General features: G+C 44.8%; 1 protein-coding gene and 1 long non-coding RNA gene across 2 annotated transcripts; one reads left to right on the top strand and one right to left on the bottom strand.

Moving 5' to 3' along the window:
* Positions 1-26507: 26507 nt before the first annotated feature.
* Positions 26508-38629, bottom strand: LOC141553944 (uncharacterized). The gene is made up of 6 exons (XR_012485726.1): positions 38471-38629; positions 37861-38021; positions 36884-37418; positions 33892-34029; positions 31028-31260; positions 26508-26802 (listed from the first exon to the last, which is right to left on the bottom strand). It is a non-coding gene; the product is annotated as an uncharacterized LOC141553944 (long non-coding RNA).
* On the top strand, positions 31085-69479 carry TRIB2 (tribbles pseudokinase 2). Its single transcript, XM_074285420.1, has 3 exons — positions 31085-31354; positions 40011-40303; positions 66881-69479. The coding sequence occupies exons 1-3, from the start codon at positions 31085-31087 to the stop codon at positions 67347-67349; spliced, it is 1032 nt and encodes a 343-aa protein (XP_074141521.1). The 3' UTR covers positions 67350-69479.
* Positions 69480-71636: the final 2157 nt, after the last annotated feature.

Below are 71636 nucleotides of genomic sequence, written 5' to 3'. Positions count from 1 at the left end.
CTCCCTCCCCTCCTTCAGCCACTCAAACATCTGGGCTGTTTTGACAGCTCACGGGGTTGAGAAAGATAGAAATCATCAGCTCTGCTCCTCCCAGGTCTCTCTCTGTGTCAGCTTCCTGATGTCCCACCCTGTGAGCCAGCCTACTGATATAATCCACAGGCCCTTGGGCCTTGTTACCCACATCCTTAGGACTTCCATTGTCCTCCGACCTCCCTACACTGGAACCTACTGCTTTGTGTTTGTCCTCCCCAACGAGAGGAGAGCCTTTTGAGGGTCAGGGGGCTAAATAAGGTTTGATGAATGGAATTGACTATTTACCGATTCCCATAGACCATCTCTAACCATTCTGGGATGACCCAGGTGGAGAGAGATAGGAAGGCCCTTGTATTCATAATGGCTACAGTCTAGCAGAGGATAAAGCAAAACATGGACCATTGTATTCTCAGACCAAGACTTCTCTGAATGATGTGAATAATTGATGATAATATAAAAACTCCATGCTTCAGCAGGCTTTAATAATGGGGCTGTGATTGACCAATGAGCCATCCGGGCTTGTCAGATGCCAACCAAGATGAGAACTCAGATGATCAAATTTCTGTTCACTTCATCTACTTTTCTCTTTCTCGTACACAAAGTGTGAAGTAATGGGCTTCTTTTTTAACTCTTATTTAACATTTTTCTTTCCCAATTACATGTAAAAACAGTCTTAAAGTTCTTCTTTTTTTTTTCTTTTCAAATTTTGAGTTACAAATTCTCGCCCTTTTTCCCTTCCCCCCATCGACAAGACAAGTTGTATACATGTGTAGTCATGCAAAACATGTTAAGGAACTGAAATCTTCCCTAGGAATGGGATCTGCAAAGTGGAAACAGAGAGAATGAGTGAGAGTGAGCAGTTATTAAACATTTATTATGGGTTCAAAACTGTGGGGAGAGAGAGAGAGAGAGAGAGAGAGAGAGAGAGAGAGAGAGAGAGAGAGAGAGAGAGAGAGTGAGAGAGGGAGGGAGGGAGGAGGAGAGGAGAGACAGAGACAGAGAGAGAGAAAGAAAGAAAGAAAAAGAAAGAAAAAAGAAAGAAAGAAAGAAAGAAAGAAAGAAAGAAAGAAAAGAAAGAAAGAAAAGAAAGAAAAGAAAGAAAAGAAAGAAAGAAAGAAAGAAAGAAAGAAAGAAAGAAAGAAAGAAAGAAAGAAAGAAAGAAAGAAAGAAAGAAAGAAAGAAAGAAAGAAAGAAAGAAAGAAAGAAAGGAAAGAGAGAAAGAAAGAAAGGAAAGAGAGAAAGAAAGGAAGGAAAGGAAGAAAGGAAGGAAAGGAAGAAAGGAAGGAAAGGAGGTAAGAAAGAAAAGAGAGAGAGAGAATGAGAGAGAGAAACAGAGAGATAGAGACAGAGAGACAGACAGGCACAGAGACACAGACAGAGATATAAAGAGAGACAGAGACAGGGAAAGACAGAGACAGAGAGAATTTGCTTTCAAGGAGCTTAGGCTATAATTGGAGATAGACAACTGTGGGACAAATGTCAAGGTGTTACCCTTAATTTGTTGGCAGTGCCCAGGGCCTGGAGGCCAGGGGTGCCCCATCTTCCTGCAGATGCTGGTGATTATCGCCACTTTCCCCTGCATCCAGCTTCTCTGTATGGCTGTTTGCATGGTGACTGGACGATCCTTGAGAGCACCGTCAATCTTTTACCGTTCCTTGTATCTCTAATGCTATAGGCCCTGACATAATATCCACCTAATAAAAGTTTATTAATTGACTGACTTGTAGCTGGTGACTCCCCTTCGTCCCCGTGGCATGAGCAGCCATGCTGCTTTTCCCTACCTAAGGTCCATCTGGGTAACCTTGAGGACAGGAAAGTGCAGGGCCTCCCTCCTTGACGGGTCCCAATGTCTGGGCTAGAAACCGCCCAGTGCCAGTGGGAAAGAGGAGGGGGTGCAAAGGGAAGGGTGAGGAGGGTCTCCTCTCTGAGTTTTCTTGCCTGGAAGGTCCTAAACTGGCTGCCAAGGCTCAGAAAGGATGGTCAGATGACACGGTCAATTAGTTGTCTCACCACCATCTCCTCCTGTTTCTAATCAGCCTCTACCAGTCCAGCCCGTTCTCCTATCCCTGGGCACACCAGCAAAAGAAGCTCCTGTCCACAAGTCAAGGCCATCGTGCCCCTATGATTAGGCCGGTGCAAAGGGGGCAGAGGCTCAGGACCAAGACCTGCTGGTGTTAGAAAGATATAGCACTGAGTCAGCAACAGAGAATGGTCATGGGATAATGCAAGGGCTTCTGGGAAGAACCACTTCAGCCAATGAGCTTGCTTCTTCTATCAAATCAACCTGAGTTCTCACCTTGTCACTGTCCAGACAACCTGAGTTCTCACCTGGGAATCCTAACATGCTGGGAGCTGAGGCAGAGAGTCTAGACCTTCAGCATCAATAGCGGCCATCGTCCTGGTCTGAAGCTCCAAGGGCCAAGACGAATGGGAAGTCGGGCTCCTTGGCCAGCACGTGGCCTGCAGAAGAGAATAATGAGTCAAAGCGGGGCAGGGAAGCAGGGTTAGCTGTTTGCCCCCCTCAATCTGGTCCCTCAGAGTTCTGCTCTTTTGAAGTATGACCTGTTTGCATTTCCCACCCCCAAGGAAGCCAAGCTCACTGCTGTGGTTAGGGGTGGGGATTGGCAAGTTTCCTTCTGAATGGCCTGCCCCACCAGAGCATGCAAACAGGTCTGCCAGCAGAGACCGCGTCCTTTTGGGGGTGCATGCCGGACAATCCCTCCTGGGGAGCCCCAACATGACAAGGCCATTCACACAAAATCCCCAGAGCTTATTCATTTCAGTGTTTCTCTTTGCACCTCTCATGTCCAGGTCCTTCTCTTCTTTATGACCTCTTGTCTGGACCATCTCTAGGTCCTCCTCTCTTCTCAGGGCCTCTGGTCCAGACCATTGCTAGGGCCTCCAAATGGATCTCTTTGCCTGGGGTCTGTCCCCCTCCCCCCCCAGCCCCGGCCCAGTCCAGCTTCCTCTGAGCTGCCAAAGTGATTTTCCTAGTGCTCGGCTCTGCCAGCTTCTCGTACTGCTCAATAAAGAGCCCCTCAGTCTCCATGCTCCTAGAAGTTCTTCCCAACGTGGTCCCTCCCTTCCTATCCAGAGATACTACTATCCTCCATGCTCTCCAGGGTCCATCCGGCCTGGCCCACTTCTTGGGCCACACCCTCGGTGCACACTCCCATTGCTTGCCTCCCTTGCCCAGAATGCCTTCCTCCCACACCTCCTGGCTCTCCTGCAGATGTCTCCCAGGTGCTGCCTCAGGAGACTTTCCTGTCTCCCCCCTCCCAGATATCAGCGACTTCCTCTCTTTGGTAGGTTGGATTTATGAGTCTGATGTAACTACAGAATGTCCCAGAAGCCTTTGGGCTGCTATTAAAGCTTAGGTTTGGGGGACCATGTGAACAAGCTACTTTTCCCACTAAAGTGTGAGCTCTTTAAGGGCAGGGACTATGTAACCCCTGCGTATAATATAGTGGCCCAGAGTCGGGACCTAACAAGTACTTGGCCTCCCGGTGGACAGGGAGCTACAAGGCCCTGTCTGCCCAGAGTGAGTGAGCCCTAAATCTTGTTTCTGAGGCAAGTCGGGGTCATCTCAGCCTTCCATCCATAAAATGAGAGAGGTCCCTCCCCATGCAAGAGCAATGACCTCTAGCTTCCTCAGTTTCCTCATCTATAAAATGGGATAAATAATGGTCCCTACCTCTCAGCATAGTGGTGAGAGACTTGTAAAGTGCTTTATCCAGAGCCTGGTATGGGGCAGGTGCTGGGCCACTGACTGAGGGCGCGCTCCTGGCGTTGCGCCCTCCTTTTCACTGATGTGTGGAAGCCATCTTCTGAGTCAGTGACCCGGCAGCAGATGACTGGTTCCATTCCCTGCCTCTTGTGTCCCTAAGGGAATAATTAGAATAAACAAACTGACATATATATAAATGTTTTTTTTCACTTGATTCCTATCAAGCAGATCCTGCTATTGTTCCTATTTTACAAGAGGGAATGGAGGCCATGGGGTTGGAATGGCTTTGTCAGACTCACTCATTTGGTAAGTGGCAAAGGCACAATTTGAATGCAGTTTCTTCTCATTCTGGGTCTAGGACTCTCTCTGCCCTCCCAAGACCATTACTCTAGAACTGGGAGACCTCACCTCTTTCATTTAATGGGTGAAGGCCATCGAGGCTCAAGGAAGTAAATTGACTGCATGGTATACTGGGAGACCGGCCTTTACCTTTCTTTATATCTCTATTGCTTAGCACAGTGCCTGGTATACCTTAGGTACTTAATAAATGTTTGCCCCAAGGCAGGCTGGTCCTCTGACTCCATACTGGTATAGTCCCCAGTGTACCACGCTGCCTCCCATGGGGCCATCTTGGAGAAGAGATAGGACACGGCCTTCGGAGAAGGACATTTTGTGCATTTTGAAGAACGGGTTCCATTAATCAGTAATCATGACTGTTCCATTCAGAGAGAACTTTACAGCTTACAAAAGTCCAAACAAGCACTTACGTGAGGGGTCTTAACATCCCTGAGGCCCTTTGGGTTCCACTTATGTCTCTCCTTCTATGGGAGGCCTTTCCTGGACCTCCTAGTTGTTCAAATTTTCTCCTCTCAAAATGCCATATTTACATCCCAGAAGTCTAAGTGCACCAAGATTTTGGGGACACTCCTATTTCATCTTTACTTACCTGGGCATGTCTCCCTCCATGTCCCCATAATGTGGTTGAGGGGTTTTCTGTTTGTCTTTGTCACCCCTGGATTCACCCAATGCAGTGCCTGGCGCCTAGTCAGCACTTAATAACTGCTTGTTAAATTGAACTGTCTTCTTCCCATTTTGCAGATGCAAAAACAAAGGCACAGAGCAGTGACTAATCAGCAACAGCCCCAAGATAAGATCCTATCTCCTCTGACCCTGTCTAGCCATTTGCTCTTTCTTTTCCTTCTTTCCACTCTGCCCCATTGGCTTGATAGAAAAAAATGCAAAAGCTCTGAGTGCATAAGGTATGGGATGGGAGGGGGGTTATCCATTAAAGGGCATATTCTGGGGATAGTGAGTCATTGACTAACGGAACTACAAAGTGGGGAGATGGGGCTGGCAACGTCCATTGGAGTTAGATCGTTCAAGATCGTGAATGTCGATTAAAAATTTCTGACAATATTTTGGGGACTCAGGGGGTTGGATGTATGCACTAAGGTGACTCCAGCTGTTTGTGGAGGAGAAGGTTGGGGATAGGAATGGAGGTCAGGGGCACTAGGTAAGATGGTAGCATGGGATAAATGTTAGGGGAGAATGGGCCCATGCAAGATATGCTGCCGAAATATAAGCAACACGATTTTTTGCCTAGAATTGCAAAGGAAGGTAAGTTTATTAGAAACAGACATTTTCAGTTTCATTTTGTTTTTCCCAATGCTAGGACAATGTGTAGGTATTTAATGAATGTTCATTGGTTAATCGATCCTTTGGGCATGTGAGACAAGGAGGAGACAAGGGCAAGTTGTTTTTTTTGTTTTGTTTTGTTTTTTCTGTTGTTTTTTGTGTTTTGTGTGTGTGTTTTTGTCTTTGTTTTTCAGTTGTATCCTACGCTTTGAAACTCCATCCAGGATTTTCTTGGCATAGATACTGGAGGGGTTTGTCAATTTCTTCTCCAGCTCATTTTCCAGATGAGAAACTGAGGCAAACAAGGTTAAGTGCCTTGCCTAGCTCATTTTATAAACAAGAATCTGAGGCAATAGGTTAAGTGATATGCCCAAGGTCACATAGCTAGTAAGTATCTGAGGTTGAATTTGAACTCGGGTCTTCCTAATGCCAGGCCTGGTACTCTATGCCCTATGGTGCCATCTAGCTGCCCTCCAAGAGTAAGTTTGCCATAATAGTATAAGAGTGACTGAAGACAGAGCTCATAGGATTTCCATCTGAAAGGAAACTTAGAGATGATACAAAAAGAGCCTCAACAATGGTAACCATAATGGCAAGAGTTGGGATATCGATCCAATTCTACAAATAGTATTTAAAGTCTGTATGTTAAGAGCTACAAGAGGCTTCCAGGTCAGTAGTCCAACAGGCCCATTTTACGGTTAGAGGAACTGAGGACCAGAAAGCCTCAGTGATTGTCCAATATTTGACAGGTAGTGTATTCAAATCCAACTTGTCTATATCTTTCTACTGAAACATGCTTCTCCTCCTACATACAGAGCCCCAGAATGCTTTTCTTTGGGGAGAGATGTTCAAATTTTAATAAACTTGAGGCCCGTAGTTACGAAACTTCTCTTGATGGGGATAAAACATATAATCAGATTACTATAATGCCTAGGACCATAGCATAATTACATTGCAGATTTGATCTGCTAGAAAGGAACATTCATTACTGCTCGAGGAGGTAGAGGATTAAGGAAAATTCCCTTGAGGAGCGTCCTTCAGACCAGAGATTAGAAAAAGCCGAATTTCTCATCTGAAAATCTCAATGTTGAGATTTAAGCTAATGGTACTGGCACAGTGCCTTACTGGCAACAAGAAATTATTCAGTGATGGCGGATGACCAATATCTCAGTCAATCCATGAACCTTTATTAAATATCTACTATATTTCATGTAATGTTAAGCCTCTTTGGATACAAAGACAAAAATGAGACATTCTCCACCCTTGAGAAACATTCTACATCCTCCACACTTATATTCTCTCCCAAACTGTGTGTATAGGTGCCTAATGAATGCTTATTGATGTTTGTGCATTTATATATATATATATATATATATTTAATATTATTATATATGTTTATATATATTATATACAATATATTATTATAATATTATATACAATAATATATATTATTATATATTAATGTAATATATATTGCAAAAACAAAACAATTTTAAGAGTCAGTCAATTCACAATTATTGAATGTTTATTGTGTGCCAAGGACTATTATACTAAATGCTTGGAATAAAAAAACAAATAGAAAGTCCCTGTCCCCAAGGAGCTTATATTATCATGGAACAAGATGAGCCATAAAAGAAAATTGAGGAATGGAGGAATAAAAGGGAGGATATAAAAGTCTCCATCATGAAGATGGTGAACTCTGGGAGTAACTGGAGAAAAGAAACAAGACTGGCTGGGGTATCTGGGAGAAAAAATGAGACATGACTGGCTGGGGTATCTGGGGAAAAAAATGAGACATGACTGGCTGGGGTATCTGGGAGAAAAATGAGACATGACTGGCTGGGGTATCTGGGAGAAAAAAATGAGACATGATTGGCTGGGGTATCTGGGAGAAAAAAATGAGACATGATTGGCTGGGGTATCTGGGAGAAAAAAATGAGACATGATTGACTGGGGTATCTGGGAGAAAAAAATGAGACATGATTGGCTGGGGTATCTGGGAGAAAAAAATGAGACATGATTGGCTGGGGTATCTGGGAGAAAAAAATGAGACATGATTGGCTGGGGTATCTGGGGGGAAAAAAGAGACATGACTGATTGGGGCATCTCCTCAGAGGAAGGTTCTAGAGGCAGCAGGGGCTCAGACGCAGACCTCAAGGCAGAGGGTCCTTGCAATGTGCCGATTCCGGCTCTGGATTGTGACTTGAGGATTCAGACTAAGAGGAGGCAGGCAGTGCAGCCTGGAAGGAAGGAGGGGGTGGGCTAGCAGCTGGGAGAACAGAAAAGGCATCATGTGGGTGGCCCTGCTTGAGTTGAGTTGGAAAGGAGCTCAGAATGCTCGAGGTGCAGGTGAAGAAGGAGGAGCGATCCAAGTTTTGGGGGCAGCCGGGCAAAGACAGTGAGTTAAGCAAGAGGAAGGGGTGTGAGGTCAGCTTGGCTGGAATATAGAGTGTGTGAGGGGAGCAACGTGGAGTGACTTGGCCATCGGTACATCATCCAAGATGGGACATGAACGGAAGCAGGAAGGTCCTGATGTCCAAATGTCCCAATGTCTTCCCCCTAGATTCTATAAGATGAACATCCGGCCTCTCCCTCTCCAAGGTGTAAGTTTATTCAGTTCGCTATCACTGGAACAAAGCTTGTAAAGTACAGGTCAGATGACCACTTTAAGGTGGGCTATGGAGAGAGGGCCTGCTAAGGGACAATTTGAGATCTCTTCCAGTGCTGAGATTCCATGACAACGATGAAGATCAAGAGGGCCTTGAATACAAGGCTGATGATGGCGCTAGAGAATTACCCTATGCTGCCTAGGGGCATCCTGGGGGAGGGGTTATAGCTCTGTACTGGTTCATAATCACATAGGATCTGTCTCTTCACTGTAATATTACCTTTCCCAGTCAGAAATGGGGATTCCATCCACTGGAGCCCAGCTCCCCAAGCCAAGAAGATGAATGAACTGAGTCACCCAAACTGTGCTTCATTTAATTCTTAAGTAAGTGAATTCCTCTTAGTCATGGAGACTTTTCCAGCTGGAGCCTCAGTTGCCCACGCTCATTTCCTTTCGAGATGAAATCTGTGTCCGGATACTTGGCCCTGCCCACTCGACCACCGCCGCCGAGCTTTCCCGTTAGCGTCCGCTATGGCGTGCAGGGACGAGCCAGGCTCCCACGGGCTCCAGCTGCCCCCTTTCCCTTGCCCAGGACCCGGCTACTTCGAGCTGCAGGCGACGGTAATCCGGCCATGTCCTCCTCAAGACATCCAAGATGGAAACATCTTCCTCCGATGCAATATTTTACCCCAAATTGCCATGTCAGCTCCGTGATGCCATATGGCGACTACCCCCATTGAGTAATATTTAGCAATTTGATGAACAAGGACTGAATCATATCTTAACCATCTTGGCCAAATATTTTTTTTAAATAGCAATGGCATTAGTAATATACATAGAGATAGATATAGATATATGTTTTTTACACTCCTACTTCCTGTTACGCCCACTGGAAATTAAGATCGAAACCTCAGGCAGCCTGTTGAGATTGACTCAGTCCAAGAGAGCAGCTCAGTCTCATTAGGGAAATTCAATATTGTATTGTAAGTCGGATACAGAATGTCTGTTTTTATTTCTCATGAGCAGCTGTAGCATATTGAGCAATCGTCCCTGGGAGGAACTCAGCAGGGGGAAAACTGTTCAAGTGTTTTATTCATAAGCAGGGCCCGGCCTTTACCTGGGGTTGTCAAAAACCTGGGAGAGTTCCAAAGCCTGGAGAACAAAGGCTGTGTTTTCCGAGAGTCAGAGGCCAGAGAGTTCCAGACTCTGCGCCAGGACCCTGGCTCGAAGGCCGGGCCCTGCCCAAGATCACTCAGCCAATAGTGGCGGAGCTTCAGAGTTTTTCCATCATCTCCTGAGTCCGACACGTTGCCATTTAATTAACCTCAGTGATGATTTATTAAGCGCCTACTATGTGCAAAGCTGGAAGCTACGTGCAGACCCAGAAGAGAGGGAATCAGTCCTGCTTCTGATGTTGCCTTGATCTTTTAGTGTCCTTGATAATTCTCAGAACGCACAAGCTATAAGTGAGCTGCCCATCTGCATACATGCAAAATCACTGGAGCAACAAGAGCAAAAACAATCATGTCTGAGACCTTGGATATAGAAACAAAGATAAATGTTTTTAATTGGATAATTATCCATAAAATCATCCAGTTATCCTCAAGGAGAGGGGTGAAGAAAAAGGCTTCCTTGCCTTGGCACCGATGGCTAAGATTAGTGCTTCTAACTTTATAACTGCATTCACTATCTGCTTATTGTGTCATCTCTTAAAATATACACACACAAACCCACACTCACACACACACCACACACACTCACACAGACACATTCACACACATAAACACACACTCACACACACACTTACACACACTCACACTCACACACAATCACACCACATACTCACACACACAATCACACCACACACAGACTCACACAGACTCACACACACACAATCACACCACACACTCACACACACACACAATCACATCACACACTCACACAAGACTCATACACACACACTCATACTCATACACATACAATCACACCACACACAGACACACACACACACTCATACTCACATACACAATCACACCACACACAGACTCACACACTCACACACAATCACACCCACACTCACACACAGACACACACACACTCATACTCACACATACAATCACACCACACACAGACTCACACATACACACACTCACACTTACACACACAATCACACCATACACTCACACACAGACACACACACTCACACACAGACTCACACTCACACACAGACTCACACTCACACACACACACAGCACCTCAAAGAAATAATTCTGCTTGCTTCTAATCCAGGATTTGAGAATTAGTAACTCTATTTACCAGGTAGAACGCATGTACTAAAGACATCATGGAAAGAGAAAGTATTTATAAGAGAATGCCAAAAAAAAAAAAAAAAAAAAAGTGGGGGGCAATCTTTGGTTAGATGAGATATCTAGTTATATGGGGCAGTAGGACAAAGTATAAGGCCTGGAGTTCAAATCTAGTTTCTCTTAGTTCTGTGATCTTAGCCCAGTCACTTAACTTCTGTCTGCCTCAGTTTACTTACCTCATAGGATTGTAGAGAGCACTAAATGAGATAATGTTTATAAAGGGCCATGCAGAAGGCATTTAATAAATCCTTACTCCTTTACCTTTCTCCTTCCTAAAGTTTGATTAGGAACTTATAAACCGCATATTAAGACGATCAAACCATAGTATCTCATCCTCTTCCTGCCCATTGACCCAGGATTGAATTCTTCTAAGAGTTGCTATTGGGTTCAGCAGATCAACAGATGATGGAGCTAAATAGAAGCTAGAAGCTAGGGAAGTTAGGGTCAGGTAGGTGCCTTAGTGGATAGAGTACTGGGCTTGGAGTAAGGAAGACTCATTTTCCAGAGTTCAATTCTGATTTCAGACACTTAACTAGCTAAGTGACCCTGGGTATGTCACTTGACCTTGTTTGCCTCATTTTCCCCATCTGTATAATGAGATGAAGTATCTTTGTCCAAAACATTAGTGAAAATGACTGAACAACCAAAGACTTATAAGTTGCATTAAGCTTTTGTTAGATACTTTATGCCAGACTCTTTATAGAAGTTCTGGGTATAGAAAAAAAGCTCAAGGTACTCCGTTCCCTCAAGGATCTCCCTTTCAAAAAGGAAAGATAATAAACAGACTACTTGCTAACCAGGGGGTGCAAGCAGGTGATAGGCCTACTTTAGTTAGATTCAGAAGGTCAAGTGCTTTGCAAATCTTAAAGCCGTAAGTACATTTCAGCTATCATTATCATTCATCTTATTTTTCCTCCTCTTTTTTCCCCCAATGAAATTGAAATAGAAGAGCAGTGCTGAGACAACTCACTATCGAGCCATTATTCATTTCAATTTAATGTTCTGAAAATGATTACACAGATGTGTGCACAAAATGACTGCTTTGGAGGATTTATTTAAAGTTTTAAGCCTTAAGCTCATCTTCTTTGGGCTCATTAATACATTTTCAAGACAACCCAGTTGCAGACAGGACAGAAAGGAGGCTATGGATCCAATTCTATCCCATCTGATTTTGATTTCTTTTGCTAGGTCTCTCTAAAAGATATTTTTAATTCTATGTAGTTCAGACAGTGTTAAGTATTTTATGTGGTCTCATCTGTTGTAACTGTTGATCTGAAATTTTAATGCATCTATGTCATATCTGAGAGATTGTAGACAGCAGTTTTGTCTGTGATAGTGATCTGGCTCTAGTAACAAACACTTCATGGAATTTTCAAGGATATTTTGAGTCCTGTGTTTGTAATATAGGATTTTTCATTTGTTAGTTTATAAAAGATAGTAGTTTTGTAACACATTTAATATGTATGGGATTGCCTGTCATCTAGAGGAGGGAGTAGAGGGAGGGAGGGGAAAATTTGGAAAAGTGAATACCAGGGATAATGTTATAAAAAAAAATTACCCATGCATATGTACTGTCAAAAATTATAAAATTAATTAAAAAAAAAAGATAGTCTTTTCTAATGTAAAATACTAGCTACCAAGCTGTCATAGTAGATATTCAGTAAGCATTAATTTTTTTTTGCAACTTCCCAATGATATGTTGTACAGTTTCTACTTTTAATTCGCATAGTTTACATGGATCCTATGCCTGGCTTCCTTATGGATAACACATCTAGGAAATTAACCAGAGGCAAAGTTAAGCTTGATCGTAAGTAAAACTTCCCCAAAAAAATTAAAGCTGCTCAACAATAGCGCTGAGTGTAGTGGATTCCCCTTCACAAAAGGTCTTCAATATTCTTTTAGAATAGAAGGTAGAACAGAAGATTTCCAACATCCCTTCCAAGTCTGAAATTGTAGTAGTCTAGGATAGTTTGGTGAGGTATGTGTGAAAATATTAGCTGCCGTCAAAATGTGCCTGGACCAAAAAATCGGACAGAAGGATTTTGGGGCCGAGAGAGATCCAGGGGCAAAGGGGATGTTTTAGGAAGAAATAAGAATCAAACAGCATCTGAGATGGTGCTGATGAGAGTAGGGGCTGGGGGCCAAGCTCACACAGGAGAAATAACAAGTTGCCGAATAACAATTTCAATTCATCACACTTGCTTCTCTTTGTGCTTATGGGTATTTGATTTTGTTTGTTTGTTTGTTTGTTTGTTTGTTTTTTCCTGGGAGTTGATTCTTCCAAAGAGCTTTGACCATGACTCTTATGATAAAAGAGGAGAAATACCCAAGGAGGCAATGTAGCATCCTGGTTGTATAGAATGGAAGTTCCTTGAGGGCAGGGGTCATGGTTTAGAGCAGTGGAACTCTCTCAGGATTCTACTTAAGACAAGAACTCAGTAAATACTTGGTAAACAGGTTTGTTAACTCTTCTTGAATATTATTAATTTTTTCCTTATCCAGTTTCCATTTTTCCTAATTTGTTTCTGGGTACTTCTCCATTCTGAGCCTCCATTTTTCATCTAGAGAGTGATTGGATTGGAATAAATATTATCTAAGCTTCCTCCAGCTCAGACATTTCCATTCTCTGTTCGAAGGTCCTTGTAACAATGGCTGTGTTCTCAGGTCCCTTCTATGGGTGACATTATGTATTTCCTGTTCTAAAGTCCATTCTAACTGTGATATTCTATGTTTGCTCCAGCTCAGAATTCTGTTTCATGTTTTAAGGTATCTCCCAGCTCTCAAATTTTGTATTTGATGCTCTATTATTACGCTGTATGCTTACTGTACTCACCCAGATCCAACATGTTCTGATCCTTTGAACGTGTATGGCAAAGACATCCATAGCTTTAACATGAATTTTCAGACATAGCTCATCATCTCTGACGATATTGAAGCAGCTTTTCTTTGCACCAAGTTTTCTGGTAGCTAATTTCTGCATCTAGGAATAGGCTATATCTGTTTAGTTCCATTTATGATTTGCAGCTCCTTATTCAAGGTAGCAGGGGGCCATCATTGCAAAACCAAGAATGGTTTATTGTGGAGACAGAAGGAAAATCGAATTATCCAGCCTCCGTAAGCACAATAGAAGCATTGCAGTTGGGAAATGGCATCCTCAGAAGTCAGAGGTTCATTAAAGAGATGGTCACAGAGCATAAGGAAATGTTTGAACAAAACAGGCTTTTTTTCTTCACTCCAGTAACTCTGGTTTGGGGCCCACTGAGTACAAATTCAGTGGGTCAGTCAAAAAAAGCATTTATGAAGCCTTCAATACCTAGTACTACGTGAAGAATTAAGGATACAAAGTAAAAGGAAAAGCAGTCCCTGACCTCAAAGGGCTTATGTTCTAAATGGGAGAAGTACCATGCAAATAACTTGACTCATACAACATCTAAGAGTAGATGGAAGGTAATCTGAGAACCCTGGGGGAGGGAAGAAAATCTCTTGCAGAGGGTGGGATTTATGAGGAATCTTAAAAGAAACTAGGGATAGTGAGGAACAAACAGGCAGAAAATTTCAGGTAAAAGGGGCAGAAAATTTCAGGTAAAAGGGGAAGTACAAGGGCAGGAGGCACTGTGCCAAGTGCTGTTCAGTTAGCAAAAAGCAGAGTCAGGAATTGGGATCATGGAGATGTGAAGGAGAATGATATATTAAAGCCCTGGAAACATGGAGGTGGAATTCACCTTTAAAGGTCAAACAAAGGGGGCCATATTTGACCCTTGAGGTAATAGGGAGCCAGTGTTGCTGAGTGCAGGTGAAGGAAGGATTTGGTTAGACTTAATCACTTTGGAAATGGAGTGGATTCAAGCTAGCAGGGCCAAGGCACAGAGAACGGGTTAGGAGGTGATTGAATAGCCTAACGGAAAGATGATAAGTAGTAGTTGCATGGGTGGTGAGAAGTGGATAGGAGTGAGAGATGCTAGAAATGACAGGGCTTAAAATGTGGGATAGCGGTTGAGAATATTGTGGGATGCTGGTGGGAGGAGCTGCCAAAGAAAGCCCTGTCCCTGCCCTCGAACCCCGAACCCATAAGTGCATATTAGTTTGGAGCCTCAGAGGGATGCTGTGCCATAGGGCCAGCAGAATTATGTTGCCTACTTTGTAGGTGCGGAGATTGAGGTCTGCTGTCTTATCAAGTGATTCAGTCTTCCTGAAGACTGTAGACCTGAGAGATGCTGTATCCTCTGTGACAGTCACTTACTCATTAGATCTGTCAATCAATCTCTGTGAGTATTATCACAGAGCCCATGAGTGCCAGAGGCAGGGTTTGAACCAAGGCATATCGGGATCAGCTAAAACAGCGAAGGATCCCTAACCTGAAAAAGAAACGACTTAGAGGAGACAGGAGAGCCCCGTGACAGAATTTGATGGGCTGTCACGGGGAGTAAAAAGTTTTGCCAAAGGATTCTGGAAAGATGGTGGAATAGGTCAGAAAATTTTTAGCTCTACAAATTTCTTCCACACAAAAAAGGATAGAACATCTCCTCAGAGGGAGGATAGCAGCAATAAGCAGAAGTCAGAGCAAAGCAGTTGTTCTCCTAAGACAATTTTGAGAAGACCTCAGAGACCTGACTCACAGGAGTGACCCCCTAGACTGCCGCTGAATCAAGAAACAACAAGCCCTGGGGGGCAGCTAGGGTTGGAAGGTGGTCTCAGTCTCAGAAATTTTCAGACTGTGTGAGGGGTCTCAACGTTGAGAAGGAGAAGACTGAAAGTCTTTCACTGGCAAGGGATGCCAAGCACAGACACTGCCTTTGTATGGAGAAGAAGCTAACACACATTTGCTGAATGGAGCCTTTTGGCTGTGGACACCTACAGAAAAAATGGAGTCCCAGGTTTCAGTTCCAGGGCAGAGAAGACAGCTGTAGTTTGCAGCCACTAGAGGATTTGCAAGACAGTATGGATGGGGACCCTAGCCATGGCTTGGAAATAAAGAAAAGAGTCCAGCTTTGAGCATAGGAAGAGACCTCAAAAAATAAAAATAAGAAGGACCTGAAGCTCGGGGCATCATTCCTCATGCCTCATGACTAGATGCTAATAATTGCTAAGTAAAACAAAATTAAAAATAAAATAAAATAAAATGAGCAAGCAAAGGAGGAAGATCCCAACCAAAATAGCTGCTATGCGGACAAAGAGGATCTTGGTTCATATTCAGAGGAAGATAATGGAGCTAAAAAAGTCACTCTGATTTCAGTGACAAATATTTCAAAAAGCATGTGTTGAGATCACAATCAGTAAAATTAAGTATAATCCTGAATGAAAGAAAAATGGATATTTAATGATCTAAAAGACTTCCAAGTATTTTTAAGAAATTTTTGTGACAGAACTTAAGGGAAAAATTGGCATATAAGATCCAGGAGAAATGTTAGGTAACCAACGAGCAATTATATTTACTTCTTATATATGAAAATATTATCAATTCTTTTATTGTCATCATTATTTGCTTATAAGTCTTGGGTTGAGCTGAGTAAGAGCATTTTTCTTTACAAAGTAAAACTATATAGAAAGAAATAAAAAAGGAATATCTCACTAGATGAGGCCTAAAAGGGAAAAAAAAAAAAAAACATGATTCAGCAGAAGCTAGTGTGAGGAGGGTGAATAGTGCTAGAACCTTCCTCTCATCAGGAATGAGTTGAGGAAGGAACATAGATATCTAGAAGAGTATCAAAGTCTTCTAAATTTAGGGGGGGAAATAAAAGGGGAAAAGGATAAGGTGGGAGGAGAGAATAAGGAAGGGGTAGATAGGTTTAGGAAAAGGAGGGCAAGGTAACAGGTAAAAGTAAAACAGACGGGGAGGAGGCATAGAAACAGGGTGAGAAAGATAGTAAGGAAAAATACGAAGGAAGAAAATGCACAAAAAAGCAATATTAGTTTAGAATGTGAATGGGATGAATTTACCCATAAAATGGAAATTGATATCAGATTCTAATTTGGATTCAACAATATGTTGCTTCTAGGAAATTCTATGAAAGTGAAAGATACATACAAAGATCAAAAATCAGGAGTAGAATTTATTATATAAAAAGCTGGAGTAGCAATTGTGATTTCACACAAAATTAAAGCTAAAATAGATTTAATCAAAAGAAAAAACTAGGGAAACTACACTACGTGTCAACAATTTTATTCAATAGATCACTTAAAATAACTAGACTGCATACAATACTTGAGAGTATACATGCCAAAACACTGGGCCAGTCACTCAGGATTTTATGTGCCTCAGTTTCCTCACCTGTAAAATGGAGAATAAAATAGCACCTACCTCCTAGGATTGTTGGTAGGAATCAAATGACTAATTGTAAAGCACCTACTATGTAGTGAGCACTATTTAAATATTAGATTTTATGATTAGTGCTCTCCTTAGGAGAAATAGTCATATATATTAAGTCACTTTGGCTTTGTCACAATGAAATGGGCTATTTTGAGGACAGGTTATTATTCTGGGTTCTGTTCTTTGAGCCCCGTGGCATATCCCCTTGGATCATAGTGACTATTTTCAAGTCCAGAGTCACCACTGTAATCTATCCCCCCACCAATAGTCCCTTCCACTGACCAAATGACTTAATAATGACAGTGTTAGTCACTCAAGCTGAGGTCATTCCTGGACTCTTGCCCTTTCTCCTTGTGGAGAATCCTTTCAAACAGTGAAACTTCTTCAAGAAATGATGAAGATCAAAGGTAACGTGTCTCTGAACCAAAATTTGAGTTTCATGGGGGGTTGTTTTAATCTTGGGGTGAGAGAGGGTCCCTTCTTCACAGTCTTTGAGCTTCGGTCTCCTCTAGGATTTCCTCTAGACATAGAAGAATTAGACCCATTGTCTTTTTAAAAGAAAAGGTAAAATACAGGAAGCTAGGTGGTATACTGCATAGAGCACTTGTCCTGGAATCAGGAGGACCTGAGTTCAAATCCAATCACTCCAATTATTAGGTGGAAGTGGGAAGAAGAAAAAAAAAAAAGAAAGAAAAGAAAAAGAAAATTTAAAATGACATAAATGACATATTCCTTTGCAAATGCTCAAGCTAACAAACCACTGAACTTTATTTACCCTGACAGGGAATGTAAAAAGATCTGTTCCTCAGTCCATCTTCATGACAGATCTCCCTGGGATTACTAAAGACTCAAAGAACTGGATCTTTAATGAGATATAGCTCCCCTAGGCTTCTATACAGACTTCTATGGCTATTCTGAGGCTGATGCTTTTTTATTAGGAGAAAGCACTTGGGGCCAATAGAAAGGTGAACTCTCCCCAGACCTACACTGTCCCTATAGCTCATATTAAGAGTGAAAGGCAAGGCCCAGGATTGTTCCTCCCCATCATGACTCCGTCTCCTGCTTTCCCTCCCCTTTAGGTTGTACTGGATCCAAGAGCTCCTTTGTTGGACCCAGGAGGGTTAGAGTTGGTCCAGGAATTTGTAAGTTTCTCTGCTACTGCTATCCCAGTGTTGCTGGCTTCCACTCCTGCATTTCCTGACTTGGTCCAGAAACTGTTCTCGCACAGTTGTTTGCACATTTTCTCCCCAATTAAACTGTGAACTCTTTGAGAGAGCAGAGGCTGTCTTTTAACTTCCTTTTTGTATTCCTAGTGCTCAGTACTTAGAAGGTGCTTAATAAATGGACTGACTGTCACCATCTCTCAATTCTAAAATCTCATGTTATGGTGTCCTGGGTGGATCTCACAGCTGTGATAGGAGACAAGGTTTGAGTGTCTTTGTGCAGCTCTTCCCTAAATATCTTCCTCTTCATTGCAATAACTCTTCTGTCCTTTTTTTTTTTCTTTTTTTACTGGGGCAATTGGGCTTAAGTGACTTCCTTAGGGTCACACAGTTAGGAAATGTCTGATTTGAACTCCGGTCCTCCTGACCTCAGGGTTGGTTCTCTGCCCACTGAGCCACCTAGTTGCCCCAAGTATAAGGTTGTAGCCTGGGTGTAGCCTGAGTTCAAATCCAAGTGGGCAAGTCCAATAGCTCCAATTATTGGGATGGAAGTAGGAAGGAGAAAAAGAAAGAAAAGTTAAAGTGACATGTTCCTTTGCAAATGTTCAAGCTAACAAACCACTGAACTTTATTTAAATCCTGTCTGCTTATATCAATATCTATATCTATTTCTATATCAATATCTATGTTTATGTCATATTTATATGATGTCATATAAACGAATCAATGAAGTATTAAATCAATCTACCATGCTTGATGAATGAACCTGTAGAGATGTGCAGGTACCAACCAATAAGCACATCAGGGTCTCAGATCTAAGATCTAGAGCTGAAAAGGGTAATTCTTTCAGAGAATAGTCCCTGGTCGAGGCAGCCATATGTGGGGAGCACCAAGGGCCAGTCCATAACTTGTCAAAGAAATAGTTTTTTCCAGGATATTTTAATGATGCTCAGGAAACAGAAGAGGGCTTCAAAAGGCAGTCAGGGTGTTCATGTAACCTCAGCCTGAATAAGGAGACCAGGGGCAGGCAGGCAGGGTACTCTAGGTAGCTCAGACTACAACTGGACCATTCATTCAGATGAAAGGGATGGATGGTCTGACGGCAAAGATAACTGATTTGTAAATGACTCCACATCAATAATCAGCCATTTCTTCACTGTATGTGTGTGTGTGTGTGTATTTATGAGTGTGTGTGAGAGAGTGTGAATGTGTGTGAGTGTGTGTGCAATATCACCAGGTCTACAGTCCCCTAACTTTTCTTGAAGGAAATAATCGTGATCCCCAGATCCAAAGGTTGAGATGTCTATATGATTTTGTGGTCTCTTCTGTTGCCTGATCTTTCTCCGTATTTTCTTCCCCCACATTCCTGACTCTTATTGAAGCAGCTGAGAACCAAAGTCCAGGATATCTTAGTTTAGGGGGTCTCTGTTAAGTAGGGGGTAGAAAGTCTGCACCAGCTGGGGGTACATGAACTGCCTTTATCTTCCTGGAGATCTCCACATGCGCTCATTCAGCATGCTCAAGCGCATCGAAGATGAGGGGGATGACTCATATTGAAACATCAGCTTCAGCTTTGCAAAACATTTCTCCATAGATTACCTCATCCTATCCAGAATGGGGGAGTGCATGAAGGACTAGACCTGGAGGCAGGAAAACTCAGGGCTAAATCAGGGCTCAGTCAGAAAGTCACACCCCCCTGTATGCACCCATGTGTATGACGATGGCTGCGGGCTTTGGACTTGTGATCTTCACAATGAGAATAGGGGCAACTATTGCTCATATTCCTATAAGGAAACTGCTCGGAGGTCTGGAGATGTGCCCAGATTTGTAGGTATTTGAGATGATTCGAACTCAGGGCTTTCTAATTTTAAGTCCAATTCTCTTTCTTCTATGCTAATTGTTGCCTTCAGCCTCCATTAAATAGCTAAATTCCAAAAAAAATTCACCTATTGTGTGCCAGATTCTGTGTTGTACCAGGTTGTCTGTGTGGTAGGAAGTATAGATTCAACATATGCACTAGTGATTATAGTCCAACTAATCTGTAATACACTTTACTCAATACCTACTATGGGAAATGTGATGGGATTCTCTCTACAGAAAATCAAAAACACATGAAACAACCCTCTTCATAAGGACCTTAATATTTTAATGGGGGAACAAGGATATAGATATTGATAGAAGATATAGATATTGCTATAAACATAGACAAGACATAAACATGATATATGAGGATATGTGAGATAAACATATATGATGGTATATAATGTGAATATATTGATGTTGACATAGATAAGATGTAAATATACTATAAACAAAGATATAGATGTTGATGTAGATATAAATATGACATAAACATAGATGCTGATACAGAAATAGATATTGATATAGGCAGACAGGATTTAAATATAACAAAGACTTATATATATATATATATATAGATAGATAGATAGATATAGATATATATAGATAAATATAGGGATATAAATTGATATAGACATAGGTATTGATAATGATATAGAGATAGATTTAGTTATTGATATAGGCATAGACAAGATACAAATATAAATATAGAAATAGATATAGATATAGACATCAATATTGATAGAGAAATAGTCTTAGATATTGATATAGAAATAGACAAAATATAAATGTAATATAAACATAGATACAACTATGATATAAACATAGATATTGATACAAAACAGACATAGATATTGATATAGGCATAGACAGGATAAAAATATAAACATAGAAATAGGTATAAGCATAGATATAGATATAGACATAAATATTGATAGAGAAATAGTCTTAGATATTGATATAGAAATAGACAAAATATAAATGTAATATAAACATAGATACAACTATGATATAAACATAGATATTGATACAAAATAGACATAAATATTGATATAGGCATAGACAGCATACAAATACAAACATAGAAATAGGTATAGATATAGACATAAATATTGATAGAGAAATAGTTTTAGATATTGATATAGAAATAGACAAAATATAAATATAATATGAACATAGATACAACTATGATATAAACATAGATATTGATATAAAATAGACATAGATGTTGATATAGGCATAGACAGGATTTAACTCTAATACAGACATATATTGATATAGATATCAATAAATACAATACAGATATATGTTGATATATAGATATGATATAGGGATAGATATTGATATAGATAGAAGTATTGATACTGATATTGATATAGGCATAGACAGGATATAAATATAAACTTAGATATAGATATTGTTATAAAATAGATCTAGATGTTGATGTAGATGTTTCTTGGTCTCAGCAGGATAGGCACCATGAGAATTGTCGAGAATAGACTCTAGATTCTTTATTCTGGTCCAGTCTGCATCTTAGTGTACCAAGAGAATGGGCAAAGATAGAATGTCTCTCTTCCAGTCCTTCTTAGCCCTTTACTTTATTATAATTACATCATTACAGTATGCTGAGTATGTGTGAACTAGAGTACCATGACATCACCATGCTAAGTACTAAATATATATGGGAACTAGAATACCATCATCTCTTCACTTCCACTGAGGTAACACCTTGTTTCAAGTATACTTCTCCAGAGTTCAGGCTCTCTACATCTGGGCAAGCCACCTAGCCACTATTTGTGTCTCTTTCCTCATCTATAAAATGGGGATAATAACCATCTTCCTCCTAGGGTTATTATGAGGACTGATGAGATAATAAGCATAGTGCCTGATAATAAGAGGTGCTTAATAAATGCTTCTTTCCTCCTTCTCTCTCTTCTTTCTTTCCTTTCTTCTTCCCCTCTCTCCATCCTTCATTCTTTCTTTCCCTCCCTCCCTCCCTCCCTTCCTTTCTTCCATTCTGCCTTCATTTCTTCTTTCCTTCCCTCCTTTCTTTCTTTCCTCCCTCCTTCATTCCCTGTTTCCTTTTCTCCTTCCTCTCTCTCTTTCCTCCTTCCTTTTCTTTTCTCCTAAAGCAGAAATGCCTTAAAGCATTATCATATGAACAGATATTCTCTGCTTGTCAACCTCCAAATCTGTCTCTTATTTATAATAATATATAACATATAACATATATACATATGTACACATGTATATATAAATGCACACATACACATTTCTAAGGTTTTACATATTATTCATATTATATTTATTATATATAAGGTATAATGTATATCATATATGTCTAAGATTTTATGTGTGCTTGCAAGATGTGTATATGCATTTCTATATATGCACATGTGTTTTTATCTATATATGTATATTTTCCAGGCATCACTTCAAGATTATCCATGTGCTGCTGAGTACTCAGTGATTTGCTAGGAATTAGGCTCATGGCCATCCCCAAGGATCCCCGTATTTGAAAGTCTCTTCTAGACTCGGGTCAAAGACTCCAACCTGACAAGACTTGCAGAGGTTCTCCTTTCAATGTCCTTCTGGGTGACAGAAGTTAGGTCTTCTGAGGTAGAAGCAGCCAAAGCAGGAACCCTCCCTACCCTCACTGCAACCTTTCCTTCCCTCTCACATCCTCTAAATCCATCACTTGCTCCATGTTGCACAAAGGCTGGTACACATCTCTGGCTCTCCGTGGGGGCCCTTGGTATGGTTTCTCTCATACAACCTGACTTTCCTCTTTCAATAAACCAGCAGTTTAGTTCGGGGGAGGGAGGTGATGAGCAAAGGAGAAAATGGGCATGGGAATTCATAAAAATAATTGCACTTAAACTTTATACTTTCCATATGCCTTACTCTGCTTGATTCCTCCCAAACCAAAGCTAGTTGGAGGAGTTGTGTAAGCTCTGAACCCCTGAAATAATCAAAGGACAAGGAAATATCTCAGTGTTTGGCTCTTTGGTGCTAAGGGAAATGCAGAGTGCGTGATGGGTGTGGGTCACTCCACACTGCCAGTCTAGCAGGAGAAGTGGCATGGGATGGTACAAAGAACAAAGAGTCATCGGACTCAGAAAAAAAAAATCCATGACATTGGGGAAAAGTGAGGGGGATTCTGAATGAAGAGGAAAGGATAAGTCATGTGCTCTGTGAAAATGCACCCAGATATAATGAGCTGGAGTCGCTAGGAAGGAGTCCCAGGAAAATGTGGCTAAGAGGCACAGATGGGGGGGCAGAGAGTGGGGAGGGTAGAAGGGGTGAAATGGAGATTGAGGGGTTGGGGGAGGAGTAAACCACCCATACAATTGGGGGAAGAACCTGCTTGGAGATCACAGGTGCTGCTGAGTGCTGAAGTGCACCAGGGCTCTGGGATGGGAGAACTTTGGATGTTCAGCAGGGGCCTGGCTGACACCCCCATGCTCCCAATTTGGGCCTCAGCCATGGTTGCCATCCAGCTTGGCCTTTAAATGAATTTAGGATTAGATAATCTCAAGTATCCTTATTCCTTTTTTACAAATAAGGAAATAGGTTCACCAAGGTTCACCTTCTTCAAGATCCACTCTAAGAGGAAAGAAGTCCACCAAGGGCAGGGTCATCCCTCAAAGTCCATTCTAAGAAGAAAAAGGTCCACCAAGAGAAAGGTCCTTCCTTAAGGCCTACTCTAAGAGGAAAGAGGCCCACCAAGAGAAAGGTCCTTCCTCAAGGCCTACTCTAAGAGGAAAGAGGCCCACCAAGAGAAAGGTCCTTCCTCAAGGCCTACTCTAAGTCAATAAAGAACAAGAAGCCCTGGGTGCTGATTTCTGAACAGTATTGGAGTCTCTTCCTCCAGTGGTCTTTCCAGATCCTGGAGTCATTGTCTGAATCAGTCTTTTCTTTAAAAACAACTATTTTATTTCTTTAAAAACAGAAATTTTATAATTCTGAGAAACTTTAGGATTCTAGCCTGCAAGATTTCTCATAGTTGCCGAGGACCTTCCGAGAGAGAGGAGATGGACTCCAGGTGCAGATTGAAATACACATTTTTGGACACGGTCAATGAAGAGAGTTGTTTTGTTTGATCATGTCTGCTTGCCGTAAGTCTTATTTTTCCTTTCTTTAAAATGTAAGTGAGGTGGGTAGGAGGGAAAACATTGATTGTTATTCTTTATTATACATTATTTTAAATATAATAAATATTTATATTAATATTAATTAATAATTAATAATTAATTAATAATATATTTAAATATTTTAAATACATTATTTTAAAAATATTTTTATCAATGCTTTGTTTCACACAATTGCCTCTTTCCAATGACCCCAACACCTCTTAGGACCCTCCTGAAATACAGCAAAGCAATATAAACATACATATTGACCTTGGCAGTATATACAGCATCCCACACCTGGAACCCACTACCTCTAGTCAGAAAGATGGTTTTCATCAATGGTCTTTGACATTCAATGTTCTTGGATAGGCCGAGCGAATATAATAAAGATGACAATACTCCCCAAACTAATCTATTTATTTAGTGCTATACCAATCAGACTCCCAAGAAACTATTTTAATGACCTAGAAAAAATAACAACAAAATTCATATGGAAGAATAAAAGGTCGAGAATTGCAAGGGAACTAATGAAAAAAAAGTCAGAGGAAGGTGGTCTAAGTGTACCTGATTTAAAGCTATATTATAAAGCAACAGTCACCAAAACCATTTGGTATTGGCTAAGAAATAGACTAGTTGATCAGTGGCATAGGTTAGGTTCACAGGACAAGATAGTGAATAAAAATAGCAATCTAATCTTTGACAAACCCAAAGATCCCAAATTTTGGGATAAGAATTCATTATTTGACAAAAACTGCTGGGAAAACTGGAAATTAGTATGGCAGAAACTAGGCATGGACCCACATTTAACACCACATACTAAGATTAGATCAAAATGGGTCCAAGATTTAGGCATAAAGAACGAAATCATAAATAAATTGGAGGAACATGGGATGGTTTACCTCTCAGACTTGTGGAGGAGGAAGGAGTTTGTGTCCAAGGGAGAACTAGAGACCATTATTGATCACAAAATAGAACATTTTGATTACACCAAATTAAAAAGTTTCTGCACAAACAAAACTAATGCAAACAAGATTAGAAGGGAAGTAACAAATTGGGAAAAAATTTTTACAGTTAAAGGTTCTGATAAAGGCCTCATCTCCAAAATATACAGAGAATTGACTTTAATCTATAAGAAATCAAGCCATTCTCCAATTGATAAATGGTCAAAGGATATGAACAGACAATTTTCAGATGATGAAATTAAAACTATTTCCACTCATATGAAAGAGTGTTCCAAATCACTATTGATCAGAGAAATGCAAATTAAGACAACTCTGAGGTATCATTACACACCTGTCAGATTGGCTAAGATGACAGGAACAAATAACGATGAATGTTGGAGGGGCTGTGGGAAAACTGGGACACTGATGCATTGTTGGTGGAGTTGTGAAAGAATCCAACCATTCTGGAGAGCAATCTGGAATTATGCCCAAAAAGTTATCAAAATGTGCATACCCTTTGACCCAGCCATACTACTACTGGGCTTATACCCCAAGGAACTACTAGAGAAGGGAAAGGGTCCTGTATGTGCCAAAATGTTTGTGGCAGCCCTTTTCATAGTGGCTAGAAGCTGGAAGATGAATGGATGTCCATCAATTGGAGAATGGTTGGGTAAACTATGGTATATGAATGTTATGGAATATTATTGTTCTATAAGAAATGACCAACAGGAGAAATATAGAGAGGCTTGGAGAGACTTACATCAACTGATGCTGAGTGAAACGAGCAGAACCAGAAGATCATTATACACTTCAACAATGATACTGTACGAGGATGTATGCTGATGGAAGTGGATTTCTTCAACATAGAGAAGAGCTAATCCAATTCCAATTGATTAATGATGGAAAGAACCAGCTACATCCAGAAAAGGAACAATGGGAAATGAATGTAAACTGTTATTTTTACCTTCTGAATCCAATTCTTCCTGTGCAACAAAAAATTCGGTTCTACACACATATATTGTATCTAAATTATACTGTAATATATTTAACATATATAAGACTGCTTGCCATCTGGGGGAGGGGGTTGGGGGAGGAAGGGAAAAAATCTGAATAGAAGTAAGTGCAAGGGATAATGTTGTAAAAAATTACCCATGCATATGTACTGTCAAAAAATGTTATAATTATAAAATAAAATAAAAAAAAATAAATAAAAAAAATCAATGGTCTTTGGAATTACAGTAATCTGAACTCTGCAGCCTCTGAACAATGTTTTACTTTGCATTCTGGTCACTGAGCAAGTGCTTCTCATTGCATCATGTCCTATAGGCTTTCCCAAGTTCATATTGATTCCTTTTTCTCCATTACGTGGCACCTCTTCATTATATTCACATATCTTGGAGCAGAGAAGGCTGGCTAGAGTGGGGGAAGTGGAGAGGGAGGAGATCAGTGCTTAAATATCAGCCTGTCAGGGAGAGCAGGGCTCAGACTTTTTCTATTTGGCCCCAGAGACAGAAGCAAGAGCCATGGAGGGAAGTATGAAGAGTCTAGTTAGGTCGGATGTGAGAAAATAAATATCTTAATAAGAGCTTCCTCCAAGTGGCAGGAAGTACTTCTAGAAATAATGGGTTCCTTCTTTTAAAATTTCCCAGGTATATTATAGGGGGAATCCCTTTCATGTATGGGTTGGACTCAATTATAGGATCAAGGACTTAGAGGAGTGGGAACTTCCTCAACTTTCTTTTTATCTTTCCCTTTATTCCATCTGTCTCTTTGTCTTTTATTTGGTGCACAAGAGCAAGGGTCCCATTGTAGGAGAAAATCATTTGATGTTGACAGCTTTCTTCTGGATAATAAAGCCATCCTTCTCTCACCTTCAAGGTTCCCAAAGCCTCCTCCCCTCATAGTTCCTTGGAGTTGATCATACAAGTGTTATCTGCCCCATTCTGCACAAGGTTCCAGTGGTGAATAAGTTACTCAACCAGCATTTATGGAGAGCTCCTTGTGTTCTAGGCTCTGTGCTTGCTGAGTGCTAGTGAAAATGATAAAAAATAATAATTAAAAAGACAAAACCAAGATTCCTTCTCCCAAGGTCACCCAGCTAGGCATTGTCTCTCTGGATATGAATTATTGTCCTAACCCCAGTTCCTGCAGATCTATATGCCACTTGACAATCCATGCCAGCTTCTTAGGGCAGCATAGCTCAATGTGAGCTAGAGGGGTCTCATCACATTTTAGGGAATGTTGGACTTTGGAACCCATTCTACAGTCACTTCTGGTCATAAAAGGGGCTTGGTCATCCTTTCAGGTATTACAGAGACCTCTTTCTAGGAGAAAGTGAGCCAGTGTGAGGGGAAGGGAGAAAGGAAGAAAAAAAAAAAGAAGGAAAGAAGGGAATGAGGGAAGGAGGAAGGAAAAAAGAAAGGGAAAGGAGGAGAGAAGGAAAGAGGAAGAAAGGAAGGAAAAGAGGGAGGAAAGGAAGGAAAGAAGAAAGGAGGAATGGAAGGAAAGAATAAAGGAAGAAAAAGAAGGAAAGGAAAGAAGGAAGGAAGAAAAGGAAGGAAGGAAGAAAGGAAGGAAGGAAGGAAGGAGGAAAGGAAGGAAAGAATAAAGGAAGAAAAAGAAGGAAAGGAAAGAAGGAAGGAAGAAAGGAAGGAAGGAAGAAAAGGAAGGAAGGAAGGAAGGAAGGAAGGAAGGAAGGAAGGAAGGAAGGAAGGAAGGAAGGAAGGAAGGAAGGAAGGAAGGAAGGAAGGAAGGAAGGAAGGAAGGAAGGAAGGAAGGAAGGAGAGAAGGGAAGGAAGGAAGGAGAGAAGGGAAGGAAGGAGAGAAGGGAAGGAAGAAAGGAAAGGACAGTTGGGTTTGTGTTTGTGTTTAGGCTCTATGGCTTCCAGAGTGCTTTTGGGCAAGTCACATCCCCTTGATTGGTCCAAAACAGCGTGGATGGACTCCAGGGTCCCTTGTGCTCCAGATCTCTGATCCTGTAGACTGGGCAGCTTTTGAGAAAGGTACTTTGACAACCTCACTGAGTCTCTGCTTCGCCACCTGAAAATGGGTATGATCTTACTCTGTGAAAAATACAAGGCTGAAAGACATGGGAGTTATCTAGTTGTCACTAGGTTGCCTGGTGGAAAAAGCCTGGGAATGGAAGACCAGCAAGGATGATTGTCCTCCTGTGACCTTGGCTAAATGATTCTGGCCACAAGGCAGTAGCAGGTGATACAATGGAATCAGGGCTGGTCTTGAAGTCTTAAAGACATAAATTCAAACGTACTTTCAGCTGCTTATGAGATGTGACCACGAGGAAGTCAATGTACCTGCCTGCCTCAGTTTCTCCATCTGTAAAAAGAGGGTGATAATAACTCCTGCCTTTTCGGGGTGGAGCAGAGGTTCCAATTTGCAAATCACTGTCTGGAGTATCTCTGCTCTGACTGTCCACTGTTCCAGGCAGCATTTTAGCATGCCTAGTGGCCACTTAATATAGGGCGGATGCAAGGGTGGCTGGATTTCCCTTGCCTAACATCTGGCTGGAGCAGAGCAGAATCCGAACACCACCTGCCTATTAAGGACTTTAACTCTGCCACGGCCACAAAGTGTTCGGTGCACGTAGTCGAGGCCTCTGGATAAGGGACAGGGGAAATGTGTGGACATTTCCGGATTCCTGCTTACTCCCTCCCCCCCCCCCCAAGGTTTAAAGATGCTCCTTCAAATGGACTCTAGCAGAAATCCATACCCAAATTATGCGAGGAAAGACTGGGATGTGAGGTTTTGTTTGTTTGTTTGTTTTTGTTTTTTAATTCAAGATCCCTAGAAAATATGATGTATTCTTTGGAGAGGAAGAAAATGACAAAGAAATGACAAAGGAAAAGGGCCCGTGCAGTGTTGGGGAGTGAGAGGGGTGCATGAGCCGCGCCAGAACCCAACAAGAGTATCCATCTCAGTCCTTGACTCTCTTCCCCCTCCCTCCTCAAGTTCAAAGCCAGCCGGTGCCCACCTCACCCTGGGCAGGTCACTGCCACATCTGGGCCGGTAGGAAGGGAGAACGCGCGCCGAGGATGCACGCCTGCCGGGGTGGGGGTGGGGGGCGGTGCGGGCAGGTGAGCCTAAGACCCTGAAAGTGTAATCAGACTCAAGGAAAGGCGGGGGTGGGGGGAGCGGTGAAGGGAAAGGGGGTCAGGCCCCGTGGCCAGCCTCGGCGGCGGCGGCGGCGGCAGCCCGAGGAGCGCCGCCCGCCTTCTAGATCGGGAGGCCGGGCACGTGCGCCCAGCTGCCTCCCCAGCTGCCCCTTCTCTGCCCGGCACAAAGCCTGCCGCGGAAGGATACCTCCATGGCTGACCCTGCACGGTCCGCTCGGGTCCCCCAGCCGGTGCCCTTGCAGGCGGTGGCGACCCGAGCGCGGAGTGGCATTCCGCCCCCCCCATCCTTGGACCTGATTGACGGGCGTATTGCTCAATGAACGGCGTGCGGCAGGGGGCGGGGCGGGACCGGGGCCAGCCCCTTTATGCCTGGGAAGCCCCGCGGAGCGGCTGGGGCGGGGGGCGGGCCGTGCTGGTGACATTGACTAGGGAGCCCCCGGTGGGAGGCCGAGCCAGACTGCCGGGTGCGCGCGCACAGCAGGGCTCCCACCGGCGCGCGCACGAGCCTCCTTCACAGTCTCTCTCTCTCTCTCTCTCTCTCACACCCCACATTCCCCCCCACCACACACACACACACACACTCAGACTAGAGATCCTGAGCCACGTAAGAAGCTATTAATACGGACCGTGGCGGCGATGCAGGCTTCCTGAGGAGGGCTCGGGCCCGGGCACTGTGGGGGACCCCTCGTTTTGCTCCGCACCCAGCCGCCTCCCCCCGCCCCCCCAGCACAGTCCCCGCCGGGCCTCTCGCCTGCTTCTTTTCAAACTGTCACGACCCCCCCTCCACCGTTGCCCCAGAATTTCCGGGCTCCGAAGAGAGGAAACCAGAGCCCGGACCGGCATCGCGCGGAGCCCTGCTCCGGGACTGGCCGAGAGGAGACGGAGCTCGCCGGCCGGAGCGGGACGGGACCTGCTCGCGAGCAGCAGCCACCGGGGCCTGGGCTGAGAAGCTCCGCTCCCGACCCTTCCACCCCACGCCAGGGGAGCGCGCGGGCCCGGGCTGCGTCCCGCGGGGCCTCTGGGAGGCTCGCACCCGCCTCTTCCTGACTCGCTCCGGGGAGTTGAGGACAGCAGCAGAGGCGGCCGCTGCAGGAGCCAGAACGGGAAAAGCATGAGCCTCCTGTGACCCCGAGCTCTCCTTCTCCAGGAGGACGCCCCGGGCTGCGCGCCCCGCCAGCTTGCCAGGCTCGCCCCCAGGCGCCGCTTCGGAAGCCGCTTTTGTTGGCTGCGCCGAGCGCCCGCCCGCCAGTCTGCCGGTCCGTCTGTCCGCCCCCTCCCCCCCCCGCCGTGTGTCTGTCCGTCCGTCAGTCCGCCCGCCCCAAGTTCAATGCTCCCTCGATAGTTGGAGAAGCTTTTGAGAAGAGCCTTCGCTCGCTGGGAAAAGGTGAAGACGCCATCTACAGTTAAAACGTAGACAAGTCTTCTCGCCTCCCCACGCCCCCCACCAAAAAAAAAAAAAAAAAAAAAAAAGAGGAGGAGGGGGACTCGGCTCCTGTGTGCTGCGCCTGGAGTTGCAGAGCTCCGCGGGCTGCAGCTTTTTCCTTCCACGCTGGGGCTTGGACTTTCCTTCCTTTTCTAAATCGGCTCCGGGCAGCCTGGACCCCGCGCCCGCTGACCGCCCGCCCTCGGCCCCCGCCGCCCCGGCGCGATCCCGCCCTCCGGCTCCTGCCGCAGCTCGCGCCGGCTTAGCTGTCCCCGGAAAGCTCCCCGAGCTCCCCAGAGGCGGCCGGGCGTGCGGGTCGCCGCGTTCGGAAGCCGGCTACTTTGTTTCCCTCGCCCCGTACGTTCGGAAGCATTCCCAGCGAAGCCGAGCCGCCCAGCGTTCGAACGGCGGTTTCGGTTCATCGCCCGCAGCGGCGGCGGCGGCGGCGGCGGCGGCGGCGGCGTTCCGAGCTGGGAACAAAAGGGGCCGCTCGCCGACCCGCCCGCCTGCGGAGAAAGTGCTCCGGGACCGGCTCTCCCGGCGGCGAGGGGCCTGAGCTCGCCGCCTCTTTCTCTGCCCCTCGGCTTTCCGAAGTCTTCCTGCACGCAGCCCCCTCCCCTTCCCTCTCCTCTCCTCCGCTCTCGCTCCCCCCTCCACCCCTTTTTAATCTCTAACACAAAGGCGCCTGCAGCCGGACTCGCCTGCGTTGGAAACCCGTCCCCACCGGGTTTTGTTGTTCGCGTGAGCTCGCCACCCTCATGAACATACAAAGATCCACCCCGATCTCGATCTCACGCTATGGGAGACCGCGGACCAAGACCCAGGATTTCGAAGAGCTGTCGTCCCTGAGGTCCACCGAGCCCAGCCAGAGCTTCAGCCCCAATCTCGGTTCCCCAAGCCCGCCGGAGGCTCCGAACTTGTCGCATTGCGTTTCCTGCATCGGGAAATATTTATTGCTGGAACCTCTGGAGGGAGACCACGTTTTTCGGGCAGTGCATCTGCACAGCGGGGAAGAGCTCGTGTGCAAGGTAAAACTCCCCCCTTGGCCCCCCGACACCCTCTTGCCCCCGTGCCCGTTCCGCGGTTCGGAAGGAAGGAGAGCCGCACGCTCCCGTCCCCAAACTCCACGGCTGGGAGGAAATTCTCAGCTGCCTATTTTAATTTTAGGATCGGATTATTATTCGATCGCAGGACTAGCTCAGAACTTTCCCGGCCACTTCAGACAATAGGGCAGGCTCTGTACCGGGGGCGTTCCGGGGAGAGACGTTCTGAGAACCGGGGAGCCCTGCGAGAGAGGCCGGGGGGGGGGGTGGGAACCAAAGGTCCACATTCTGGCTGGCTTTTATTGCAAAAGTGCGAGCGGACATCTGCTGCAGGACGGATACGGGGACGCGACCTCGCAGCCCCTCTTCGGGTCCCGGATCCCCTCACCCCTCTCCCAGCCCCCACAGATGGAGGGAATCCCCTGCTCGTTTCTAGACAATGCTTGTAGAATCCCACTGAGTCAGAGCTGGGGAGGGGGGGTCCTGGGCCGCCGATACTGCTCATTTCGCAGATGGGGAAACTGTGGCACAGAACTGCAGGTTTTCGTGCTTCTCTCCCTAGCAGTTGGGGGGGGGGGGGAAGCTTTGTTTGGAAGCAGGCTTGGAAAAGGAACCTGGACGTCTGGCAGTCCGGTCGTCCGGGGCCCTCCCTCTTTCTTTCCCTCTTTAGCCCCTTTGTACAATGGGAGAGGGAGAAAATCCCAGCGCACCTCGGTTTGGGAAGAGGCTGAGGCTGCCGCTGCCACCTGCACACTGCCTCCCGCCCTCCCTTTCTTTCCCCTCTCAGCCCCCCCTTCCCTCCCCTGCCTTTACCAGATCTGCCAATTCTCCCAGGCTCCCTTTAAGGTTTAAAGGGAAGTTAGTGCAAAGCATGGGCACAGCTGGGGGAAGAATGAACGGGTCTGGCTGGGAGCTTGGTGGAGGGGGAAGGCATCTGGGCTTTGACCCCAATAAGGCTTCTGTGTGTGTGTGTGTGTGTGTGTGTGTGTGTGTGTGTGTGTGTGTGTGTGTGTGTGACCAGTAGTCCTGGAAAATCCCAAATCTGCAGAAATAGGCTCAGCCTGGATTAACCTGTGCCCGGCAGTTGGCCAGCAGCAGCATTTCATCCTGGTCCAGCCTTGTTTTTTTTTTTTTTTAATTTTTTTTTATTTTTAATAACCGCCTCGGTTTGGAACTAGAAATCGGGCTGGGCATTTAATGCTGGAAAGCTGGGGGAGACAGGCGATCCCTCCCCCCATACAGTGCTTAAGGTAGCCTTTGGCAGCTCACAAAGGAGCTTTCCGGAGAATGATTGCAGAAGGTACAAAGACTATTAGCACATCCTGGTTTTTACAGATGGGGAAACTGAGGCGCAAGAGCACAGGCCTTGGAAGGGGTAGAACCTGTTGGAACCAGACTCCCAAGTCATTGGCCATAGCACTCTTGTTTTCGGGAATCCCTTGTTCCTGGGATGTGGGGATTGGCCGCCCCTCCCTCCCTCCCCCCAGCTGGATGTGGAATGTTGAGGCAGGTTTTATTGCAGAGTTAGGATTTCCAGGCCTCCTCCCACCATCTTTGAGGCTCTAACCTCAGGGAAAAGATGGGGAATTTTGTACTATCTGGCTTAGGAGTGAGCCAGAGCCCTGACCCAGCCCTTCTTCCCCCCTTAGGGCCATTGATTTAGAGCTGCAAGCTTAGAGGTCCCAGAATCCCTTAAAGGATGTGGGGGACCAAGCTCTGAGAAGTCTCCTGGGAGTGGAGCCCACGAGGCAGGGTCCAGAAGTCCTGGCCCGGTGGCTGAGCAGCCCTCCGAGGTGCTGGAGTTTCCAGCCGTCACTGCCTCCTTCTGCTCCATTTCCAAAGGGCCTTGTTCCTTTTTTCCCCAGAATTAGGATGGCTTTGCTGAGTGCGGCCTCCCGGGGAAAGTTCTGTGTGAGAGTCCTTTGTTTCAAGCCAGAGCTGACCACGTTGCTGGCTCAAAGCTGGAAGGAGCCTTCATGATTCTCTAGCTCCCCCTTAAGTCCCCTCACCCCCCCTTTTTTTTTAACAAATAAGGAAACTGAGGCCAGAGCCCGGAAAAAAGCTGCTTGCTTAAGGGAACTGGAATAAATCCTGCCAGAACCTGGCAGTTGGGTTCTGGGCCGGCCGGGCTCTGTCCACAGTAGCAGCCTTTTCTGCTCATCCTTTGAATCCAGTCATTCCCCGCTGACTGTGTAAACCTGTGCCCTGCCATTGGCCTGGGTTCTAACAATACACTCTGTCTGGGACTCGCTCAGCCTCCAGCACCCCCTCACCCATTTACGGGCTCTTTTGCGCCCCCGTGAGGACAGGACCGGTACTACGGTCTGAGCCAAGGCTGGCTGGCACGTTTCACCTTCTCCTACCTGCTTCCAGACAATGCTCCTTAGGCCCATGCAGGCTAGAGGTGGATGCCAGGCTGCTCCAGCCCGGGCTTTGAGGAGGATGCCAAGAGAAAAGCGGGTAGTGGCTGGGAAAAGCGGCCCAGGGAGCCCGGGCTCCTTCGGCTTGGGCTGTTTTTTTACCTGCTTCTCCTGCCTGGAGAACAAAAGCTGCTCCCATACAGGTCAGCTGATAGTCACAAAGGATGGGTAGAGCGCTGATGATAATGGAGCTGGTGGCAGGGAAGCGAGTAAATCAGCAATCCTCTTAAGAGACAGGATCTGACAGAGGAAGGAAGGAAATCAGCATTTAGTCAGTGCCTGCTGTGTGCCAAGCCCTTTGCAAATATTAGCTTCTCTAATCTGCCCAGGACCCTTGGGAAGCAGGTGCTGTTTTTATCCCCATTTTACATTTGAGCAAACTGAGGCAAACAGTTTAAGTGACTCGCCCGGGGTCACTCAGCTAGGAAAAGTCTCAGGTCACATTTTAATTTTGTTCTTCCCGACTCCAAGGCCAGTCCTCTCTCTAGTGCTCTACCTAGTCACCTGGATTTGGGGTCAGAAAGCCTGGGCTGGAGACTGGGCTCTGTCACTTGCTCCCTGTGTAGCATTTGCTGGATTGCTAAACCTCTCTGGACCTCAGATCTCCATGTATAAGACAAAGAGTTAAATGTTAAATCATAGCTTCGGTCTCTTCTGGTTGCAGCTCGTTGATCTTTTTAAGATCTGTGAAAGAGACCACCATCACAGAAAGTCATTTTGAGACCCCAAATGCAGATTCTTTTAAGGGGTTTTTCTGATCTGTCATTTATCATTTTAAACACTAGCTCTAATTAAGGTGCTGGAAGATAGTTAGAGTCTTTATTTGGCAGGAGGTTTGGGGTTTTTCTCTTTTCTTTTTTGATATGGAATGCTGGGATTGCATTGAGGGACACTCAGTGTAGAAGTTGCTTTCCCTGGTACAGACAGATCCTTAGTAGCCTGTCTTAGGAACAGTTCTCGAACCCCAAATTTCCTGACTCCAAGTCCCGGCCTTTGACTCTTATTGTATAATGTCTCTCTGGGAAGAGACAATTATTTCACTATTTATAAAGTAAGGAGAGTGGGAAGAGGTCTAGATTTGGAACCCAGAGAAAGAAGGTCTGGTTCGTACTGTGGGGGAACCTGGATAGCACCTCCTTTGCTACATGCTAGGCATTTGGGGGTGATGCAAAGATAAGAAACAAACCAGCCCCTGCCCACAGGGAACTTACCTTGTGTTAAGTGAGAACAATAGCTCTCAGAAAGTTAAATATAAACCTGATTTAAAAAATACAGAAATGTCTGGTGGGAGAGCATTAGCAACTGGTATGATAAGGTTTCCCTTCCTGTAGGAGGTGGCGGCTCAGCTGAGCCTTTAAGTATAAGCCAGGGATTCCAAGAGGCAGAGGTTAAAAAAATAAAAATAAAAATTCGGTTAGTCACATGGCCTGGAATGCCTTGAATAGGGGGAAGAGGCTTGAGATGACTCCTTAGGATCCTTCCTCGGCTACATCCGTGACCCTGTGACTTCCCTCCTCCCCCCCGGGACCTTAGGTTCTGTCTCTATAAAATGAGTGGGTGGATTCCCACCCACTCATTTTGGGTGGAATGGCCTGGCTGCTCCCTCTGGGGCTCCATCATTTAGGGAGATGTCATCCATCACTCTCTACAATGAAGGTCCCCAAATGAAGAAACCAGACTTAACCAAGTGCTGGGCCGGGTTTCCTCCTTGGGGGATAAAGGAGGATTGATTGGCAATGCAAACTCATAAATGGAGTTATTTCCTCTAATAAAAATTTGGCTCTTTTGCTTTTTATGAGATGGAAGGAGCTGCTCTGTTTTTTGAGACAGTCTGCCATTTTGGACTGCGACCCTTCCCTCCTCCCTCCTCCTCCTCCCTTTCTTGCTGGACTAGCCCATGCTTCCATCTTTGATTTTAGGAAATCTATCTCCTGCCAGGAGGGATTCCTTCCCCGAGAAGGAAAAACAATAGGCTGCATTGGCTTGTCAGATGAAAGGAAACAGCAAAGGACGGTGGATGGAACAGTTGGGAGACGGGGCTGAGGGCTGCCTGCCAAGGTCACTCTCCCTCCATGCTCCAGTTGCTTTTTGACCTCATCCAATTCCACAAACATTGATCAAGCATTTACTCTCATAACAAGAGCCGACGCTTAATCTCATAGGTTTACAGACGACTTCACTTATTAATTATCTCTTTGAATCCTGCGAGGTAGAGGCTGTTATTATCATCCTGATTTTACAAATGAAGCCATTGAGGCTCTGAAAGGCCCAAGCCAGGAAAGATCTGAGAAGGGGTGGCCAGGGGGAGTCCAACCCAGATTTTCCTGGCTCTCTGCTAGGTTCAGAGGATTCAAGGGTAAAACCCGATAAGCAGTTTCCTTATTTGATCTTTGATTTTTCACCTTGATAAAATGAGGGGTTTCTTCATTAGAACTGGAAGAGACCCTAAGAACCGTGGCGTCTATCTCCTTTATGTGAGATAATAGGCTCACAGGGGGTTAAGTGACTTCCTCAGTCACCCCCTAAGGAGCAGAGTCTGATTTGGAGCCCCTATTCTGCAAGTCTGTGGACTTTTCTATTAGCTTTTTCATTGTCCTTGGCTGTTTGATGACTGGGTTGTTCAGATCCTGGAAAGCCCCAATGTCTGTGTTCTAAGGCTCCTTCCAGCTCTAGCTTTAAGTGGTCAGTACAATGGAGAGAACCCTGCATTTGCAGTCAAAGAGCCTGGCTTCTAATACTATATCTGCTACTTAACTGGGTCACAATGGCACAGTCACCTTACCTTTCTGAGCCTCAGTTTCCTCATTTGTCAAATATTGAAGAATTAATTTGTGATCATTTTGCTGCTAAATCTATGATCCTAAATTCTTCTCCTGCAACCCTTTTATCTGAGCTCTAGAGAAGGAAACTGGAGAGAATAATAACTGGCCTTAAATCATGTGGTTATTAAAGGTAGTCTTTTACTGCTCAAATTTAGTGCATTTTCTACTACTCCATTTCATAGTCAAAGGCTCCACATTAGCTGAATACCTCTAAAAAGACATCTCTGAAAATCACTTTAATTAAAAAAAAAAAAAATTAGAAGGCAACCTGCCTCTGAGAAGTAGATAGTAAATTGTAGTCCAAGGCATTTAGTGATGTCAAACAGGAAAATGCCGGCCCCACATTTGCTATTCTCTCACACGCCCTCTGTTGCTGGCTTGTTTCGGCTGCCGCAGCAGAGCTGGGAGTCCTCCCCAAGAAATCTGTGAGGCTTCCCCCAGTTTCTGCTGCCCCTTTCTGGGTGTTCCCATTGACTCAGGCATTTCCTAACCTTAATTGCCCCGGCCTCTGAGGGCAGAGCTCTGAGGTCAGCACTCGACAGTCTCGCCGTGTGATTTGTGGTTGTGGGAGAGATGTCGATGTGCTGTTCATTCTTAAATTCTCGGTGGCAGCCGTGGTGGCTGGGTGGCTTTCAGGGGAGAGATTTATTAGAGCCCGTTCACCGGCAGTCAGAACGTGCCTCGTCCCCTATCCACTGGCTGGACCAGTGGACTCAGAGCCTCAGTTTGACCTTGGATCTAATCATGATTTTTCTATTACCTGTGTGACCATGAAAATCACCTCTCAGGGAGCCTCAGTTTCCTCATCTGAAAAATGAGTGGATTGGTTGGATTTAGCAGTCCCTTCTAGCTAGAAATCTATGATCTTATAACCCAGGATGAAATCCTGGCTCAGATTTTTGCTTCCTGTCTTAAAAATATTTATTAAAAATATTCAAAATGAGGGCTTGGGACTAGATTCTGCCTTTTCGATTTCTCCTATTCTGAATCTATAGACTTAAGAGCCACTCTCTTAGGAAATAACCTTAAAATGCTCTGGGATTCTCACTTAGTCTCAAGCAGGAACTCAGAGCCCATGACTGTGCTTGGTAGCTAATAGACTTGCGGAGTCCCGAATGGATGTTAATTGATAATATGAAGTGCATTGTTTAGAGAAGGAGCCAGGCTGCTTTCTAAGTAACGGTTCCGCCCACACTTTGTGTCTGCCTCTCTCTCCTTCACAAGCTCTCGCATGAATGACATCGCTAACCTTCATTCCTGGCCATGTTTTTCAGTCACATGGTGGTGAATCCAAGGACTCGGAGACAATAGACTGGATTTCCAAGCCTGGGTCCCCCTTAGCTTAGCTCCTGGTGCTTTGGGAGCTTTGGATCAGATCACAAGCACCCGGTGTTTACCAACCAGTAAGATCTGGAGACATAGGAAAGAAATCACGCTACTGGGGTTTCATTAAAGCGATCGGGCCTGAAATTCTCTGCTCTCCTCTCTCTATTTTTTGAGATCCTACCCATTTTTCAGGACCCAGCTTCAAGGATACCTCCTCATGAAGCCTTTTACCATCCCCTGCTCCCTAAAAATAAACGACATTGATTTCTCCGGTCTTGGACCTCTTATAGCTCTTTGTATGTCTCAGACATATTCTCCTGTGGATTCTAGTTATTTCTATCCAGGTTTTCCTCTCCTGCTAGACTGAAACAACCCCTGGCTTTACCCAGTTCCCGAACCCCTCCCTATCTAGCTCAGGGCATCAGATGAGGGAGCCGCCGTCTAGCTGTTTTAAGGAAATGAATTGGCTAGAAAATGTAATCGAGTCTAAGAGATGCAAGATCACAGTTGTAGTCCTGGTCCTCATGCTTAACTCGGAGTGAATTTGGCCCAGTTATTTCTCTTCTTCTTTGGGTTCTGGTTTCATCCTTTATGAAATGAGGGGGTCAGACTACATCTGTGGTGTGCCATCCAGTGCCAACATCCTCCATATCTGTGATATGCCATCCAGTGCCAACATCCTCCATATCTGTGATGTACCATTCAGTGACATCCTCTGTATCTGTGATGTGCCATTCAGTGACATCCTCTGTATCTGTGATGTGCCATCCAGTGCCAACATCCTCCATATCTGTGATGTGCCATTCAATGGCAAAATCCTCCATATCTGTGATGTGCCATCCAGTGCCAACATCCTCCATATCTGTGATGTGCCATCCAGTGCCAACATCCTCCATATCTGTGATGTGCCATCCAGTGCCAACATCTTTCATATCTGTGATGTGCCATCCAATACCAACATTCTCTATTTAGTTTAGTGTTTGTTTGCCAAAGTTGTTCCTAGTTAGAACATTTTCATTCTGAGGTCCTTCCCCACTCTTATGTTGTATGTCCAAAGGTTCCTCTTAGCTCTAACATTCTGTTTTATGTTGTCAGGACTCGCCTCAGTTTTGAAATTCCATATTGTAAGGTTCTTTCCTCTGTTCTCCTTAGAAGTTTTCCCATTTCAGCTCAGATATTCTATAGTATATTCCCTCTTTCCCTCCTTCATCTCTTTCCTTTCTCCCTCCCTCCTCTCTCTCTCTCTCTCTCTCTCTCTCTCTCTCTCTCTCTCTCTCTCTCTCTCTCTCTCTCTCTCTCTCTGTCTCTCTCTCTCTCCTTTTCTTTCTCTCTTTCTCTCTCTTTCCCCATCCCTCTCCCTCATTTGAAAAATTACATTTTATTTTTAAACAAAATTTATCCATTAATGTTGAGGGTTGAATTAGAATTTAAGGGAAAAAAGGAGAAAAGGAAAACAGTCTATGATATACATTTTATACAGAAAAGAGAAGAAGGAGAAGGTAGGTTATAAGGAGGGAGAAAAGGTACGCACCCATCCACATCCACACAAGGTGAAGGAAAGATAATTTGAGGAGCAGGTTCAGGCCTCTTGGCTAGTCTTTGTGTGGGCATTCAATAGGTACAGTTACCCTTTCTACATTGCAGAGTTAGGGGCACAGCACCCCTGCCACCTGAGAAATCCATATAAGATTCTTTGCCTCTGTCTGACTTTTTTCTTTTTATTTTATGGGTTTGTTTTTGTTTTTGTTTTTGTTTTTTGTCTTTTTTGTTTTTTATTTTTATTTATTTATTTATTTATTTATTTTTACTGTAGTTTGTTATAAAATTTAGGTTGAGTATTAGGTCATAGGCTCTGTGATGTTGATGACTTTTACATGTCTAAGGTATATTCTCCAAAGATCCTTCCGGCCTGTTAACTTCTGTTCTACATTTTAAGGTCCCTCTCTCAAGTCTGATATTTTGTGTGGTAAGATCATTCCTGATCTGACCCTCTTTCTCTTGGCTGTATTCACTCCGAGCTGGCCAGTTCAGCCAGGCCCTGACCCTCTGCTCTCCTGCTTCTGCCTCTCCTAGGTGTTTGATGTAAGCTGCTATCAGGAGTCTCTGGCTCCATGCTTCTGCCTACCTGCTCACAACAATATCAACCAAATCACCGAAATCCTTCTTGGGGAGACCAAGGCCTATGTTTTCTTTGAACGGAGCTATGGGGACATGCATTCCTTCGTGCGAACCTGCAAGAAGCTAAAGGAGGAGGAAGCGGCCAAATTGTTCTACCAGATTGCATCTGCTGTAGCTCACTGTCACGATGGGGGACTGGTCCTTCGGGACCTCAAGCTTCGAAAATTCATCTTCAAGGACGAGGAAAGGTAAGGCTCTCTCTGCTCCCTCATTCCTCACCATCATGTCCCAGTGGGAAAGTGCTTCTTTAAAGGAGGTGTTGTGGAGATGTCTGTATTCAGGATGTATTCCCTGAGAGGCAGCTAGAAAATATAGTGGAGAGAGGACTGGTTTTCCTCGATTTGGATTTAAATGTTACCTCAGACCATTAACAGCTAGATGAAGTTCCCTTCCTTCTCTTTAAAAGAAAGGGGTTCAGCTCAGTGACTTCTCAGCTTCCTGCTGTATCCATGAAGACAGGGTAATCATAATTTAAAAATGGTTCTGGGAGACCATCAGTATAAATACTGTCAGGATTTCAACAAAAAGAAAGCCAAAAGCACATGCATCCTTTGTCTATCTCTTTGTAACTGGATAATAGCAATAGAAGTAGGGATAGGGGCCAGATGTGTGATTCCATGGGTACAGGGAGATCGTCTACTGGTAAACCTTCAAAAGGAGGTGAATGCATTGAGACTGAAAGTGGGCCTGCTTCAGGGCTGCACATGCACAGCTAATGAATAGCCGAGTGTGGATTTGAAAGCAGGTCCTGGAAGATGAAATCCTAGGATTTTGCTATTCTTCCAGTTTCCTCTCTTCAAATTCAAATCTTCCTGTTCTCTCTTTTTAGTTAGCACATCTGGTCATCTCCAAGTCTGTCCCTAAATATTTACGTGATCTTGGTGAAAGATTTCTTTTCTTTGTGTCTCCCTTTCCTCACTGATGAAACAAGGAGGTTGGACGAGAGGCTGCTATTCAGTTCTCAAGGAAAAGGACATGTGACTGTCCTGGAGCTCAGCAGGGCTCACACTTCATCCCTATTTCTTCTCCCAATTAAATTTTTAAAAAAAAGTTTAACTGGTTGAAAAATCATAGAATTAACAGAAGATATCATATAATTCAGAGTAGCAAGGAATAAGTACTTTAGAAATGACACAATCCGGGACAGCTAGGGGGCGCAGTGGATAGAGCACCAGCCTTGAATTCAGGAGGACCCGAGTTCAAATGTGGTCTCAGACACTTAATACTTCCTAGCTGTGTGACCCTGGGCAAGTCACTTAACCCCAGCCTCAGGGAAAAAAAAAAAAAAAGAAAGAAAGAAATGACACAATCTAAGTGTTCTTCACCTTGTTGGTTTCCTGGATCCCTCCTCAGAATAATAATTCCAAATGCACACAACAAAATACAGAATTTGACAAAAGAAGCCAACTATATTGTAATAACTATAAAATTATTAAAAAAAATAGTTTGTGGACCCCAAATTAAAAATCCTTGATTTAATCCAATATCCTCATTTTGGAGAGAGGGAACCTACATCCTAAAGATGGGAGGTGATTTGCTCAAGAGCCTACATGCTCTAACCCTTGGTGCTGAGGATTTGAATCCCAAAATCTAGCTCCAAAAAAGCAATCAATCCAGAATTATTTGTAAATCAGGTATATTATCTTTAGGATGGAAGCTTGAATGGTCTCTCTGATTTCTTCTGCGATGGAGGGGTCTGAAATTCTGTGTTCTTTGTTCTGAGGTCTTGGGCTCTTTCTTCTTTATACAGCAGCACACCTGGGTTTTGGGCCTAGTCCCGTGACCTTTGGCAATTCAAATACCGCTGTCGTTGTCAACCCTTCAGATCCCTCCTAAGTCATGGCAAAGAGGCATCGGTGTGGGTTTGAGTGTCTGGATTTGTTAGAGGATGCACCTGCCTGCCTGAAATAGGGAGTATGGTTTTGGAAGGAGATCGGAGAGATGTCGGAGAGAGGCAGGCCGTAGCCATGTTAATGAACTCACTAGTGCTTTGGGAATTTCTGGAGGTATAAGTAAGCTTCTCCCTTCATTTCCCAATGGGAATGAAGCAAGATTTTATACTCTGGGAACCACTGAGGGTTGAGGAACTATAGACATGAGGGTGATGAGAGATTCTCTGCAGACTCAACACAAGCGAATGGTGAAGCAGCGTCTGGAGTCTAGGTTTTGGATCAGTTCCATGTTTTTTGAGGAAAATAAAGAATGGGTTTCATGCTCTACCTTCTTGGTTCCTACAGCCAAGCAGGTACCTACAGTTCTGGAGTGAATGGATAGGGTACAAGGGGCCAGCGTGAGTGGACCTCAAAGAGTCGTTATGGGAAATGTGAGATTCACATTTGTGAAAATGTGAGAAGTTCTTTACTGTCCTTTCCGTGACTTGATTGTTGTATGGAGCACCTGATCTAGAAAGCCGCTTGACTTCTTGGGCTACCAGCAGAGATATGGTCTGGGGGTGGAGCCAAGAGATAATTCTAGGATATTTTTATTGCATTGTTCATTCAGTAAGGAGCCAGATGGAGTGCTTTCTAGCTGAGGTGTGCTGGGCTTAGTGGGTCTACAAAGGAACCGAGATAAGATGGAACCTGAAAGTCTTATCCCTCCAAGGGACCCTGGGCTCTATCTCTGCACCCTCTCACCTGATAAGAGGGGTCCTTCAGAGAGGTCCTGGCTGGGGAGGAGGGGATGGGACCTTCAAGGTCAGCTGGCCCATCTTCTCCAGGTGAGGAACCAACAAAGATGGAAGCCCCTGGTCGCGTGGCTCTCGGTGCTTGAGCTAGGATGACATCTCGGATCTTGCTGCGTGTGCCCTTTCCATGGCGGGCTCTGAGCTGGGCCCTCGCCTTTCACTGGTGCCAGAATCTAGACCGTGGAGATCTTCTGGATGGGGCGTAGCTGGCTTAAGTCCTAACGGGGAAGATGATGTAAACACAGGAAGTAGTGACAAAGATAAACATACTCACTTATGCATGCAGTCTGGATCTTTCTCTCACTCTCCTCCTCTTCCACCCACCCCCAACACCCTGCCCGGCCCTCTGGGGAATCCTTGTACTAGAGTGTCCCTGGGGTGGCAGCTTCTCCTGATTCATCCCTCCTCCAGAAAGAGGTACACACTGTTCATTGTCCCAGAATTGTAGAGCGCAGCGTTACACTGGAAAGCACCCTCTGGCCATAGCAGATTCTCCTTGGGAGGGAGCTTCAGAGCAGAGAATGTCAGAGCCGGGGTGGGGAGGGCCCTGGGAGGATAAAATTAGCAGAGTTGGGCAGAAACCTGGAACGTGGAATGTCAGACCTTTGGACTTGCAGAAAAGCCTTAGAGGGGACCCAGGTTCGTGTGTTGCGTCAGTAGCAGGACCCCATTACAGACCCCTGAGGAGGTAGTTATGTCTCCATAATACTTTATGTCTGGGTCATGCAGAGGCTGTCTGCCATTGGGGTTTTGGTCGAGGGTCCAGAGGCCATGGGCCCAGCCCTTGTGCTCCTTAGCTGGAGCAGGGCAGATTGATCAGAGCCTGGGGATCAGCCAAATGGCCCTTCAGGTTGTTTTATTTATCCCTAATCTGCCCTGTGCTCCCCCCTGAACTTGGGCATTGGGAGGGAGACTTGAGTTGGCGGGCGGTAGTGACTTAAATATTTTCCCCTTGTGTTGTGGCCCTGGACCCCAGCAAAACTCTCAATTACTATTTCATATCATTGCATTGGCTGATGTGGGTCAAGCATCTGGCCGGCCTCCTTCTGATGGCCGAGTGCAGGCCAGTGTGCTCTGCTGAAAGGAGGAAAGAGCTTGGAATCAGCAATCTGGGTACTGGATGGGACCCTGCTTCAATTAGAAAGCTATAAAGACAGAGAGTGGAAGGAAGACAGGGAGGGAAGAGGAAGGGAAAGGGAGCAGCGAGGTGGTCCAGTCGATAGAGGGCCAGGCCTAGAGTCAGGAAAACCTGAGTTCAAATCCAGCCTCAGGTACTTACTAGCTGTGGGACCCTGGGCAAGCCAATGAATCTCTATATGCTTCAGTTTTCTCAACTATAAAATGAAGATAACAGTAGTACCTGCCTTCCAGACTTGTTGCAAGGGTCAAATGATATCATAATTGTAAAGAGGATATAAATGTTAGTTATTATTATTATTAATCATCTAGATGATAGAGATAGGCAGACAGGATAGGTAGGTAGGTAGATAGATAGATAGATGAATGGATAGATGGATGGATAGATAGACAGATAGAATGATGAATGGATAGGTAGACAAATAGATAGATAAGATAGGAAGAAAGAAAGAAAGAAAGAAAGAAAGAAAGAAAGAAAGAAAGAAAGAAAGAAAGAAAGAAAGAAAGAAAGAAAGAAAGAAAGAAAGAAAGAAAGAAAGAAAGAAAGAAAGAAAGAAAGAAAGAAAGAAAGAAAGAAAAAATAGATGGGTAGGTAGGTGGATGGATGGATGGATGGATGAATAGATGGGGATGAATAGATAAATAGAAGGATGGATGGATAGGTAGACAGATAGATAGATAGATAGATAGATAGATAGATAGATAGATAGATAGATAGAATGAATGAATAGATGGATAGGTAGGTGAATAGATAGATGGATGGATGGATAAGTAAGTAGATAGATAGATAGATAGATAGATAGATAGATAGATAGATAGATAGATAGATAGATAGATAGATAGATAGAATGAATAGATGGATAGGTAGGTGAATAGATAGATGGATGGATGGATAAGTAAGTAGATAAATAGATAGACAGATAGATAGATAGATAGATAGATAGATAGATAGATAGATTTCTGTGTTGTATATTGGAGATAAAAATACAAGCAAAAGAAGATCTAGTTTTTGTCCTCCAGTATTCTAACAGGGGAAGACAACACATGAACAGAATATTTAAAGGTCAGAGGGCCAGATGTGGAGAAGTCCAGATGATGATGAGGGGAGCCCAGAGAGAAAATTAGTTCAGACGCTTCTTCATTGAAGGCTCCAAAGGGAAAGAGAAGGTGGAGGCCTCTTCCAGGGGAAACAAGCTGCTGGTTCCCCTCTGGGTCAGATCCTCTACCAGTCTGAAGGAGCTGTGGAGGCTGAGCTTGGAGAAGAAAAGGCTCAGGGGGAAAACAGTGTTTTCTTAAAATATCTGAATGAATATCATGCAGATTGGAGATGGAAAGGGATCATGCACTTGATGAGCTCCTACTATGTGACAGTCACTATACTAAATACTTTATAAATATCTAATGGTCCTCACAATCGATTCTGGTTTTATCTCTATTTTTCAAATGAGGAAACTGAGGTAGAGAGAAATAAAGTGACTTGCCCAGGGTCACATAGCTAGGAATATCTGAGTCCACATTTGAATTCAGACCTTCCAGATTCCAATATCAGTGCTCTACTACTGGGCTATCTAACTACTTGAAAAAGGATTAGACTTGTTCTGTCCTTGTGGGATAGACCCAAGAGCAAAGAGGCTGAATTAGGCTTGTCATGGGCCGAGAGTGGGAAGGAGGAAACCCGCTGACGGTGCAGTGGAAGCAGCTCCTCTGGGAGGCCGGAGGTTCCCTTTGTGGGGGCGTCTTCGAGCGGGGGCTGGATGACCACTCAGCGGGGATTCCCTTGGCACAAGACTTGATGAAAGCTTCCAGCTTTCAAATGCTGTGATTCTGGGCCTACTGGGAAAGCTACTGGGAAAATAATACCTGACAATGACAAAATGCTTTAAAGTCCAAAGCTCTTTGCAGGTATTATCTTGTTTCGGCCTCACGTCAAGGCAGGAATGGGTCACACGGGACAGTTTTGTTATCGTCTCCTTTGTACAGACGAGAGAACTAGGCCTTAGCCTTGCCCAGTCACACAGCTAGTTTGTTTGGGAGGTAGGATGTTGAACTCAGGCCTCTTCTGGCTTCTGGTCTAGTATTTTTTTTTCCCCATTCAATATTGGCATCCTAATCTTGATTTCTTCTCCAGGCAACTGGCGGCAGTGGTTAGAGCACCAGGTCTGGAATCAGGAAGGTCTGAATTCAAATCCAGCCTCAGATACTTTTTACCGTGTGATTCTGAACTTGTTACTTAACCTTGTTTGCCTCAGTTTCCTCATTTGTAAAATGGAATTAGCTAATATCACCTCTCTTTTAGGCTCAAGCGAGATAGTAATTACAAAGAGCTCAGCATCATAGTAGGTACATAGACATGTTAGCTATTATTGTTTATTGCTATTTTTTCCCAGGAGCCTGCTAGTGCTCTCTGAGTGGGGGCTTACTAAGTGTTTGTTGAAATGAGTGTAATGGGAAATATCCCCTTCCTGGGGGCCGGCTGCTTCATCCGTCCAGTGCAAATGACATCTCAATTCCTCCCTTCTTCCCTCCAGTGTGCATTCTAGCATAAGAGATGAGGCAGGACATGAGAGATGAAATACGGCTCCTAACAGGTGTGTCAAACAGTCAGGGAGCTGCTTCATGACGGGGTTTTGAATGAATGCATGAATAGATGAATAATTCACTTAGTGGTTGCTTAGTGTCATAATGTTGGAAGCAAACTGATACATTGACCAGGTCGGGACCCTCCATCCATGTGTCAGGCCATTGGTGCATCAGGCCTTTCTTTGGTGTCTAGGCCGGGACCCTCCATCCATGTGTCAGACCATTGGTGCATCAGGCCTTTCTTTGGTGTCTAGGCCGGGACTCTCCATCCATGTGTCAGGCCATTGGCACATCAGGCCTTTCTTTGGTGTCTAGGCCGGGACCCTCCATCCATGTGTCAGGCCATTGTCACATCAGGCCTTTCTTTGGTGTCTAGGCCGGGACCCTCCATCCATGTGTCAGGCCATTGGCACATCAGGTCTTTCTTTGGTGTCTAAGCCGGGACCCTCCATCCATGTGTCAGACCATTGTCACATCAGGCCTTTCTTTGGTGTCTAGACCAGGATCTTCCATCCATGTGTCAGGCCCTCATACCACTGCTGAAAAACTGCCTTCCACAGTCTCGTGCAATAGCTCTAAGAACTGAAAAGGCCCTCCTTCATATGGTAGCCACCCATCATTTTGTTGGAGAATTCTTTATGTCTAAGAAGGTTGGGTTTTTTGTTTCCTTCTTATGTTGCTCTCGTACCTGTCGCCATGTAAAGTCTCTGGATCCCTCCAAGCCTATCTCTCCCAACTTGAACCTCCTCTTCCATTGGAGTGGTCAGCCAGACTGAAGACAAGGAACAGCCTTTTGACTGTAGGACATCTCTGATCCCTGGAAATTGTTTTTTTTTTTTTCTCATCAAATTTGCATCTTTGTAATTCCTCTCTTCCCCCCCCCCCCCACTATCTCTGATTCTCTCTTCTGGCACTAAATAGGGCAAGGGTAATTCCTTTTGCTCTCATCCTGCCCTCTGATTCCAATCTCCCTTCTTTAAAAAACCTCTTTGATTTCTTCAAGACAATGATCATGTCCCTAGCAAAGGGGAGCACTCCCATTATAGTGGGAGGAGTGCTGGAGTCAGATCCTCATTCTGTCCCTTGCTATATATGTGACTTTAGGCACATTTTCTGATTTGTTAGGTGAGGAAAGTGGTCTCTTTTTATCTCTAAGTCCTCCATTCCTCTGATCTCCATTAACCATCCCCAGGTCCTTCACCCATTGTGTCCATGGAATGGTATTGGATCCCTTCTCCATCTGGATCTTCTTTTTCTGAATGAAAACTTCAGAGGGGGGGGGGGTCTTATTTAGGAGAAACACGTCAATTCCTTTTCAGGAAACTGAAATCATATTAGTAAAATGGATGCAAGCATTGGAGTCGAGGACATGGGTTCAAATTCTAAGTCTCCATCCCCAGATCCTTCACCCATTGTGTCCATGGAATAGTATTGGATCCATTCTCCATCTGGATCTTGTTTTTCTGAATGAAAACTTCAGAGGGGGGGTCTTATTTAGGAGGAACACGTCAATTCCTTTTCAGAAAACTGAAATTATGTCAGTAAAATGGAATGTAAGCATAGGTTCAAATTCTAAGTCTTTTACCTGTGGGACTTGGGTAAATCAGTTTCTCTCTCACTCTCTGTGGGTCTCAGTTTCCTTTTTTGAAAAATGAGAACTTAGACTGTATGATCATTCTGGAACCTCCTCGTTTTAATAATCTTTTACTTAATTTTATTTAATTAATTTAATAATCCAAGATCTGTTCCAGCATTGAATTCTATGTTCTAGAAGATCCCATCTGGCTCTGCCATTTGACGTTGTGTATTATCTCTCATTGACCGAAAAGTCCTTCAAGGCCAGAGTTATTTTGCCATCTTCCGGTCTCTCCAGCGCTCGGCGTAGCCATGTCTGTCACAACGTATGTGCTTGATAAATACTCCTCATCTCTTCCCCCTCTGACATTCTGCCTTCTTAGGTTCTCTCAGCTCAGATGTTCCGGGTTTCAAGGTCCCATCTGGCCCTAGATCTTAGATCATCCGAACTTGGATCCTCTGTTCTGAACATCTGAAAATTTACATTCAGAGGAGTCTCTCTCGATGTTGTTTTGTCTAATACCTGCCTAGGGAGAATCTGCGAGTGACATCTGTTCCTAGTGACCCTAATACTCAGCACTATATATAGAGCCTGCAGTGGCTAAGGCTGTCTTTGCATCGCCTATCCGGGCTAATGTGGAAAACTGGAGACGACGGAGAGGATGGGCCGGTGAAAGATCCGGGGCCCTGTCTCGGCAGGGTCTCTGCCTATGCCCAAACCTGGATTTTCCATAAGAAGCCATCAGGATCCTTCTCGGGGATTACTCCAACAGTTGCTTTTTTTTTGGGGGGGGGGCTGTGCAATGTATCAGAAAGCAGGTGTCTCAGTAGCTACCAACTGTCATGCAGTTGGGCCAGCCTGGACAAGAGCCTCCTTGGCATGGGCAGTTGGCACTTGGCATTAATGTTGGGAAAGCCCACACCCCCCTTAGAACTGGATTTTGGGCCACCCTCACATTCTCTCTTAGCATCTGTTTACTTTCCTCTGGTCTTAGAAGACCAGTTACAAGGCTCACTGGTATTTTGAGAGACTGACTGCCCCTAGCCGGGACCTGACTTCCCATCCTGACATTGCCCGTGCAGCTGTCATGTTGCCTCTTGGGAGGATCAGTTTCCTGATCTGTAAAATGGGAATAATAATATCGATATTCTAAGGCAAGCACCTTGTTCCCTTAATGAACTTTAGCACTTCAATAATCCCAAATATTGTTTAAAATCTCCCATGCTGAAGGATCTGTGAACAAGCTTCCATTAACACTTAATCTGGGGGCAGCTAGGTGGCGCAGTGGATAGAGCACCAGCCTTGAATTCAGGAGGACCCGAGTTCAAATCTGGTCTCAGACACTTAACACTTCCTAGCTGTGTGACCCTGGGCAAGTCACTTAACCCCAGCCTCAAAAAAAAAAAAAAAAAAAAACACTTAATCTGCCACACATTGTGTCACTGCCAAGCACTAAAACTCCAGGGCTGATCACCTGCTGCATAGTATATGGAGAATGCTAGTTACCCCTCCAACCCACCCTCTGACACTAGTTTTGGGTGACCTTAGATAAGTCACAGACTCTTTGGAACTCCATTTCCTCATCTGCAAAATCCAGGTCAGTTCAATTCAAATGATGACTTTCTGCAGAGAGGAAATGCAAATATGGCAAGATGCTCCCTGTCCTCCTGGAGATAATATTCTAATTCATCACAGAATCAATTATCGAACATCAATCTGGGAATAGTAAATATCAGTATTTCTTCAGGATTAACTATGGGCAAAGAATTGGAAGAAAAGTCCTTCCCGATTGGACCAGAATCTCCTAGGAATAGGAGTCTAGGTTGGAAGGTGCCTGCCTCAGTGTCCCCCCAGGCCACTCCCCCAACTGAGATGAGAGAACTTGCAGAGGCAGGATTTATGCCCATGTGCTCTTACCACCTTCTCCCCCTGCTCTCCCCTCGCCCCTTAGGACCATCCATCTTCAACAGGAAAAAGGCCATCCCTTTATTAGGTCAAATTCATCATTCAGAGTCTCATAGATAGTAAGTGACAAAGCCAGGATAAGCTGGCTGATAGGTGGTCCCCAGGGTTTACTGAAGAAGGAACTCTCTCTCTCCCGAGGAAGCTCATTGCACTTTCAGACAGCTTTGATCTTGGTCTGAGCACAACGATCCCTGATCTACCCAGTGATCATTCTAGCAGCCTCCCTGGGAAGAGGAAGCGAGAGGTCAGTCCGCTGTGAACTCCTGGGGATGGTGCCATGTTTGTTCTTTTTCTAGGTATCCACCGATCATCCCTTGCGCAACACGTACCAGGATGTTGCCGGGAATATAAGTCAAGTTCATTGACCTCTAGTTTGAAGACTCTTTTTCTTCCTCTGAGTTTTCTTCTTAAAAATAAATATTCCCACTTTTGTTCTTTAGCCCCTTTCCCACTGTCTTCATTTTTCAAAAACCAAAGACCACGCTGCTATCCTAAGCAAAGATAAATGCGGTAGGGATATGAAAATCACATTGTGTCGTGAGACCTGAGGGGGAAGGTCGTAACAGAGGGGGTGCTGAGGACTTGTCAAGGAAGAAACCATATTGGAATTGGGCCAAGATGGGCTCAAGAGTCAGAGATGGAGGAAGGGAGATTCCAAGGGGACCCAAAGTAGGAAATGATAGGTGCTCATGGGAGGTGGCCGAGAATTTGTTTTGATCAAAGGTTACACAAATGGTGAAAAATAGTGTGAACTAATTTTGGGCCAAGAGAGTCTCATGCTGTAGCCTGGGGGATCAGGATTTTATTTGAGGGACAGTGAAGAGGCTCTGAAAGAAGAAATCTGAGCAAGGGGTACATCAGGGAGTTTTGTCTTCTAGTCCTGGGAAAGAGAGAGGAGATCAGAAAGAGAGGAGGGCCAGGAAGACCCCAGAGGAGGCCATAAGAATGGTGAGAATGCAGAGTGGAGTGCACAAGGGGTGCTAGGCCTAACAGAGGAGTTCAAATCCTGGCTCAGGTACTTCCCAGTATATAAGTGAGTCATTGAGACTAAGTTTCCTACTTATCAAATCAGACCAATAATATTTGTAGCCCTCAGGTCATAGTATTACATGGATCAAATGCTTATCTGCATTGGGCTCCTCATCATCAGAGTTGAAATGGGCATAAAGTGAGTGGTTTGGACTGTGCTCAAGTACCCCAAATCCTCACAAGTCTTGATATTTCTGTGCCTGAGTTGGGAAAGGAACCCTGTTGCTTGGTCTGTATATCATCAGATTACTGACTGGATTCAGGTCCCTTGAAATCCTGGTCTTGGCTGTTATTACAAAAGAGGTGCTATGTGGCTCAGTCAATCAGTCACCAGCATTTATTAGGCACCCACTGTGTCAGACGCAGCTATTCGCTGTGATATAGACAATATATATTCTCACTGAGAATATATACCTTATTTTATATAAGAATATGAGAATTATAAGAATTATTTTATATAAGAAGAAATCTCTTATTTTATATAAGAATGAGAATTATAAGAATTATTTTATATAAGAATATATATATATATATCTTATTTTATATAAGAATATGAGAATTATAAGAATTATTTTATATAAGAATATATCTCTTATTTTATATAAGAATATGAGAATTATAAGAATTATTTTATATAAGAAGAAATCTCTTATTTTATATAAGAATGAGAATTATAAGAATTATTTTATATAAGAATATATATATATATATCTTATTTTATATAAGAATATGAAAATTATAAGAATTATTTTTCATAAGAATATATATCTCTTATTTTATATAATCCTCTTTTAACAGAGGATGGATGCCCTGAGACATTAGGAAGGAATGAGATTATCTCTGTGTACTGATGCTTCTCTCAGTTCCCAGAGTCACAGAAGCTCACCCTGGGAAGGAAGCTGCCCAACCTCATACCTGAAACAAGAATCCCCTTCTCCAATATTCCTGTTAGGGATTATTCAGCTTATACTTGGACCCCTTGAGAGATGATAAACTTTCTTCCTACCCAGGCAGTCCATTCAATGGTTAGATAGTTTTTTAAAAAAATAATTTCTTTCATTGAACAAAAATTTGCCTCTTTGGTACTTGCATTTTTCTGAGCTCTGCTCTGTTGGATCAAACAGAACAAGACAAATCCTTCTTTTTCGTGATACTTCTAATGTTTCTGAAAGACAAAGATCTCACTTCCCTAGCACCCCCTCCCCCAGTTCTCTGTTCTAAATAAGCATCTCCACTTCCTTGTAAAAATCTCTCCACAATAGTTGCTCCTGGTGGGAGTGCTTAGTATAAATTTATCCTGCCACTCTCTCTGGAGGACAGTCCCTCACTCAGGGATTGTTTGTAACATCTGCAGGGTTAGAAACAAACAGGTTGCCAGTTAAATTCTTGGTTTTCTTCAAAGATCGTCTAAGTCACAACCTTCTGCTTGAGACCTTTCCTCATCCCTTCCAGTTGCTAGTGTTCTACCTGCTCTCTCCCCTAGCCCAGGGTAGAAGAGATACATTGTATTTATTTTGTATAGATTTGCATGTATACATATTGTCCTTTTCTCTAAGCTGCTTGACGGCTGGGACTAATTCCTATTTGTTATTGTATCCTTTGAGCCTAAAAAAGTATCTGCTAAAAAGCAGGTACTTAAGGAGGACTCTCCAATTAACTAATTCATTGAGGGAAGAATTTCTGAGAGGCAACATGGTGACAAAAGGCAGAATAACTATGTAATAGTCTAGGAGACATTTTCTCCACCTGTGGGACCTCTGCCATGTCACTAGACTCTGTTTCCTCCCTATTAGGTAGGGCTGTTAAAACTCTTTTTTCTCAGGATCACTGAAAGAAGAGTACTTTGTAGACCATAAGGCACCCTGGAGGTGTGATCAGTATGACATAAAGGAAAAAATGTTGGCTTTAGAATTAGCAGAATGGGCCTTCAAAATCCTGCCTCTGATACAGGACAAGTCACTAAACTGTCATCAGCCTCAATCCCCTCCCTTTACATGGAGATAATAGATCTTCCAGGGTTGTTTAGAAAAGCATAAAAGATAATTTTGTAAAATGCCTTAGATACCTTAAATTACTATATGAATGAATGTGAAATATTTGTTATTAATAATTGATAGCTGCCCAATGATGGAATGAACTGTTTCAAAGGTAATGAGTTCCTCATCACTGCAGGTATACAAGCAGAATCTTGGTGAGTACTTGGCTCTTGTGGACAGGATTCCAGTTTCACATAGTAGGGCCTGTTGGGTATTATTATTTTTATTATTAAACTCTGAGATTCTGCCCAATACTGATCCCAAGGCTCCCTCACTGGACTGTCACTAAAGAGCCCTTGACTCTCTGATCCTTCAGATAGCCTGCTAATTTTTTGGCCTCTGGAGAAAGGGACGAGTCTGTGAAGCTTTTGTCAGGGGATTTGTCCTTGTTTAGAAGTTGTGGACTGCTCCCTCTGGACTCTGTATGGGGAGGTCAGTCACTGGTGCAGACTGTCCCTAGCTCTTTAACTCTCCAAAGTGAATCAGCTGGGAAGGGGAGGAGCAGGAGAAAGGAGGCTGTGGCCTAAGGCTGCAGACAGGTGGAAGACAAAGTTTCCCAGAGATCCAGTCCCTGGCTGCCATCCTTACCTGTAGGAAACCCGCTCCAGTCTAAAAGCCTCATCTTACTGGTCGCCTCCATGCCCTGCTGAGGGAGGCAGAGAGTGTCAGGCAGGCAGGAGTCAGTCCTTGAACATTTAATCTTCTCTGCTTATCAGACAGAGGGTGAGTTTGGGGGGACTCAAAGAGGGGGAAAAGTAAAAGGAGCACTACCTTTTCTCCCCATTTATGCATGAGCAAAGGGCAAGGAAAGACCTCAAACTTGAATGGACTTTTGACAGTATCTCATCCAGCCAATCCATTTTACAGGAAAGATGAGTGACTTGTTCACAGTCACAAAGTTTGTGAGTCTCAAAGGGGAGTTTGGACCCAGGTGTTCTGATGCTAGAACCAGGGTTGTTTCTATAGCCCATGGAAGATGACATCCAAAGTCACCTTGAATCCAGGTCCTCTAACTCCCAACCCATGCTTCTCCCTCCTCAATATTAATCCTCAGCATTACCTGGGCCAGTTATCACCAGTGATTTTATGGCCCTAGCCAGCTCTCGAAGGGCAGAAGAGGTAGAGAAAGTGCCACTCTTTAGTTCTAGAGGGCTTCCTCTCCCAGGGTGGTCCCAGGACTGGAGCCAAGCAGCACTCGGGCTCATCCTGAAGGGCCTTCTTTGCCTTGCTCTCTCCTAACCCCTGAAGCATGGCTGCATGCCAGGTGTTCAGTGCCCCGATTTTCCTGGTTTCAGGAACATCTGAAAGGGCCTGTGTCAGACCCAGAGGATTCATGTCCCGTTCTGGCCCAGAGAGCTTCTGAGATCGCTTTCCAGTCTGACTCTGAGATTTTCCTTCTCTTAGCCCACAACAAGTAGGACGAAAAGCCAACCCATGAATTACATCCCCTTATGTGATGTCCAGATCTGGAAAATCCTTGAATTGAAATCTGAAAGTTTACTGTTCTTCTTGTTGTTGTGTGATGAATGGATAGAGATTTTGGACTTCTGGCCTGACTCTTTTACGTTATACATGAGGAAGTTGAGGGACTTGCCCAAGGTCACACAGATCAACTACATCTGAGGCTGGATTCGAATTTGAATCCCGTTCCTCTGACTCCAGAGCTGTCACTCTTTCTGCTTCTCGGCTTGAATACATTAAGGAGAACTTATCTCTTGTGTTCATGTCTTTTCTAAGTCTAAGAGAGAACCCTCTACTTGATGCTTTTCTTCACAGGATTCTTTTTTCTTCCCTAGATTTTAACTCTTTTGTAACTCTGCTTCCTAGCTCTCAGATCCTCAGCAAGGGGCCCTTTTACTTCGAGATTGTATCTCTCTCCCAGGGTTCCAGACGTGCTAATTCAGCCACATTCTGCCCTGGATTGAGCACCACCGGACCACTGTCTAGTTCTGACTCTAACCTTTATCTCTGACTCTATTTCCCCATCTGTAAAATGGAGTAATAATGACATCTCTGCATTCCATTCCAGCTCTGGGATAGTAGCATCCTCTGAGCCCCTCCTCCCGTATCCCAAGAACCCTGATAGTCGGAGGTCACCTTCTGCCCTCCGGCCTGTAAGTGGAGCCTCGCTGGGATCACATGGGGGATGGAGAGAGAGAACAGACACTTGCTTTCTCTCTTTAGACAGATTTTATCAAATAATGGAATCCTTGTCGTTCTTGTAATAGACCTTGGCCCTTCTGTGACAGAGCAGGGGATTACCCATGTGCCCAGGAGGTGAAGCAGCCAGAATTTCAACAGCATTCCTCCTCCCTTTGGCCTGGCTCACATCCTGTCAGAATGGGGGCCCTGCGCAGGCCCTCTGTGACCGTCGGGTTTCCTCCCCATTCCTGTCATCCAGATTTGGTGGGACCCTCACCTTAAAGGGCAAGTGTTTGAGTCCACCCTGATCTGCTCTCTGTCACACAGTTTCTGGCAGCCGGGCAGCAGCAGCATCCCTCCAGCTGGCCTCCTCGGCCTTCTTGGACTCACAAAACTCAGCAGGTAGAGGCTCGCAGCCAGTCAGACCACACCAAAGGAACCTCCGCTATAAAATAATTATAAAGCCCTTCCCTGCCTCAGAAGGTGTTATTTCTTTTCTGCTTGGACACCTCGAGTGAGGGGAGCCTATCACCTCTTGGGGCAGCTCAGAATTGTGGGAAAGTTTGCTTCTGCACATCAGTCTAAATCGTTCTCTGAAACTTGTATCCATTCTCCTACTTCTGTCTTTTGGGATCTAGCAAGATAAATCTAATCCTTCTACCATGTGACATCCCTTAAATAATGGAAGACAGGGCAGCTAGGTGGCGCAGTGGATAGAGCACCAGCCCTGAAGTCAGGAGGAGCTGAGTTTGGTCTCAGACAGACTTCCTAGCTGTGTGACCCTGGGCAAGTCACTTGACCCCAATTGTTTCAGCAAAAAAGCAAATAACGGAAGATGGCTAACATGTCACCCTGACACTTTTCCATCCAACTTCCACCCATTCTTTCGAAATTCTCCTTCTGTGCTCCTGAGAAAATCATCCCTCTGCGTGCTGACTGCTCCCTCTCTTCTCTACTGCTCAGGGGCTAAAGAAGGAGGTGGGCCTTCTCCTGGTCATGGCCAAACGCTTCCCATCCCATGGGTCTTATCTTCACCTTATCTGTTAGTTAGAGCTGCCTCCTACCTGCGCCGACCTTCAGGCTTCCTGCTTTTAGCTATTGCCTTGGCAGCCTCTTGGTTGGTCTCTTGTGATAGCGACTCTTTCCTTCCTTGGCTTTGCAGACAGAGCCCCTTCCCAGGTGCATTAGGGACTAGGTCTCCCCGTGCATCACTCAGCACAGTGGCTGTTACCCAAGGTTTTCACTTCCGGTATGTTCTCCAGAGTTGGCGGCCCATCCAGGAGGATGTCAGCTCTCCGAAGGCCTGTCTTGGCTCCTCGCATCCCCAGTGCTCAGAGCAGAGCTTGGCTCGTAACGACAAATAAACACTCGTTCATTCACTCCTTTATTCATCCCCATTTGGCCCTGGAGAATGGCTCTGCTTATGGCAAGCTGTGTCAGATTGTTCAGACGGTTTCCCCTCCTACGTCTCAGTTTCCTTGTCTGTCAAATAGGGTCAGTTGGGACTCTACAACTTGGGGGGGGGGACTCCCAGCTCAAAATCTGTGCTCCTCTATGATCCTGTAGCACTTTAATCAGATAGGATTTCAGATTTAGGGCTGGAAAAGAACTTTGAACTCATCTTCCAGCCCCTTAATCTTCTCCAGAAGACAATTGAGGCCCGGGGAGGGAAACTGATTCTTTTCGAGGTCACACAAGTAATCACAGCAAAGCAGAGGCTTGAAACCATTTCTCTTGGTTACCAATTCCAAGATCCTCCCAGGTTATTTTCTTGAGAGGAAAATGGCCATTTTATAGATGAGAACACTGAGGCCCGAGGCAGGGTGATAGTTTGCCCTGGATTACAGGAAGTCAGGAATAGAGTGATTTGAGTCCTCTGCCCTTGCATCCTGAGCCCTTTCCTCCACCCAGAAGAATTTCTCAGATCTCTGGACTCACCCACTCGGCTTCCTTCAGGGCAAAGGAAGCCTGGAGGGCTCTGGTTAATTTTGAATGAAATTCTGAATCACCTTTGCTGCTTCTCCCCGGAAAAGAGCTATTTTCAGTCACAGGATCCAGTGGAGAGATGGAGGGAGGGAGGGAGGGAGAGATGGATGGAGGGAGGGAGGGAGGGATGAAGGGAAGAAGGAGGGAAGGAGGGTGAGAGGAAGAGAAGCCTTAACCAATCCTTTACACCTTTGGGGCTTTAATGATTTATGGAAAAGTGACATGCGCTCGGGAGTGTTGGCAGTGTTGGTGGCAGGGTGTAATTTCACTTGTGAAAGGCTTTTGTAATCACAATTAAAGAGGGGAAATCTTATTCCAGACTCCAGCTTGGAGAGCGCTGTAAACAATCCAAGGCGCAGGGGGAGGCAGAAACGAAAGCCCATTTTCCCAAGGACTGGTAGCTAGCCTTTGATAGAGCTTGAACTGGAGCCATCCATTCGTTCGGTAGGCATTTATTAAGCACCTACTATGTGCCAAACACGGGATTGCTATTTCTTAGACTGAACCTGAGATCTTCTTGATATCTCTCTTCCAATAAGGAAATTCCTTCAATCAATGCAGAGTGACACCCCCCCTCCCCGCCCCTAATAGGAAGTAATATTTGTACAGCCTTAGCACATAGTGGGTGCTTTAGATGCATGGATCCCTCCCTTGCACCTAATAGGAAGTAATATTTGTACAGCCTTAGCACATAGTGATAAGCTTGAACTGGAGCCATCCATTCGTTCGGTAGGCATTTATTAAGCACCTACTATGTGCCAAGCACAGGATGGCTATTTCTTAGACTGGACCTGAGATCTTCTTGACTTTATAGGCATGAGTCCTTTCCCTTCTCCTGGAGGGCTTAGAATCTTGTTGGGGTCAATGAGAGGTCCCAAAGAGCAGATTTAGAGGTTGAAGGACCCTCCAGAGGACCTCTTTTCTTACTTCCTCATTAGCACATAGTGGGTACTTTATATAGACAGGTACCTCCCCTGCACCTAATAATAGCACATAGTGGGTACTTTATATGATGTTTATATAGCCTTAGCACATAGTGGGTACTTTATAGGCATGGGTCCTTTCCCTTCTCCCAAATGGGCTTAGAGACTTGTTGGGTACAACAAGAGGTCCCAAAGAGCAGATTTAGAGGTTGAAGGACCCTCCAGAGGACCTCTTTTCTTACTTCCTCATTTTATAGATGAGAAGATGGAAGATCTGTCCAAGGTGGAATTTGAACCTAAGACTCCTGCCTCACAGGCTAACTCTCTGCCTCCCCAGACTGCTTCTCTGGGCTGTGCTGGGGCTGGAGAGACAAACCAGGAAACAGTCCCTGGCCTCGTAGAGTTTATATTCTCCTGGAGGGAGCGAATGTAAGATAGGCTGAACATGGTTTGGAGTGTGGCCTTGTGACACTCATGGTCCTGACAACTCTGAAAGCCTCCTTCTTCTCTGCCAGTGAAGTCACAGGTCTGGGTGAAATGCAGTCATTTGAGTCAGGCTCTTCTCACGACCAAGGGAGCGGATCCTCTGACCCACCCTCACTTGTCATCTTGCTCCCCGAGACTAGAAGCTAGGTGGTTAGCTAAACAGGGAGGACACAAAGCAAGGCAATATCAGCCTCCCCTCTCCCCCATCCCCTCAGGAAGCTTCCCCACTGGTTAGTGTCTCTGCTGATCTTGCTGGGAGTGCCTGTGGGATGAATTCTCCCCCAGCCAGGTTTCTGCTCACTCTGTGGCCCCTGCCATTCCCTATACGCTTGAAGGGACCTCCTTGCTTCCTTCAGTTGTCACCATCCTTCAGGGCCCAGCCTCGGCCTGCCTCCTTTCCCTGCCTGTTCTAGCCCACAAGCTCTCAGGACAAGAAAGCATAATGAAAACTTCAGCATCCAAAGTGCTGAGGGTCTGTGGAGTCTCCCCCCCCACACACACACACACTCTGGCGTATGGGAGCCTCCTCCCAGCCCCAGGAGCTTGGCGCCTTAGGGGCTCTGCTCCTGGCTTTACTGTCAATTGTAAGGGCTCAGATTTGAGCCCAGGTCTGCAGATTCCAAAGCTAGTGTTCTCTTGGGAAGGAAGGAAGGAAGGAAGGAAGGAAGGAAGGAAGGAAGGAAGGAAGGAAGGAAGGAAGGAAGGAAGGAAGGAAGGTAGGCAGGAAGGAAAGGAGGGAGGAAGGAAGGAAAGAAGGAAAAAAGGAAGGGAGGAAGGAAGGAAGGAAAGGAGGAAGGAAGGAAGGAAGGAGGGAGGGAGGAAGGAAAGAAGGAAAGAAGGAAAAAAGGAAGGGAGGAAGGAAGGAAGGAAAGGAGGAAGGAAGGAAGGAGGGAGGGAGGGAAGGAAGGAGGGAGGGAAGGAAGGAAAGAAAAAGAGAGGGAGGGAGGGAAAGAAGAAAAGAAGGAGGATAAGAGAGAAGGAAAGAAAGAGGGGAAGGAAGGAGATGAAAAGGAGGGAAGAAAGGAAGGAGAGAAACTAGGAAGGAGGAAGGCAGGCAGAGAGGAGAGGATTTACATTTAAATCCCAGCTGTGCAGTTATTAATAACTATGTGCTGTTGATAGCATGCTCTGTGTACCCTTGAGCAATCCACTTAACCCTGGCTTCTCCCTCGGCTTGACTTCTATAACTTCCTGGGCCCTGCCTGATCTAAAGGAGAAACTTCCCGCCCCCCCCCCCCCCCCCCAGCAGACTTAAGCAGAGCCCGAGGAGCCGGAAGAGATCTGTGGCCCTAAAGCCTGCGAGGAGCCCCAGGGCTGACAGGCAGCAGGATTCTGCTCCTGGCTTCTGTGGAGCTTGGTGCCCTGCCCGAGCCCTCCCAGAGCATCTCTAGGAGGATGTGGAGAAGAACCTTGGGAGTCCCACTGGCCCCGTGCCCACCAGGGTGCCAGGGATGGCAGAGGGGCCTGTGAAGGGGCTTTCGGGGTCCCCGTGAGAGCCCCGTTCAGCCTGGGTGCTCTGCCTGGCTGAATGGCATATTGATCAGCCCTCAGAGCGGCTTTGTTTTTCTTGGGCTTCCCTGTCTGTTTCCATGGAGATGGCCACGCATTTCCGGCGGAGGGCCCGGGCCACCCTGTGACTGCGCCTCTGTGCTTCCATTCAGCACCATGGGAAGGCATTCATGGGCAGAGCTGAGGCCCCCTCCTCCCCCTTCCAGAGCCGAGTGTGCTGGGGGTGCGGGGCGTGTGTGCTGTGAGTGATGTATGTGTGTGAGTGGGACTTCTGTGTGTGCTACGTGTGAAAGAGTGGGATGTGTGTAATGTGTGTGTGTGGTATCTCGTGGTGTGCATACGTGTGTACATGTGAGTGTGTAAGAATGGGGGGGCAAGCTCATCCCTCCCCTTCCTCAGGTTAGAAAAACGGAAGCTTTTGTGCTTTTTAATCAGTGACCAGACAGATGGATTTCCCCATCCCCACGTTATAACCTGGAAGAGCAGCAGAGGCCTGGTGCTAAGCCGGGAGCGGGGACCCTTGGGCAAAGTCGGAAGGGGGCTTGACCCCGGGACTGGCAACCGGACTCAGAACTTGCGTGACCCGGTAGTGTCAGATGGACACCCCGGCAACGGGCAGAATCTTACCCTAGAGGCTTGGCTTGAAAGTGATTGTCATTGGGAACCAGAGTATGTTCCCTTTACCTTAGAACACAGAATAGAAAACTTGGCCGGAGAATAGAGAACATTGCCAGGGAGTGACTTCAGAATATGGAACTTTAAAACAGGGCATAGAATGTCAGAGCTGCAGAGGTCTAGAACGTAGACTGTCCTGCTAGGGGAGACCTTAGAAGACAGAATCCTAGAATATAGAAAATAAAATGTTATAGCCGAGTTCCTTGTTAGCTTAGACCACAGAACTGAAGACCTAGAATTTAAAATGTTAGAGCGAGGCTGGACCATAGAACAGAGAATGTAGAATGTCAGGGCCAGAAGGGACCTTGGAACATGGACTGTCATCCACCCAGTGCCCTTCCCCTGCTTCCCCCTCCATCTGTCATAGAGATGAGGGGCCAGAGGGCAAAGGCCTTGCTGGGCTTAAATGGCAAACGAGACCTCCCCTTGGGTCTCTTGCTGTCTAGGTAGAGGCCATTTCTTCTACGCGGTTGAACTTGCTCATTTCTCCTGTTCCTGATGGATTGATGTAAACAAGAACAGGATGTTTGCTAAGCAGAGAAGGGGCAGAACAAATGACCTCTGAGTGTGAGAAGCGAGCCCTGCCTCCTCCTCCATCCCCTGTCTTCTCCCTCTCCCTCATTCCGGCTTGTTCTTCGCATTTGGAGCAGTAGCAGGCGCAGGAGGGGAGATCGGCCTCTCGCCCAGCAGTGAGGGCACGCACATGAGCCGGGCATGTGGCAGGCTTGCCATGTCCATGCTCTGGAAGCCCGTTGTGTCTCTCTCATACTTGCCTTATGTCTGAGGCTTGAAGGGGAAGCCAAGGGAGGGATGGGCCCATGGGACAGCCAGTGTGCTGGGAGGGCTTAGAAGGAAGGGGCAGGGATGGGGAGCGGCCAGTTTCAGGGAGAGTTTCCAATAATCACAAATGGGCTATTTCCATGTATTAATCGGTGCAAGGGAGGAGGTTATTTATCCTTTTAGAGCAGGGAAGGGCTTGGATCGTCCCACTGCAGATGGGCAGAATCTTCGGATTTAAGAGAAAGAAAAAATCTCCAGAGCAGCTCTGGCCCAGAGGAACCCCCCACTGGTCCATGGGACAGCGCCACTTCTCCCCCAAGTTTGTCCTGACAAATCGGTCCCTTCCCATTCCTCCGCTTCTGCCTTCCGTGTCCAAGGATGATGCAGCCAGTGTCTCTCCCACGTGGCAGCGCTGGCAGTCCTTGGGGTCACCACATGCTCCCTACGGCGACATCGCCCAAGGAGCCCCGGGTCCTCACGTGACAAGACCTCAAGTTTGGACTCAATCAACAGATGAGCATTGCTTGGACCAATTGCATTGAAATGCAATCTTTCTTTCTGGGTCTTTTTGTAACATTTTCATTTGTCTTCTCAAGGACTTGACTAAGAATCCAAATGCTATCCCCATTGACAAAGGCTTCCTTTCTCACTGAGCCTGCCACAGGCAGTGTGGAGCAGGGGAAATTCAGACCCTGGCTCTTCCTAAGTGCTTGTATCACCTTGTGTCACTCTCCCCAACAAGCCTCAGTTTCCTTATCTGTACAATAAGGAAGTTCAATGACCTGACTTTGAAAATCTGTCCCCACTCTACATCTAGAGTCCTGGAAAGCTTTTGAGTTGGGATTCTTACATGGTTTTTTTCCTAACCAGAAATCCTGCATGGCCTCAGTGGCTCTGCCTGCCTGGGTTCCAACCCTGGCTTTGCCATTATCGCCAGGTCCCTGACCCTCCTGACTGGCCACAGTTTTTTCATCAAAAAAAAAAAAAAGACAGTAGGCCACATGAGGTCCAAACCAGGAAGACCGAGTTCAAATCCAGCTTCAGACACTTCCTAGTTGTGTGATCCTGGGCAAGTCACATAATCTCTATTTGCCTTAATTTCCTTATCTGTGAAAATCAATAATAGCTCCTATTCCAGACTTATTGGGAGAATCAACTGAGGTAACAATTGTAGAGCTCTTAACACAATGCTTGGCTCATAGTAAGTGTTACGTAATTGTCAGCTGCTTTGGTTAGTATCCTTATGATTTCTCCATTCCCGTGGTTGGTTTAAGGGTGAGGATGCCTTAGCACCAGAGAGCAGAACAGCCATGGACACTTGAGGAAGGATTTAGGTTTAATCTGTCTGATGCTGCTTAACACATCTGGCCTAGTCCTATTTTTATGATCTATTTAGCCAGGGGTTGGGGGTGGGATCTGGATATTTAGAGTCTATAGCTTCTCTGTGCCCAGTAGTAGATAGATAGCTAGACAGGCAGATGGATATTAGATACTTTTATATATTATATAATTTTATATATAATAAATGCATTACACACATATGTGTAAAACATTATGTATCTGCAGTGAATTCCCAAAAAAAGCCTACAGAAGCATCCGATTGAGTTCCTTCTTTTTCAAGAGAAAAGAATGAGACATGAGAAAGGAAAGGATTTGTCCATAGTTCTGGAGCCTCATTGGTTCAGAGGTAGCCCCGGGAGCCAAATCTCCCAACTGCGCCAATAAGGAATGGAGATCCTCATTTTATGTTTACGTGTAATCCACTGCTCATTTTAAGATCCATCTCTTAACACACATCTCTTAAGAACAGCTGTATAGAAGAAATTTTCTAGATGCTAGGGATTTCCCTCAAAGGGAAATAAAAATTAGTTCCTACTTTAGGGAGGTAACATATGTATATATATATATATATGTGTGTGTTTATGAATGTATAAAGATGTGTAGACATGCGCAATGCAATTTCATATATGAAATATGTATGTATAAATACAAATATATATAATATTATAAATATATTATACCCACAGCATCTATATTTAAGTCTCTCTCTATATATTAGGGAGGCAAGATGTGTGCATACACATGTATATGTATGAATGCGGATACAGATGTGTGTATGCAGATATAATTTTATATACATAAATATAATCTGTATTATATTATGTACTTATTTGTCAGACTGACTGATTTGTCAGACTTGGGTTGTCAACCAAAGTTTCCTCATCTGTAAAAGAAGCGGGTTAGGCTGATTGGTCTCCGAGATCCCTTGAAGGTAGATCCAGGATCTCATGTCTTCTTCCTGTCAATAACAATGTTTTTGTTCATCTGTGATTCCTGTAGCTTTGTATTGTGATTTCTCTATGTGGCTCCTTTGGGACGTCCCCTGGAGTCTTCATCTGGAGCCTCTCTGAACTGGCAATGCCTTTAGCTGAAATTGCTCAAGTTACAATGATCTCTGAAATTGTTAGCTCTTTAAGAGTAGGGACTGTCTTTTTTCCTCAGTTCTTAGCACCGTGTCTAAGTTTGTTGACTGACTATACTGGCGAGTATGAATTCTGGTGAATCCTGTTAAATCACCGAGGCTTCCTTCAGTGTCCTGGTGATGGATGGGGATTCTGCTGTCTCAGAGCTAGCTAAGTTCAGCCTCTCCCTGAAAGCATGTCCCTGAAGCTTCTGGGAATTAGTGGGCCAGAATGGCTCCACACAACTATATGTGGTTCTAGTGATACAAAGATAAAAAAATGACAGTTCTTGCCCTCAAGGAACTTAAAATACATTGTCTTCTAAAAATTTCCAGCCACCTTTTTTCGCAAGCATACAAAAGAGCTCATGAGGTCTTGAAGGACCCGCTAATGCATGTATTCACATTTTTACGTATTTTTATGAAAGCATCAGTGATGTCTGATCCAGTTGCCAAGGTTTACCTTGCCAGAGGATCCTGTAGAACTACTGACTCTTGTTAGCATTTAAGCCATTTTCTGGGTACCTGTGGGGAGGCAGAAGGTTGTACATTACTCATGTATATATTTCTTCAATAGAAGCGTGTCTTGAGGTTTTGTGAACTTGCTAAGTGGATGGATGGATGGATGGTTGGTTGGATGAATAATGGATAAATGGATGGATGGATAGATGAATAGATGGATAGATAATAGATAAAAGGTAGATGGATGGGTGGATAAGTAGATGGATGGAATATGGATGGTGGAGAAAATGGATGGATGATAGATGATAGATGGATGGATATCTGAATGGTTGAATTGATGGATGGTGGATGACAGATAAATGGATAGATAATAGATAAATAGATGGGTAGATAGATGGAAGGATAAATAGATGGACAGATATAGACAGAAAGATAGACTATTTCATGATAGTTTTTAATGCTATGTATTATTTTTTTAGGCCTTTAAATACATTATTATAAAAAAAAAGATCCATAGGCTTCAGTAAGGGAGGGTCTATACCATGATACAAAAAAGGTGAAGGGCTCCTGTTCTATGGCGTCATTCCATCAAGAGGAACAGGAAGTAGGTGAATTTTGAATTTAGGGAAGGCAGGTCTGGAATGGAAAAAGTACTAGATCAGGACTCAAGGAGTCAGGGTTTAGAGTCCAGCTTGTCCTGAGTTGTGTGAACTTGTACAAGTCACTGCTGTTCTTTCTGTGCCTCAGTTTCTTCAGCTGTAAGATGGAATATTGGGAATTCATATTGTTAAATCTCCTTTGACTAGACACATAGCACAACTCAGGGAGAAAGAGACGGATACAGAATATGAGAATTTTATAACTTTTTACTTTCACTTGGGAAACAAGATAGTATTTACTAAATGAGATTTATAGGAGGTGCAACCTATACATTTCATTGTCAGCTTTGTTTAAAACAACAACAAAAAAATTGAGTACTCAGTACTAAAGGGTGAAGAATTGTGTATTGGGGGATGGAGGAGAGGGTTGTTGATTAAACACCCTCAAAACTATTAAGCTAATTCAGGAAGGGAATGGACAAGTCATTTTTCCCAGTAAAAGAATTGCAAGGAATAGTTCAACTCCACATTGTAGTTTAAACCCTGCTACTTATTGTCTTTGTAACACCTGTCACCTTTCCTCTTCAAACCTCAGTTTGATCATCTGTAAAACGATCAAGTTGATGAGGTGATCCATAGGATAATCTCCTGTGTCTCAACAGTCACTGGCTTAGACCCCTCCAACCATAATGCTTGATAGTCTTTATTGATAAGACCCATTTTGGTTCTGCTCATCTATGTTCAAAGGGATCTTCTTCTCTTGTCTTACTTTCTAAATTTTCTCCCATCTCTAATATTCTATATCCTGGTTCTAGCTTCATTCTGGTTCTGATATCATATGTTTTAAGATTCTCCTTTTTTTTTTTATTCTAAGGACATCTTCTGACTCTAATGGTCCTTGTTGAAAGTTTTCTTGGGGCATTTTTTTCTCTGATGTTTTCTGTTCCAAATTTCTTTCCTTCTTGACATGCTTAGTCTTGAGTTTTACAGCTCTACCCTTCTCTCTTTTTGACATTCCCTGCTCTAAGGTTCCTCTATGCTTGGATGTTCAAGAATAATGGGCTGACTCTTTGGTTTGCATTGTGTTGTATTAGATAGGTAGATAGATGATAGATAGATAGATAGATAGATAGATAGATAGATAGATAGATAGATAGATAGATAGATAGATAGAAGGAATAGATGGATAGGTAGATAGGTGGATGGGTGGATAAGTAAGTAGATAGGTAGATAGATAGATAGATAGATAGATAGATAGATAGATAGATAGATAGATAGACAGAGATGGATAGATAGATAGATAGATAGATAGATAGAATGAATAGATGGATAAGTAGGTGGATAGATGGATTGATGGATGGATGGATGGATGGATGGATAAGTAAGTAGATAGATAGGTAGATAGATAGATAGATAGATAGATAGATAGATAGATAGATAGATAGATAGAGATGGATAGATAGAGAATGGAATCACTATTAAGAAAGAGGTCAAGGTGCATATGTACTGTCAAAAAAATGTTATAATTATAAAATAAAATAAAAATTAAAAAAAAAAAAAAAAAAGAAAGAGGTCAAGGTTGTAATGTATTCATTCCAGTCCATCAGTTACGGGTTCACGGGGGATGACCCATTTCGGGCTATGATTAACCCCCACTCCAATCTCTTCATTCTGTTGCTCTTTTCCAGAGGTTGCTCACCTCTCTGCCTCTTTTCCTTCCCCTCTCTCTGCAGGACTAGAGTAAAGCTTGAGAGTCTGGAAGATGCGTATATCTTGCGAGGTGGTGACGATTCCCTGTCCGACAAGCACGGGTGCCCGGCCTACGTGAGCCCTGAGATCCTGAACACGAACGGCAGCTACTCTGGCAAGGCCGCGGACGTTTGGAGCCTGGGCGTCATGCTCTACACCATGCTGGTCGGACGCTACCCTTTCCATGACATTGAGCCCAGCTCCCTCTTCAGCAAGATCCGGCGGGGCCAGTTCAACATTCCCGAGACTCTGTCCCCCAAGGCGAAATGCCTTATCCGTAGCATCCTGCGGCGGGAGCCCTCCGAGCGGCTGACCTCACAGGAGATTCTGGACCATCCTTGGTTTTCCACAGATTTTAACGTCTCAAATTCGGGATATGGTGCTAAGGAAGTATCTGACCAGCTGGTGCCGGATGTGAACATGGAGGAAGATTTGGACCCTTTTTTTAATTGAGCACACTTAAAGACTCAGTGTTTAGAAGGTACGCGAGTCACATGAAGGATCCCTTCTTGACTGAGTTCTACCGCCCACCCACGTCGGCCTAGCTTGGTAGTAAAAGAGGGACACGCTCACGAGCTGCTGGGTCCGAGGAAGGAAGCTCCGCCGTCCGAGAGCTGCCCCGCTCCGCCACGTGTAACGCGGGGGGATAACCGAGGCTGGGGTGGGGTGGGCCGGGGCAGAACTCTGCTAGCGGGGTAGATCGATGGGAGCAAAGGCAGGAGGGAGACTCCCCTCGACGTACCTTGGCTCCAAGGAGATGGCGCATGGCGACTCTCAGTTCCGGGGCAGCTCTCCACCACTCCCGTTTGTGTTTTGTTTTGCAGATCTCGGTGGGACGGGAACTTGCTTTTCTCCTTTTTTGCCTCAGACACACATCTTGGCATCGCACTGTTAGTATTTAATTCCTCGTCATCTATTCAGGGAGGGGACAATTGGCTGACGATTTTTACTTTTCAAGAATACCAACCAACCTGGCGATAACTAAAACGGGACTCGCTCCAGAAACTGGTGCAAAAACGGTCTGGCGTGTGAAAAGCGGGTGCTAAAATTGAACACAGGAGGAGCTCAGCTCACGGGGGATTGATTTCTCGTGAGGCAACTGGTTCACCTTCACGTCAGGAGCGGACACTCGGGTGCCTCTCTCCTTTAGCAAACCCCTCTGTTCTGTGTTGAATGAACGGGAAATCGCAAGAAGCTCTTTGGACTCTGCAGTTCCAGGAGCATTACCGCTACAAGAGCTAATTATTGTTTTTTAATAGAAAAAGAGAGGGATGTTGAGAAAGGAGACTGGAGAGGGTATTGAGGAAAGAGGTTGGGAACGTGAACTTCCCTGTTTTTCTGGGCTTATTATTAGCAAAAAGGCCAGAGAGAACAGGAAGTTGTGAAGTCCCTGTGGGACTGGCCTAGCTCTGCCTCTTCTCCAGGCCGCGGTCTCCTTCTCCGTAATAAGAGGGTGGTTGCTAAAGTCCCTTCCGACTCTTACCATCCTGAGTTCCAGGTTCCCTCCCGGGTCTCCCATTGGACTCTTCTGTGATTCTCAGCGTCGGGTTTTGACACAACGGCATCGCGACTGGTTGGCCCCAGGATAAAAGCCGGGGCTCATCCCTGGCATCTCGGGGAGAGGAGCCCGGCCCTGGCTGAGCTCGTCGGCTCCCCCACTGGAACGGGTGCGGTTTCTGCTTCGGAACGGCAGCCGTCATCCTCACGCTCAACAGAGAGGAAAGATGCACCTTCCTTTTGTATCCTATTGTCTGGAATCACTCTATTTATTAAGGAAAAAGTCACAGTTGGGATAGATTAATGCCAGTATGTCAATTACGGGTTCACCGGGATGACATGTTACATGCTGTAGCTCCCGATTATCCCTTTTTTTCTTTTTTCCTTCCTGCGTTCAGCTCTTCGTCCCCGAAACGCCGGTTTCTTTGGCTTTCCTAGGTAGCGAGCTCCCTTTGATTTAGCCTGCCAGCCCCCCGCCTTTCTCTCGCTGTATGATAAGGAACTCCCTCGGCCTCCGTCTTTGTATTTCCAGTCCGTACCTCATTGTTGGGACTTGACTGCCTGTGTGTGTGCTTTGTGAAATGGTCACATTTTCTGGGTAGGTAACACGTGGACTCTCTAGGATGTAAATGTTACTTGAATTTGTGTTTTGTCAGAGTTTGTGGCATGTACGTGCAGATGCTTGGATGCCGCCGACCTGCCCGGCAGGATATAACACGGTCACACTCACAAGACAACGGTTCCCAGGAGACAGAGCTGCCGCCCACCTGCCCTCGGATTCATTTTGGTCACTGAGACTCTTTAAGGAGGATTGTTTTATTTTATTTTATTTTATTTTATTTTTTACATTCTGAAGATGGTGCTGTGTCAAGAAGGACCTTTTTTTTCTCCCCCGTTTGTTTGTCTGTCTGGTTTCTCCCTCCCCCATCCCCACCCTGCCTCATTTTTTTAAAGTCCCCTGTAGGAAGAAAGATCGATGATGTGCATGGCGGGGCTCTCCACCCTCTGGTGCTTTGTCACGGATTTCGATTTCATGTTTTTGTCCTAATCTCTTCAATAAATAAAATTGTGCATATTTAACTAAAAGCATGGACTGGGCTGACCGACTCCATTCTCTCTGTGTCCGTCTCATGGGCTCGCACGCCTGGCCAGCTACTCGAGAGCTTCGGGAGGGGGGAAAGGCTGGTTTTTCTCCCTCTCCAATGTCTCCCAACACGATCCATTTAAGAAACACTAGTTTAAAATGCCAGATTCAGGGCAGCTGGGTAGTACAGTGGTTAGAGCACCAGCCCTGAAATCAGGAGAACCTGAGTTCAAATCTGGTCCCAGACACTTAACACTTCTTGGCTGTGTGAACCTGAGCAAGTCAATTGAACTCCAATTGCCTAAAAAATAAATAAATGAATAAATGAATAAATAAATAAATAAATAAATAAATGAATGAATGAATGAATAAATGAAATAAAGCAAATAAATAAATAAGTGGATGAATGCATGAATAAATAAATGAAATAAATAAATAAATGAATGAATAAATAAATAAATAAATAAATGGATGAATGCATGAATAAATAAATAAATAAATAAAAGCCAGATTCACAGAATTTCAGAGCTCAAGGGAACTTCAGAAAGCATGTAGTCAATCCTGATTTGAATGAACAAGACCTCTCTTCCCTCCCTCAATAAATGACCAAACTGTCTTGGCTTAAAAGCCTCCAGTGAGGGGAGATCTCCCCACCTCCCAAAGCAGCCCTTGCCACTTCGAAGCCCGATGGCACGTCTACATCAGCCACTTTGCAGCTTCTTCCCATTCCTCCAAACCATGCCCCCGGAGGCCAAACAGAACAGATGAACTTGGTCCAGTGGAAATAGCAGAATATTGACAACTTGCTTTTAGCTCCAAGGCTCTTCCCCTGAGGTTCAACCCTTCAAATACAAGAAGAGGGCTCTTTTATTCCCTCCAGCCTTCTCTTCCTTGGCCAGAACACCCCCACTTCCTTGTAGTGTAGTATTGAGGGGTATCTATGGAGGAACATATCAAGCTATTCTTGCCTGATAATAGCAGTCCATATCACTCTAGCTTTGGATATTCACAGTGCTTTCTGTCTTTGAGATAGAGATGCAGGGATTATTTCTGTGCCCTAAAAATTAGGAAATCAAGGCTCCCCGAGGTGACTGGAGATTCTGAAATGATACAGCTAAGAGCTGGTAGACATGGACCCTGTAGCCCAGGGCTTCTTGAACTTTTTCCACCTTTGACCCTGAGAAATTTTACATGACCTCAGGAACGTCGACATAGAAAATAGGCATTTATATCAAACATTTGCAAATAATAAAGCAGAATTTCATGACCTCCACCTTCAGCTACATAATCCCTTATGGGGTCACAACACGTTCTAGCCCATTTCATCGCAGCTCATGATTTAGAGAAGTGGACTGGAACCCCGAGTAGCTAAACAGCCCACCCGAGGAGGATGAGCAGAATGGGGACTTGGAGACTCCCATCATCTAACTTTAGATCCCCTACATTAAACTGGCTCTTCCTTCAAGTGAAAAGAGTCCCTCCGTTAACATCTTAGAATTGGTACCAGCATCAGTCAAGCCATGCAGAAAACCCTCCAATAGAAATCCTGCTACGGGGAGCTGCTAGTGACATTGCAATGGGTCCTTGGAATCATGGGTCTCTCTGAAGGAGGCTGCCGGAAGAGGCGATGTTTAAGGGGAGCTTTAAAGGATGGGGAGGACTTCAACAGATTAAGCGGTAGTACTTGAATGCAAATGTGGAGGAAAAAAAAGGCAAGGGGGATTGGGGGATGCATTCAGAAGATGAGGAAGTCCATGTACTCACTGGAATGGTTCTCCTTGTGAGGGGAACAGTAGGACCAAGTCTTATTGTGAGGGGTGTGTGTGTGTGTGTGTGTGTGTGTGTGTGTGTATATGTGTGTGTTTATGTGTGTGTGTATGTGTGTATGTGTGTGTTTATGTGTGTATGTATGTGTATGTGTGTGTTTATATGTGTGTATGTGTGTGTATGTGTGTATGTGTGTGTTTATGTGTGTGTGTATGTGTGTGTATGTGTGTATGTGTGTGTTTGTGTGTGTGTGTATGTGTATGTGTGTGTTTTCCTAATACAGGCACGTTGGGTGCCGTTTGGTCTCTGCCACTTTCCTGTACTATACGACACCTGATTGTGTCCCGGGGTTGTGTCAAACAGAACAAGGCCAGTCCTTTCCCCTGGGAGCC

The sequence above is a fragment of the Sminthopsis crassicaudata genome, chromosome 2, assembly GCF_048593235.1.
Source record: "Sminthopsis crassicaudata isolate SCR6 chromosome 2, ASM4859323v1, whole genome shotgun sequence".
Classification (NCBI taxonomy): domain Eukaryota; kingdom Metazoa; phylum Chordata; class Mammalia; order Dasyuromorphia; family Dasyuridae; genus Sminthopsis; species Sminthopsis crassicaudata.
This window is presented reverse-complemented; position numbering and strand designations above follow the sequence as displayed.

What these genes read in the sequence shown, in the direction of transcription:
- TRIB2 (XM_074285420.1), top strand. Translation starts at nt 31,085, where the DNA reads ATGAACATACAAAGATCCACCCCGATCTCGATCTCACGCTATGGGAGA. An exon ending in GGGAAGAGCTCGTGTGCAAG is followed by an intron (nt 31,355 to 40,010) that starts GTAAAACTCCCC and finishes TGCCTCTCCTAG; the next exon opens with GTGTTTGATGTAAGCTGCTA. An exon ending in ATCTTCAAGGACGAGGAAAG is followed by an intron (nt 40,304 to 66,880) that starts GTAAGGCTCTCT and finishes CTCTCTCTGCAG; the next exon opens with GACTAGAGTAAAGCTTGAGA.